At 31.7% G+C, this 72,089-nt stretch overlaps 3 protein-coding genes across 3 annotated transcripts; 1 reads left to right on the top strand and 2 right to left on the bottom strand.

Moving 5' to 3' along the window:
• Window positions 1-6,653: 6,653 nt before the first annotated feature.
• Window positions 6,654-18,580, top strand: LOC123884989 (gibberellin 2-beta-dioxygenase 2-like). Its single transcript, XM_045934226.1, has 3 exons — window positions 6,654-7,225; window positions 15,579-15,930; window positions 18,113-18,580. The coding sequence occupies exons 1-3, from the start codon at window positions 6,867-6,869 to the stop codon at window positions 18,368-18,370; spliced, it is 969 nt and encodes a 322-aa protein (XP_045790182.1). The 5' UTR covers window positions 6,654-6,866; the 3' UTR covers window positions 18,371-18,580.
• Window positions 18,581-50,323: 31,743 nt separating this feature from the next.
• On the bottom strand, window positions 50,324-52,770 carry LOC123884990 (transcription factor MYB78-like). The gene is made up of 3 exons (XM_045934227.1): window positions 52,131-52,770; window positions 51,438-51,567; window positions 50,324-51,168 (listed from the first exon to the last, which is right to left on the bottom strand). The coding sequence occupies exons 1-3, from the start codon at window positions 52,300-52,302 to the stop codon at window positions 50,484-50,486; spliced, it is 987 nt and encodes a 328-aa protein (XP_045790183.1). The 5' UTR covers window positions 52,303-52,770; the 3' UTR covers window positions 50,324-50,483.
• An 11,781-nt stretch (window positions 52,771-64,551) lies between these two features.
• LOC123886282 lies at window positions 64,552-67,194 on the bottom strand. The gene is made up of 2 exons (XM_045935615.1): window positions 66,570-67,194; window positions 64,552-66,392 (listed from the first exon to the last, which is right to left on the bottom strand). The coding sequence occupies exons 1-2, from the start codon at window positions 67,192-67,194 to the stop codon at window positions 64,552-64,554; spliced, it is 2,466 nt and encodes an 821-aa protein (XP_045791571.1).
• Window positions 67,195-72,089: the final 4,895 nt, after the last annotated feature.

Raw genomic sequence — 72,089 nt, forward strand, 5'->3', positions numbered from 1 at the left:
GTTCGGCTAAATAATTATTCGTCGCTCACTAAAATAATAAAAGCCAATTAATAAATAAAATAACATTTAATAAAATATACGAATACGAAAAATGGGTCGTTACATGAAGTACTTTCTTGGATTGGAAGTTGCTCATTCTAAAGAAGGCATCAGCATTTCTCAGAGGAAATACTGTCTTGATCTGCTCAATGACTCAGGTTTGCTTGGTTCCAAACCTGCATCTACACCTCTGGATCCTTCTATCAAGCTACATCAAGACAATGGGAAGCCATTTGAAGATATAAGCTTGTACAGGAGACTTGTAGGGAAATTGTTATATCTCACAAACACTAGGCCTGATATAACATATGCAACACAACAGTTAAGTCAGTTCTTGCATAACCCTACTGTGACACACTACAAAGCAGCTTGTAAAGTCATTAGATATCTCAAGCATAATCCTGGTAGAGGCCTCATGTTCCACAGAAACACAGATATACAACTCCTTGGATACTCAGATGCTGACTGGGCAGGGTGCTTAGATACAAGGAAATCAACAACTGGATATTGCTTCTTCTTAGGTTCATCACTAGTTTCATGGAAAGCTAAGAAGCAGTCAACTATATCCAAATCATCCTCTGAAGCAGAATATAGAGCACTATCTTCAGCAACTTGTGAATTAACATGGCTGCTATACTTGCTGAAAGATTTACACATTGAAAGTTCCAAACAGCCAGTGTTATTCTGTGACAACCAGAGTGCATTACACATAGCTTCCAATCCTGTCTTTCATGAAAGGACTAAGCATATAGAGATTGATTGTCACCTTGTTAGAGAGAAGGTACAAGAAGGCTTGATGAGGTTGCTTCCTATTTCAACACATGATCAGTTAGCAGACTTTCTGACAAAAGCATTGCCTGCACCAAAGTTTAACAATCTCTTGTCCAAGCTTGGATTGCTTGACATATACCAAGCATCAACTTGTGGGAGGATGTTAAGTGATGCTCATGATCAAGCCTAAGATGCATTATACATTGTATAGCTAACAACTTTGTAACTAACTTGTAGCACAAGTTATTGTGTAGATAGTGTAGCTTAGCTTATGGTAGATCCATTAGATTGTATATAAGTGATCTTAGTGTAAGAATAATTCATTCTATTCAATAATGAAGAATCTTTTCCTTCAATTCTCTCTTTATCCTTGAATCATAACAATAATAATATAATTCTATATGTTTATTGCGAAGAAAATATTATTATAAATTTTTTTAAGCCCCATAAAATTTAGAAAAATGTTAATATGTGACTTAAAGACACATGTTAAGGAACTATATAGAACAATTTGCATTGAAATGTGAAAATCCAACATTGAATATATTTAACATGAATGAAAATTTTGTAATAGTCACACATATTTGAACAGATTTACTACTCCAACAACTTTTCTTAAAAGCAATAATTTTTTAGAGGTTTCTATAATAAAAAATAGAAAATATGTTTTAGCCCCCACCAAAGAAAATTTCTGCCACTGTATATTACTTAATTTATGTAATATGATCAAAGCGACTTATATTTTGGTACGGATGGAGTAAAATTTTTAATATTAAAAAAAATGTTAATTTTCAATGTGTTATTTTATGACTTTTTTAGGATTGCCTACGGAGCGATAATCACTACAAGAAAACTGCATTGTAGCTTAAAATTTTTAGTGTCGGCCACGACAAGACGCTATTCCGCATTCTCCATTTATTTATTTTTTTATACAAAAGGGGATTCTCCATTTTATTTTAATTTTTAAAGAATCATTAAATATAACGTCCGCTTGTGTTGACGCTACTTCGAAGCTAAACAAAAATGAAAATTACAATACATACTAGTGGAGTCCAGGTATCCTCCTCATATTAGCGTATGCATTGGTTAGACTCAAATACTTCTCTTTTTTATCATTTACAGTAATTAACAAATTTGCGAGCGTGTGTTAGAGCGAACGCTAAAGAGACTTAATTAAATAAGAAAATTAATAAAACCTTGATATTTTACTTTTAACCACTAAATCCTCTTTTATACCCTTTCATATTTTATTTCCCTTTCTCAAACTCAAGAATCCTAGTTTCTGTTTTCAAAGAACCCAATTCAATAGAAGGGAACCCTCTTCAATTTATTGTTTCATATGAACCCTAAAACCCTTTTTCAGGGTTGCCTTTTGAGTTTTTTATGGCGATAATATATTCATGAAGGGACAAGTTTTTTTTTTTTTGAAAGTAAGAAAAAAAGAAATAATATTTTCTTAAAATAAAATAAATTATTTGTAGAGTAAGGAAGGATAAGGATTGGTGAATACTACCTCCGTCCCTAATTAAAAGACCCTGTTTAACAAAAATGTGCTATTCATTTATCTTGTTTTGATCGTATTTTGTTTAATAATATATAAATGTAAATATTAGCATATAAGATCTTGTTTAATTTGTTTTGATGAGTATTTTCAAAATATTAAATTTTTATAATTTTTACTAATAGACAATTAAAGATATTAGCGATCAAAATTATGAAAATTCCACACCAAAACTCATGTATTCTCTTTATATATAATATAGATAGATATGCACTGCGGTATACTTGTTGAGATGGACAATTGTGATTGATCTACAAATAGTATTTATTAATTTTTCCATGTTAAACACTATTTTTGAATATATTAAAATTATCAATCTCAACCGTATATCGGTACACATCCAAATAAGATATCTATCATAGATAAGATATCTATCATAGATAAGATATCTATCATAGTGATAATATGACATAAATGCTGCATTTATATGTCTGTGTAAAGCAATGTCATTGTAGATATAACGTTTTTTTTGGGGTCTATATATAGGAATAGACGAAATATTAGTAAACGTTATAGGAAACTCAAATATTGAGCTTAACAATTTTGACATGTGTTAGTTGAGCTAAGACTGACCGATTAAAATTTGCAATTTTTCTATATCGGAAATTTTTGTTTTGTTTACACTACCAATATTCAGCCATTTTTCGATCGTAGTTACGGCGAATTAAATCATGATTCTCCCTACCAAGTCCAACATCAATTACCATTGTACCAACTAACGATTGATTATTGGAAATATTATTTAACTAGACCCTTACCCGTGCGATGCACGGGTGTTATTTGTTGTTTATAAGATAATGTCAACTAAAAAATTTAAATAATTGAAGGAGGACAACTTGAAATAAAAAAAATCATGAACAATATTTTTTTTTAAGCAAGGACATACATAGTTTATAAGTTGTTTTTTTGGTACAAACATAGTTTTTCAAGTTCTTCCAACTTTGTAATAAAAAATCAAACAAACAAATCAATTATTAAGCATAAACAGTGTCAATTGTTTGAAGAAACACAATTATAATATAAATCTTGTATACATATAGATCAAGTATATCAATCTCTAAATTGAAATCAAAATATATATAATGCAAACATAAAAAAGTATAGATAAATTAAAAACAATACTCCCGTAATAATAACCCAAAATAAATAGTAGCATATATAAAGGCAATTGCATAATAGTAGTATTACATTATAAATATATAAGCAATCACACAAAATCCTACTTCCATGATGATAGCAACATCTACCTGGACAAAAATTAAAATAAAGTATTTGTTAGATCAACCAATGTAAATTAGTATATCCACTACAAGAAAATACTCATTTACCGGCGAAATTTATTGGCGGTTTTGGCCCTCAGTAGCTTACTGGCGGCCTAAGCCCCCAATAATTAATCAAAACCGCCACAAACTTATCAAATAATATTTAATTACGAAAATTTGAATTTATTGGCGGTCCTGGCCGTCAGTAATTGTCTTGGACATTACCGGCGGTCCAGGCCGCCACTAACTAACCAAGAATATTAAAAAAAAAAAAAAAAAAACTGGCGCCTCAACCTTACTGGCGGCCTAGGCCGCCACAATGTGTTGGTAATTTAAAAAAGTAGCCGTTGGAGGACTTAGTGGCGGTTTTGACCGCCGGTAATATTCTTGAAACACGCCCAGACATTAATGGCGGCCTGGGCTGCCGCAAAGTGGTTGGAAATTGAAAAAAAATATAACCGTTGGGGCTTAGTGGCGGCTTTGACCGCCAATAAGCTCCAAGAACAGATTTCCACGAATTTTATCCCCCTCTATATATATCTTCCTTCACTTCACAACTCTCATTTCCTACAATCCTTTCTCTATCTAAAATTTCTCCAACATCTCTCTAAAAATTCTTAACTCTAAAAATTCTCCAACTTTTTATCATTTCACTCTTGTTTTTCTTCATTTTGGTAAGTATTTCTCTAATATTCTCCAACTTTTTATCGAATTTTTAATTTATGTTTAATTATTAATATTTTAAATAATTCTGTCTTATTTTTATATTAAATAAAAAAAGTTTTTTTAAAATAAATATAAATAAAATTATTAAAAATATTAAATTTTATATTTAAATAAATTAAAATGTTTTTTTAAAGCAATTAATATTTAAAAAAAATGTTTTTTAAAACAAAATAATTAATTATTAAATTTTATATTTAAATAAATTAAAATGTTTTTCTAAAGCAATTAATATTTAAAAAAATGGTTTTTTTAAAACAAAATAATTAATTAAAAACGTTTATTTAAAAAAAAATTGAAAAGGCTGTAGTGGCGGTCCAAACCGTCGCTAAATGGTCAAAATCTGGGCAAATTTAGTGGCGGTCCTAGCCGCCAGTAGCTCTGACGCAACCTGCAAAAGAAATTGATCGTTGTTACTTAGTGGCGGTATGGGCCGCCAGTAAGTCTCGTCAGATCTGTTTTCGACGGCTTTGGCCGCCAGTAATGTTACAATCGCCTTAATTACTGGCGCATCGTGGCCGCCAGTAAACCGCCACTAATTTAGCTGTTTCTGGCGGTTTTTCCTTGTTTCTGGCGGTTTTTGGCCACCAATAAATTGCGTTTTTCTTGTAGTGATCTACAAAACAAAAGATTTTATAGATATTCAAAGCATATGAATTAAACCAACTGCTGCAAAAATGTTGAATGCAAGGAATTAAAGGAGGAAACAAAAATAGTTAAAATGATGAACTATTACCTAAAACCATGTGCAAAGCACGTTAAAAAGGAACAAAATGAAAAAATAAGAAGATGAAGAGGTGAATGTGAATGGAAGATAAGAAAAAAAACATAGGTAAAGAAGAAAATCAATTTTTTCCAAATGACTCGGGTGGTGGAATTGAAAAATAAACAAAGAAATAGAAAAATATTTATAATGCCCACGGGAAATATAGGTGCTTATATGAAATTAAATTTGTACAATTTCAATTGCTTCAAAAAAAAAAAAACTTTTCATTAGAAACTATTAGATTTCTTGGTAATTAAATTGGGCATATGAAAAAGATAATGGTGTATGAATAAAATGAAATGAAAAGGCATATGAATGCTTGAAATTAAATGTGGCATATGACAAATCATTAGAAGTAATATGACATGTAGCTAAATAAAAAAAAATTAATTACAATTATTAATTTTTTTTATTATTTATTTTTTAAAGAAAATGATTTAAAAGCTATGATTGGTTAATACAATTAGGGTTAGGATTAGTGGTAGGAGAACTATTTAGGATTTATATATATAGATAAGTATATTCATTTTTTATTTTGAAAAACATTTAATATAGTTGCTTAAAAAAAACATTTAATGTAGTCATAAATGTGAATTAAACTATACAAAAAGCTATTTATATTTTACAATTAATTTGTTTTTTGTATTAATTACTATCAATAAATAAAATAAAAAAATCAACAATGATAAAATGGTGCTAAAGATGTTGAGGCCCTTAAGCAGGTGATCATGATTGATTGAGAGGAGAAAACATACTTGTGTCCCGGGGTGGGAGGTAGCTCAACTGGTTAAGCTAGTTGAGTTAAGGGTTAAGAAGTAAGGGTCCAGGATTCAAGTCCTGGTAAAGAAAAAATTAACATAATATTGTAATACTAACAATTAACATTGCTTAACAAAAAAATTACCTATTGTGCCCCATAAGCAAAAAGTTCAATGAAGAAAATTAATCATTGCTAGCAGTGATGGATTCATTGTACTTAACCCCAAAAAAAAGTCCAAATCATTAATTTGCAATTTTTTTATCAAGTAGTCTAATTGTTAAAAATTTATTTTTTAAAGTGAATAAATGAGGAATCTCAAATTCAAAGTGACTAAAATTTATCTCTTAAAATGCATAAGTAAATATATGAAGTTGGAACTCCAATATTAATTATCGAACTATGTTCACAAAGACGGTATAATATAATTGCGGAAAACATGCATCAAAGTTTTCAATTATCATCATCATATTTTATAACTCCTTTGGGTATTAATTATAAGCAAATTTCAATTTTTTAAATTCATTGAATAATTAATGTATCTGATTTATATTATAGACTAGATGCATTAGTTAACGAATTTAAAAATGAAAAATTGCTTATAATTAAGATATATAGAGGAAAAAATATTTAAATTTCACTTTCTTTTCTTCATGGTACAACACTCTCTCTCTAGTCTCTTGTTTTGTTTATGCATAAATATCCCATTATTTTGGTTACAATTTCCTACCTTACTTCCAATCATCATCTTTGCATATCTCAAACCAATTTTTTCTCTTCCTTCTTATAACATATATCTCAAACCAATTTTTTTCCTCTTCCTTGTTATCCCCTCTTCTCTATTTTTTTTTTTAATATCTCTTATAAAATATAAACCATAAAACCATTATTTACCAACACAATAACCTATATCTCAAACCAATTTTTTCTCTTCCTTCTTCCACCAATTTGTATTCCCTTTCACCCTCTTTATTTTCAAAAATTAATATGGTGGTGGCTTCCCCAAATTCGATCATAGGAGAAAAGATTATACCTATTGACCTACCAATGATAGACCTATCATCCGAAAAATCAATAGTTATGAAACTCATTGTGAAAGCTTGTGAAGAATATGGTTTTTTCAATGTGATTAACCATGGTATCCCTCATGACATCATAACAAAAATGGAAGAAGTAGGTTTTGATTTCTTTGCAAAACCAATGGAACAAAAGAAATTAGTTGCATTTGATAAACCTTTTGGTTATGGTTGCAAGAATATAGGCTTCAATGGAGACATGGGTGAGGTTGAGTACCTTCTTCTCAATGCCAATGTTCCTTCTATTCCTAATGATACATCATATTTCAGGTTTGTCTATGTTAATTTTTTTTTCTTCTTATAATATGTCATTGTCCAAATCTTTTGCATTTATTGCATGTTTGGTTTAGTATACACTCCGGTGGTAGGTGTAAGTGCTTATTTAAATTTTGTGGTGAGATTGCTTTAGATAAAAAAATTATTATTTTTGTGTAACTTCAACAAAATTATTTAGTCACCAAAGTTTCCGTAATTATAATTCAATTAGTAGGGATATTGCATTTTATATGCAGGGCTGAGGTTCGAACCTTGAATCTCTCACGGTGAATTTTTAGTCATTAGACTGTTTGTAAAGAGAAAAAATTATTCAGTCAAAAGGAGAAAACAAAAGTATATTGCATTATTGCCACGAACCCCACGATAATTTTGCAAAACTCATAGATGATCAAAACATTATGCTTTATATTGTCAAATTTATGGTCCCCTTATTTTGTTGGAGTCATTGGAAATATTTGTACATTTATTATTATTAAAAGAAATTCCCAAATGGTTTATGTCAAAAAAAGAAATTCCTAAGAGCATCTTCAATGGTGATACCACTTTGAGTATTATACATTACTAACAAGTGGTCCATTTTTTGAGTATCATTCATTAATGACAAACTGTAATGTTTTGACATATATGGAAGCTTAAATTGGATTTATATACCAAAATTAAAAATAATGATAACATTAAATTGATGATATTGATACGGTACCTTATTTAAGGTATCAGTATCATCAACTTTGATACCTATGTGCCACGTCATGGAACTCCAATTATAAAAAAATTAAGGTATCGTATCATTAATCTATGAAACTCTCTTAGATATCCTTATTGGAGATGCTCTAAGTGGATCAATTTTCACGATTATCCACGAATATTTTTTAAAATGCAATGCAACAAATAAATGTGATAGGTAACATTTTCATTTTAGAAAATTGTTACTTTTGTTTACACAATTTTAGAAAATTATTATTAAAAATCAATAAAAAAATACAAAAAATAAAAAATCTAAATACACCAATAAAAAATTACGACAATGTCCATTTATAGTTTTAAGTATATCAACAAAATTTTTATTATTAAGTATATCAATAAAATTCTTATTATATATATCTTAAATTTTTATTTTTTTTTAAGATTATATCATAAAATCTATATTACCTTGATATATGGATTTTTATTTTATTTGGACCACGCTAGTAAGTAGTTCTTGGCATCTTAAAATGGGAGGGCTAAATCAGCAATGAATCATAACGTCTTTTGCTTGATACTACGTACCTCCTCATATGAGTTGTATCTGACCAACAAAGAACAGAGAGAGAAGGATAAAGATTGTCTCACATGTCATAGGGGGCCATTAGGGGTGTAAGGAAAGTAAAAGCCATATATAAATGATCGATATGTTGCTAGTAATGTGATGGAATTGAAAGAGAAATATCAATAGAGAAAATGATGTAAAAAGGAAACTTAAAAAAGGATAAGTGGAAGAAAAAAAGATTGAGAATGTATAATGTCGATAAAATTAATTATTTATTTGTAGAAAAATAAATAAATTTAATTAGTTGATTTTCACCATTATCCGTCCACTAAATCGCTTAATCTGGTTCAGGGGTCAGTTCTGACATCAAGTTGTTTCAGCCCCCTCTCGATCACAGTTGTAGGGATCGAACCGTGGTCCTCCCTACCAAATCCAACATCAATCACTACTGAATCAACTAACGATTGATAAATAAATTTGATTATGTCTAAATATGAGTTGAATAAAAATATAAAGTTATTTATATTTGATACATTAAATTTTGTTTAATATTCAAAATAAATGGTTTCCTCCAAAATAGAATAATAAATACACAACCAACAATGAATTGATATGAGTGGTAAGGTTTTTAACCTCATTAAGTAGATGGTCAGAATTTCAATTATTGAGTTCTGCTCACTTTATATATATATATATATATATATATATATATATATATATATATATATATATATATTCTTTTACAGAAATAAATTATTGTTAACCACAGTAAATTTTTTAAAAAAAATATAGATGGTCTTTTACTCTATATAGAGAGAAGTATTATAGAAAAATAAAAAGCAAAGTGTAAATTATTTTGGATCATGAGGTATGGTTGTTCCATCTATGAATAGTAGAACTGTCCCAACTATTCTTTATAGAACAACATGTTGTTTTGTGGTCCTTAGACATGCATTTGAGACACACACAATTTATGCTTCACACACTCAATTCGAAACACTAGATGCAAAATATTAATGTGGTTGAGGGGTCAAATTAGGCATATAATAACCTTGTTTTTAGTATAATAGCTACTCGTGTATAGGTGAAAAAGGGGAATGAATAATTGGGACATTATTTCATGCATGCCAATATTTTTCTTTAATGCCATTGTCACTTTTTTAAGTATATATATGAACATAATTTTTTTATTTAGTAGTAAAAAAACACAATTTTTTATTAATAATTACAATTTTTATAATACACAAAAAAAAAATACCAATTTTATAGTGATAGTGACTGTATTTTTTTTTTTTTTTGAGAGGGACTGTACCAAATATCAATAGAGTTATTTAATTAGGCAATACAAATATTAATTTTTTTAAACTCAATATCCGACTTAAACACCGACTAGTTTTTGGTCCAATCTCACTATCCACTAATGAGAGTCTCAACTAAAATCTAAACACAGACTAATTTGTGTTTTTTTAATTCAACTTGGTAAACTCTCAATTTCAAAAAAGTATGGCTTCATTTATAGAGAGAAAGATGCAAATAAAATTATTATTTAATTTCAAAAAATAAAAATATTTTTTTACCATCTATTTTTTGTGTATGTTTCTCTTCAAGCAGCAACTCAAACTTCGCACCCTCCTCCTCCGAATGTTTAGATTATATTTATACAAGATATATCATCTTACGTGTAAATTTCACATGAAAATAAAATATGACATCTTGCTATTCAAGTACACCTTAGTTAACTTATTCATGTATTATAGTCTTTTCAGGGACATCTAATAAATTATTCATCGATTTCTCTCTCTTTGAATTACGAGAGAAAATGTTTTTTTTTTTTTTATCAAATAGTTTAATGATTAAAATTTTATCTTAAGATAAATAAGTAAAACGGAAACTCCAACTCATTAATAAACAATAAAAGCAAAGAAATATTAGAAGAAAAAATTGGTACACGTGAGGTTTTGAATCCATCTCACACCACATGGGACTATGCAAAAGGAGTAGGTACTCTTAGGAGAGGTGGGATTCTCATATATGTCAGTCTATCTTTTTTCTTCTTTCGCAAAGTTTAATTAATTAATTTATGGCATAAGTTTATTATTAGCAATCAAAATGTTGAAATTAAATATGGTGTTATTTATGTCTATATTTATTTATTGGGTTATGTTAACTTGTGCCCTAAGGGCACATGTTAAGCTACCTAAAAATAGAAATAGAGCATTTAATGGTAGAAAACATTTAATGTTTAGAAAATTGAATACACCACAAATTCAATAAATGTTTTCCACATTTATCTTCTTAACATGTGCCCTTAAGGGCACAAGTTAACATTCTCCTTATTTATTTTAAGCTGAATCAAAAACATCCTGACATGAGGAATTAATTAAACATCCTAACGAAGTTGAAATTTCTAATCGCACTCTCATCCTTTGCCCATAACCCATAATATAAATAAATAAATAAATAAATAAATAAATAAAAGAAAAAAATATGTACAAGATGAGACTAAATCTTATTTCGAAGAAAATGTGAAGCAAACCACATTAAACGATAATAGATAAATTCTAAAATATCCATCAAAAACTTATCTATCATACACTGAGATACAATCACCCACCACATGAAAGATTTATTGTTTCCCAATCTTTCATAGCTTATTTATGTGTATTTATAAAATGTATATAAGTTTCTTTAAAAGGAAAAATGTATAGCAATTTTATCTATACCTACTTTTCATAATGCCAACAATATACTTGATTATTTTTTTTAAGCAACAAAACTTTTTTATTGACAAACTCAGACATGTCTTTTTTTTTTTAGCAACAAAATTTTTTTATTAACAAACTTATCATAACATACGACATGTTTTTTTGTTTTTTATTACATAAATTTAAATAATAAATACACATAGACGCAGATCGTTATGGCTGCTAGTAAAATATAAAAGTAAAAATAAAGATAAGTATTGTATATGGTGTCTCACAATATTTGTATTTTGATGATAAAATGACATGTGTGCAATTTAAATATTAGCATTTATATTCATGTCATCTTGTCGTATGGTAGGTATTATTATTTTTGGTACAATATGAAAAATGGGGCAGTAATTGTTATGATTAATTTGAGAAATGATCTTGTTAGCGTGTATTTTACAAGTACATATTAAAAAAAATTAAATTTTTTATTTAAAAAGTTAAATTTACATTATTTAAAATTAATATTTTTATATTAAATTAATTTTTTTATCATACAGTTTTTTTTGACAGATTCTTTATCATACATGTTGGCATTTGTCTTTAGGAAAAAGAAGAAATCAAATAGAAAGGTCATAAGAAAAAAAATTACTCCTATCTCCATTATTTTCTATAAACAATACTACCTCTTGTTTTTTTATATGAAAGAAATTATTTTTTAAAATTTATTAAATAATTGATATATTTGTTAAGATCTTTTTATTTAAAAAAAATAGAAAAGTAACTTTTATATTAAATTTGTCAATAATGTATATTATCTTTTTAAAATTACTTTTTAATTATTAAGGGTGAAATAGTGATCTTTTATTTTTATTTTTTTGACTAAGTGATCTTTTATGAGATTTTTTAAAAGTTTAAGGTATATTAATTAAATATTTACAAAAATGCCATTAATTAAATGAATGGTGATCTTTTCTCTTCATTTAATTAAGGGTATTTTTGGGTGTTAACCCTTTAACTTTTAAAAGAAGGGTGTCCGTAACTCAAAAATCGACCGTGAAATAAATAAAATTTAATCAATAATTATTTTTATCAAAAATTAAATTCAAATTTTTATTCTTTAACTCATTTTTACTTACATTTAGGACGAAAGAAATATATTATAGATAAAACATACCTTAATTTCATGAATCTTAAAATGATAGGTTTTGTTAACATGTACATATTATAGGGCACATATTAAGATATGTTAATATAGAATTTCAACATTTAATGATACAAAAAATTTAATACTTGAAAAGTTAAAATGCACAAATTTTAAAGCATAATTTCTATTTTTAATTTCTTAATATGTGTCATATACGCACATGTTAACATTCTCCTAAACTGAATTTGTGTCATATAAGAGTACGTTTGGTGCACAGGATAAAGAGACTGGATATGATAAAAATATTCTATCCTACTCAAATTTCTTGTTTGGTACACCAATTGAAAAGGATAAAATAAACATATTACTTATCCTATCATGTTGAGCCTTTGTAATTTTAATCCTTATTTTAAGTTGGGTTAGCAACGTAATAGTATAAGCAAATCATATAACTCACGTCAGCAGCCTCTTCAAATCCCGTTGAATGCATTTTATGAAGTTTTTATTCGTTTTTTTCCACCAGATCCATACGTGTTGCTTTGCTACATGCTAGATTGGGCAAGGGCAACCCATATTAATCTTCATCTGATCTGATTTTTTATTATATTTGATATTTTATTATTATTTTATACAAATAGATATTATTTACTCCTATTGAATATTTGATGTTTAAGTAAAAAAACTTATTCAGCTTATTCAGCCCATTTTGTATACCAATTAAAATATTAAATCATTTTATTTTATAAAAAATGTGTATACTAATTTTATTTTTCTTAATGTTAATTAAAAATATAAAATTATTTGTTTTATAAAAAATGTATTTGCTTTCCAAAAATATTTTTTTCATTTAAATATAACATGTATGTATTTTATCATGTCAATATCAAGTGTGGACCAAATATCGGATATGATAAAATAATGATATCTTCCTTCTTATCATATGTGTTTATCCAGTCACTATCTTATCATATCTTTATCCAGCTTCTTATTATATCTTTCGCATCAAACGGACCCTAAACAACAGTAAATAAAGTTGGGTTTGAGATTGACATTATGTGTTATCAAATCAAAAACTTTGTACACTGTAAAAGCTGAAGTCATCTTGCATAATTAAATTCCCAAAATGTTATAAAAAGGTCGTTATGAATAATTTTGTTACCAAAATAACCAAAACCAGAATTGAAATTGAAAGCAGAGTGTGGCAGTGAATTGTCTGGTCAAGCAGAGTGAGTGAGATTGATTGGAGGCAGTGCTGGGTTAAAACCCATCCTGCTGCCACCTTTGTCACCTTACTTTCACTCAATGTTAGGTAGCTGTGGGAATTGGAATCCACTAAAGTTGCTAGGGCAAACTAATTCAAACAAATTTAAATAATGCAAAATGGCAAAATGCTAACCAATAATACCCTCTCCGATCATTTTTATAAATAATAATTTACTTTTTAAATTTATATTTCATCTGTCCCAAAATAAATAACATATTTTTTATTTTTTCTATTATTCATATGATTTTCTCTGACCGTACATTTCTACTAATATGTGTATACAAATATTAACATATGAGATATTGTTTGATTTGTTTCAATCAGTATTTTCAAAATATGTAATTTTTTTTTACAAACAAAATATATAATTTTTAATAATAAATAATTTAGGATATTAATGATTAAATATGTGCATTAAAAAAACATGAAGGTGGTCAACTAGGTCATTAATTTTGGAAATGAGGAAGTAATATATTAGTATATATAAGTTAATTACACATAAATAAAAGGTAAACGGACAATAAGTTGCACCGCTAAATCTTTAAATACATCATTTACTTAATAAACTAAAACAATTAACTATTTTCATTTATTTATTTATAATTGGGTTTTTCTATCATGTGCAACTTTGCACATGTGCAACTTTGCACATATTAAGAAATTTAAAATAGTAAGTTTATATTGGAACTTGTGCATTTCATATTAAATGTTTGATTTTTTAATAAATAATTATTGTTTTTCATTAAATAATTACTATATTTTATTACTTTAACTTGTGCGACACATCTTAGACAAACCCTTTATAATTAAGCACATATTACATGCATCATGGCCAACTCACTGTCCAAGGTTTCTTTTGAAGTTGTTCCAATAGATTACAATGCTTACAAATCATAGTTGATAATCATATAACATGTTTCTTTATACGGGGAAAAGATAAAATAACAATATTAATTAAATTCTTTTATCTCAGTAAAGAGTATTAACAATATTAATTATAATAATTTTGTGTATCTACTCTAGCTTATATTCCCAATATAAGAACTCTTAATTAAATTCTTTTATCTTAGTAAAGAGTATTAACAATATTAATTAACATTTCTTAGGTTCAATGAAAAAATGATATATTTAGTCTAGATCAAATACATCTATTTTTCAATAAATCTAAAAAGTATTTTGTTTTTTATATTTATGATGAAATGGAGTATTTCCTCTAAATCAATGAAGATGAAGTCATCTTTATTATATATGATAAATTTGATTTGATGACTCATAAAATTTGAGTTGTCCCATTTTATTCAACTTTGGAGATATCTTATTGAATGAGTTATTAAACTCGTGTAGAGTTGAGTGGTAATGAACCTTCATCCTATATTTAAAGTTCTTTCAATTAATATTAATAAACTTCAATGTATTACTTATAGTCGAAAATAGATTCTCTCAATTTTTTTTCTCATGGTCTTCAATTCTTTCGATCTCTACCTTTCTATAACTTACGTCCATAGAGTCAAGATACTTTGTAATAATAATAAATTTTTATGTCATACAAAAATGAGACATTGAACGGTCATCCATTTCAACCTTGCTAAGACTACTACTTACATGACCATTATGAAACATTAGCGGTCACCCATCTAGACCTGTCTAGTTTAGGAACCCGGATTCTCTCCCGTGGAATATAATTCCCTCCTGTGTACTTCTAGTGATATTCCGACCTTTAAATTTTATTTTTATTATTAAATTTTTCTTATTTCCATTTTTGTGTGGCTTGGATTTCACTGGATTGGATCTCGTCTCCTGGATTAGGGTTACCATCGATGGCCGCCGATGTGGTGGTGGCGGACAGCACACGATTCAAATTTATAAACTCTAATGGATTCCTCCTTAGGAATATTACCTTTACTTTTGCTTTGATAAGAACAAACAAGCATGTAACCATTATATCCAACACACTTTTTTAGCTTCTGATTATGCTACTGTATGATGATTGTACATGACAGCTCTATTGTAAGTACTTATACAGAAGCTGTGAAGAGGCTTGCATGTGAGATATTGGAGCTAATGGCAGAAGGATTGGGGGTCCCTAATAAATCCATTTTCAGCACATTCATCACTCAACTTGATAATGATTCACTCCTTAGGTTCAATCACTACCCTCCTAAAGACTGCAAAGATAGAGACAACTCAAATTCCTACAACGTTGGCTTTGGAGAACATTCTGACCCTCAGATTCTTACTATCCTTAGATCCAACGATGTTGCTGGACTTCAAATTTCACTTCAACATGGTGTGTGGAACCCAGTTACTCCTGATCCCTTTGCTTTCTGTGTTAATGTTGGTGATCTCCTTGAGGTATATACATGTTCTTATCCGAATCGGATTACATGCTGTCGCCAAAATCTCGCATTTATGAAGTCAAGATTAGTCAATGCATTTCACAAACCCTAAAACTTGATCTTGAAATTAAATTTAAACTATTCAATCACAATTGAATGGTCATCGACATGTTGACTGGGAATACGTGATTTTGACGACAGCAGGGAATCTGAATTCGTTCTTCTCCAAATCCAATTTCACGCCGTCGTCAAAATCTCACATTGATGCAATCAAGCTTAGTCAATGCATATGACAAACCCTAAAATCTCATTCTTAAAATTAAATTTAGGCTATTCAATCTCAATTTAATGGTCATTGACATGTTGACTGTGTGAATACGTGATTTTGACGACAATTTCTCTGAATTCGTTCTTATCCTATTGAGTATTAATCAATATACCGGTATATCGCTGATCATGTACAATTTTGATCATGTGTACAATTTTGATAGGTTCATAAATATGTACCGGCATATCGCTGATCATGTGTACAATTTTGATAGGTTCATAAATAGTTTTTATTAATTTTTTATATTAAGCACTATTTATGAACCTATTAGAATTATTCACCTCAGAGGTGTAACCGTACATATTTAAATAAAATATGTTCTTGTTCACCGTATTTTTTTTCTACCCCACTAGTGGTTACAATTTTGCTATGCTGAATATAGATTCTGGGTAGGGGGGACTGGGGGGCTACATATATATAAACATAAAAATAGAGTGATGAAATGTACTATAGTTATGTTTTGCTTTGTGACATTACATATATGACACAATTATTATATGTATAGACATTTAAGAGGGTACATTACTGAGGTGTAATGGATTGGCATATATATCTTACTCATACTTCCCATGATTTTTACTATTGTTAAAAATAGATAGACAAATAACATGTTAGGGTAGGGGTAAATGGGAATATAATGCAGCTTGATCTTGCTCTTTTTTTTTTTGAACAAAGCTTGATCTTGCTCTTGGTTGAGGGTTCATAAATTATTGTATTTTGGATAAAATTGTATCTAAAATATTTACTTTTTTTAGGTTTAGTTTTGACATAAAATTTGTTCAATTTTTAGTTGGTGTTTTGCTTTTGTAGAAACTAAATGTTGGGAGTAAAAACACTTCTCTTTTTAAAAAAAAGGGCACTAATTTTTTTATAAATATAATAAACTAAAATCGAATGAAATTTAAAGTTAAAGTTATATTTAAAACATATATTTTCATTGGAAGGGTATCATACTTGGTTGAACATGTTAGGGTATCAGCATGAAGGGCACACTCAAGGGGCTTTTCCCAATTATAACATATGTGAAATTTATAGGTCTAAGGTAAAATTTAAATTAAAGTCGTTGGAAATTTCAAAAACTTTTTTTAGAGTCGTGGAAATTTAAAAAACTAAAACAACAAAATTGGAGGCCTTTTAAGTTTAATTAATTTTCGCTTTAATTTTGTTTACAAAACAAATTAAAAATTAGTTAGTAAAATTAGTGAGTGAAATGTAACCAAAAAATAAAATAAAATTAGTGAGTGAAATTCATAATGTAAGACCAAAATAAAAATTAAGCTTAAAACAATTTGTGTTTGTCTGAAGTAGTTTTTTTTTTTTTAACGGTAAATATTAATAATTAATATTGTTAGTTTTGGTGGTGGTGAAAATTGAATCACTAACCTTCTAATTAAGTTGATTGTGTTTATTTTTTTAAAAAAAAATACCAGAAAAAAATTACTTTACTCTCACATTAATTCACCCTAGCCTCTAAGATCTTTCTGAGGTTCATAAATACTTTTGTGATGATGTACGTTCTTACTTTGTACTATCAACATTTTGCATTTAAAGTAGAAATATCTATTATACTCTTATTTTCATTTTGTTACTGTTGCTCATCAAAATATGATAGACATAATAACATGTAATAGAGAACAACCAACATGTCATGTATGTACTATTTTTATCAAAAAAAAATGTATGTACTATATACTATACATTTTATAACAAAGAAAATTTAATGAAATACAAATTAATTAATTAGAAACACTTAAAGGCTTGGTGACAAGTTACCCTTTAAAATTGTGTAAAATATATGGTTTAAAAATGGAAATGATTTTTATTTTTTTTGTTATTAATATATATTCTAAATGTTGTACATGTAATAAAGGTTATGACAAATGGAAGATTTATGAGTGTTCGACATAGGGCTGTGACCAACTCATACAAGTCTAGAATGTCGGTGGCATATTTTGGGGCTCCACCACTTGATGCATGCATTGTTGCTCCTTCAGTTATGGTTACACCAAACAGGCCCTCCCTTCTCTACAAACCCTTCACTTGGGCAGAATACAAGAAAGTCACTTACTCTCTAAGGCTTGGAGACAATCGCATTGACATTTTCAAGAATTGCACACAAATAGAGTAATGGTGCATGAGGATTCTAAAGTTTGTTTGGTACTATTAATACAAGAGTGAGAGTGTAAAGCCATTTTTAATTGAGAAATGTTATTTATTCACTTTTATGGTTTTTTTATGGTGTCCTTACTAGGTGGTATACACTTTTGCTAAAATGTGCCAACAAATTTTGTATGTGTGGATTGGATTTGTGAAAGTTTATAACTTTGCATGGAGAGGCAAAAATATATTGGGTTATTAATTAATCAATTAATTGTTCATGGTGTAAAAAAAATTTTCGTTTTGTTTTTACCATCAGTATCTGATTCACTGGATTGCTTAATATAGTTCGGAGTCAATTTTGATATCAAGTGTTTTCATCCTCCTATTTCTTTTGTTTTGTTGACTATATAAGGGGAGTTTGGTTATAATGTTTTAGATAACAAAAAAAATACTCTATTATATCATATCATGTGTGAGAATGTTCTTTCTTGCAATTATTATTGATGATTATTGTTTAAAAACATTCTTCAATCACATGGTCACTTGAGTCGGTTATAAATTATAATTCTCTAATACTAATTATTTTATTTAAAATTAAATATAACTATTTAATTGATCAAAATTAAATAAAACTTTCAATATTGATATGTGTGATGATGTGTGTCATTACGTGGAAATAAAAACCAATTACAAGTGTTTTAGAAGATTTTTGACCCTTATCATGGAGAAATAATGCACTAGTTTGAGAATACATGCAAAGGGAGAAAGCGGTTGAAGTTTGGTAAACAAATTGTGGATTTTCTGTTTTCACGCCTAAGGCGAAATTCGGCAGCACGGGGCGGAAATTTGTATCAAAATCAGTCCAACTTTCTGTTTTCACGTTTGGGGCGGAAATGCAGCAATTTTCGTCAAAAATACATGCATTACTGACGGCCATGGACTCAGCAAAATACTCGCCGGTAATGGTTACTGGCGGCCCAGGACCGTCAATAACGTTACTGACGGCCTGGAGCCGCCAATAAAGGACAACAGTCTCATCAAAAAGGCAATGCATTTGTGACGGCCTGCAGCCGCCAATAAGGTTTAATTAATTTTAAAAAAATAATTTAATAATTTAATTATTTAAAAATCAATATTAATAATATTGATTTTTAAATAATTAAATTATTAAATTATTTTTTAAAAATTCTAGTTTTAATAATTTAATTTTTTTTAAAAAATAATTAAATTAAATTAATATTATTGATTTTTAATAATTTAATTATTTAAAAATCAATATTAATAATATTGATTTTTAAATAATTAAATTATTAAATTATTTTTTAAAAATTCTAGTTTTAATAATTTAATTTTTTTAAAAAAATATACTGCATAATAAATAATTAAAAAATATTAAATATAATTTTATTTTTACAAAAAAATATTAAAATTTAATTAAAAGCATAATATAAATACTTAACATAAGCATAATTAAACATAACAATAATATTGTCATTACAAGCAAGCATAATTAAACATACCATCACAAAAAGAAAACAATTAAACATATTAAATTGTCGTTATGTTATACAAATAATTAAATCAACAACAGATAATTAAAATTACACATCAAGGTCGGTCAGGCGGCTGATCTAGTGGTCGCTTCCCCTTGCCACTGTATTGTTGGAACAAAATTGATTTAAAAATGTTTGCCCCTAAATCTATTAAGGTTTTGATGATAACAAAGTATTAATAAACAATTGGAAGGACTAAAAATTTAATTTAAGTGTGCAGGACTTAGATTCAATTAAGCTCTGATTAAAGATCAGAAGATAAGGACTTCAGAAGTTTGTAAGCGTTCAGAAGATTGTGAGACTCAGAAGTTGTAATCTTCAGACGATGAAGCCTTCAGAACATCTTAAGGTCTAAGCTTCATCAAACTCTGATGATCTTCTTGAAGTTTGTAAAGATTCTCTTTTGCAAGTCAACTCTTCTACCAATGAAGAAAAGGACCTTTCAAGCCTGATCAGAACAGCTAATCTCTTTCTGTCTGTCCTCTTTTGAGAACGTGGGTCATCAGTGGTGTTAGCTGAATAAGGAAAGTCTTCTCTGCAGTAGTCAAAGTACCTGAAACTCTTACTTAGTTTTAGATACAACCAAACTGCATCAAGACAGGCTGCTTGAAGACAAAAGGTTATCTACTTCAACGGTCTTCTTTACAACGACTCTTTTCTAGTCATATATATACTAAAGGAATCAGTTGTAAAAAAAAATCAAGGATTATTAACACGCTCGAACAAACTCTGAATTCCTCATACAAAGCTCTGAACCTCTGAACTGTGTTGTTGCACTTTTAGTTCAAATATTTAGTATTTGTTCTTCTAGGTTCTGATTAAGAGCTGTTGTATACATTCTATTATTCATTTCATTTGTACTTGAGAAGTCTCTTGCTTGTGTGCTTGAGCATTGTGGTGAAGTCTCTTGCTTGTGTGCTTGAGCAGTTCTAATCTTGTGTGATTATAGTGAAATCCCTTGGAAGTGCAAGGGGACTGGACTACTCTCGTTTTGTGAGAGGAACCAATATAAATTGCTTGTGTGATCTCTCTCTCTCTCTTAACTTGTTTTATTGTGTTATTTATCCGCTGCTGTTGAAGTTAAGTTAAGAACTTGAAAAAGTTTTAAACTTGACTAAAACACAATTCAACCCCCCCCCCCCTTCTTGTGTTTTCACACCTTCAATTGGTATCTAGAGCACTGGTCTGTTACTTTCACTTAACAGTGAGACAGTAAAGATCTTGTGAGAACACTATGTCTGGAGGAGACGATAGTAGCACTAGAACAACCGGTGAAGCCGGTGATGCCAGTGGTGCTGGTGGTGGTCCTAGAAATGCTTTTGGTTTTGACTACTTAAGTAATGAATCACATGAACATAGTGGCAATAGGAAAGCCCCTATATTCAATGGTGATGCATCATTATTTGAGTGGTGGAAGGAAAGACTGTATAGCAATATTACTGCTATAGATCATGAGTTGTGGGATTTGGTTGAGCTGGGAGTAACTTTTGAAAACTTAAATGAACATGGAAGATTGTCCATTGAGCATAGAAAGTTACTCACACCAGCTAACTTAAAAACCTACACTAAGCATCATAGAGTAAAGGACATTGTTGTTGGTGCTATTAGACATGAAGATTATGTCAGAATAGAAAACAAGTCTACTACTAAATCTATCTTTGACTCTATGTGTGCTACCTATGATGGTAATGAAAAGGTTCAAGAGGCTAAGGCTAGTCTCTCGATAAGGCAATATGAACTATTCACTATGCAACAAGGTGAAAACATTGAAACTATGTTTACAAGGTTTCAAATCCTTGTATCTGGTCTTAAAGCTCTTAAGAGAAGTTATTCCACCTATGACCATGTTCAGAAGATTCTGAGAAGTCTTCCTATTGCTTGGAGACCTAAGGTCACTGCAATAGAAGAAGCTCAAAATCTCAAGACTCTGAGTCTTGAGGCTCTGATAAGCAATCTCAGAAGCCATGAGATGGTTCTGAATGCTGATTCAGAAGCTAAGAAGAAGTCCAAGTCTGTGGCTTTACAGTCAACTAGGACTCCTTCTAAAGCTCTTAAGACTCAGCTTCTTGACTTTGAAGAGGAATCTTCTGCAGATGGTCAAGAGGAGGAAATGGGTGAAGATGAGTTTGCTTTATTCACCAAGTTTCAGCAATGGAACAGATTTAACAAAAGAAATTTCAGAGGTAACAGCTCCAGAAATTTTGTCAGCAAAAAGGATGATCAGAAGAACTGCTTCAACTGTAAGAAGCCAGGACACTTTATTGCTGACTGTCCAGAAATGTCTGCCAAAGACAAAAACAAAAGATACAGCTCAAAGAAGCAACAATTTAAGAGCAAATTGAAAAAGAGTCTGATGGCTACTTTTGAAGAGCTATCATCTGAGGAAGAAGTTGAGGAAGAAGAAGAGGCAAATCTAGCCCTGATGGCTTCAACTGACTCAGATGCAGACTCAGAGGATGAATCAGAATCAGATTCAGAAGTAACAGATGAGGTATTTTCTGACTGTTCTAAATCTCAACTTATAACTGCACTTAACAAGGTCATTGAGAAACATCTCAGAGTGTTAAGTAAACAAAAAGTTTTACAAGAAAAGCTTAACACTCTGACTGAACAAGCAGAACATTTTCAAGGTCTATATCAAGAAACTCTGAATAGAGTGAATGACTTTGAAAAGGGTTGTGCTGTTTGTCACAAACCTATTGATGAGCAGGAAATAGCTCTTCAACAGTTTGTGCATCTCAACCTTGGGAAGAGCAAAGCTGCTAATAGAATTTATAATGTTTTGAGACATAGAGGAGAAGGACTTGGCTATGAATATGGTAGAACATATTCAAAGCTGAAGACCTTTGCCAAAAAGGTTGGAAAATCTTGGGTTTATTATGTTGTTCCACCAAGTGAAGAGGGAAAGAATCCTGGTATTGTTGAAAATGACAATGATGATCTGAGTGATTTAGAAGCTGACAGCTCAAAGGAACCAAGTTCCTCAGGATCTGGAAAGAAAAGTTCAGAAGATAGAAGTTGTTCAGAACCTGAGAACATTAGTTCAGAAGTTCTGAAAACTTCAACATCTGAGACTTCAAATTCTGGAACCAAAGGGACTTCAGTACCTGAGTCTAGTCAATCTAAAAGCTCAGAAGTTTTTAAAAGAAAGAATTCAAACTCCAAACCTCAGATGCAGTACAGGACTCAGATTATTTATGATTCTAGAGTCAGTAGATATAATCAATCAGAACATGGGATTGGTGATAAATACAAACCTTGGAATCATAAACAATCCAAATCCTGAAATAATAACAGATTTCAAACAAAGAAAAGATTTCAAAAAGGTTATTATTCCAAACCAAGATCTTTCTCTAACACTAAACAACATAGTAAGCATTTGTGGACTAACAAGCGTGGACCCAGAAGATGGGTACCAAAAGCTGAAATAATGTATCATTCAGATTTACCAACTAGGAAAGGATATGTCCTACCTAGAGTATGGAAACAAGTCCTATGCAAAGGAAGAAGGGCTTATGTCCTAGACAAATGGCTGACAAGTTCTCAAGTTAACAATCAGAACTTGAGAAATGAAGAGGAAGAATACTGGGATGATTTTATCATTAACTGTGATGAAGAGTTCTACCGCAATGATTAAAGTTGTTTCTCCTACAGCCTGCCACTCAAAGAAGTATCATGAATCACTCATGGTATCTGGATAGTGGATGTTCAAGGCATATGACTGGTGACAAACAACTATTTTCTAAGCTGACTATGAAAGAAGGAGGATCTGTTGGCTTTGGAGGTAATCAAAAAGGAAAGATAATAGGTACATGTACAGTAGGTAATTCTTCCCTATCTATTAATGATGTTTGGTTAGTAGATGGACTCAAACATAACTTATTGAGCATAAGTCAATTTTGCGACAATGGTTATGTAGTTGTCTTTAATAAGGAATCATGTACTGTGTCTAAACAATCTGATAACTCCATTATATTCAAAGGTCTGAGAAAGAACAATGTTTATAAAATTAATCTTTCTGATTTGAATGAACAAAAAGTGTTGTGTCTTTTGACCTTGAGTGAAGAAAAATGGATCTGGCATAAGAGGTTAGGCCATGCTAACTGGAGGTTAATCTCTAAGCTTAGCAAGCTTGACCTTGTCAGAGGTTTACCAAAAATCAAATATCACTCAAACACACTTTGTGGTTCTTGTCAAAAAGGAAAAATTACAAAATGATCTTTTAAACCTAAGAATATTGTTTCTACCTCAAGACCATTGGAACTTCTTCACATTGATCTGTTTGGGCCAGTTAACACTGCCTCTATCAATGGAAAGAAGTATGGATTAGTGATTGTTGATGATTACAGTAGATGGACTTGGGTAAAATTCCTAAGAATAAAAGATGAAGCATATGATGAGTTTAGTGTTTTCTGCAAACAAATTCAAAATGAAAAAGGCTACACGATTTTAAAAGTTAGAAGTGATCATGGTGGAGAATTTGAAAATGAACCTTTTGAAAACTTTTGTGAAAAATATGGCATCTTGCATGAATTCTCTTCTCCTAGAACTCCTCAACAAAATGGGGTTGTAGAAAGGAAGAATAGAACTCTGCAAGAAATGGCCAGAACCATGATGCATGAAACTAATGTAGCAAAATTTTTATCGGCAGAAGCTGTAAACACAGCATGTTATGTTCAAAATAGAATCTATATCAGATCTAAATTGAACAAAACTGCTTATGAATTGTTCAAAGGAAGAAAGCCTGACATTTCTTATTTTCATCAGTTTGGATGTACTTGTTACATCTTAAACAACAAAGTCCATCTAAAGAAATTTGATGCTAGAGGTTATAAGGGTATCTTTATAGGATATTCTGAACGCTCAAAAGCATACAGACTGTATATTTCTGAAACACACACTGTGGAAGAAACTATGCATGTCAAATTTGATGACAAAGAGCCTGACCAAGTGTCAGAGCTTGTGGAAGGTTTGTCTAGATTTCAGGTATCAGAGGATCAGTATTCAGATATTCCAGACTACTCAGAACATCCATTCTCTGAAGAACCTCTGAACATGACAGTTCCTACAGACTCTGAACAACAAAGAACTGAAGCAACTGCTGAACCTGCTGTTGATGAGTCTGAAGATGATGAGCCCCCAAGAAACACTTTCAAATACAAATCATCACATCCAGAGGAACTGATCTTAGGCAACAAGGATAGTCCAAGGAAGACAAGATCTCAACTGAGAAATGAGGAATCTTTAGTTGGTCTTATCTCAATGATGGAACCTTCAAAGATTGATGAAGCTCTGAAAGATGATGCTTGGATTGTAGCAATGCAAGAAGAGCTGAATCAATTTCAAAGGAATGATGTATGGACTCTAGTGCCCAAACCTTCACACAAGAACATTATTGGAACAAAATGGGTATTCAGAAACAAGCTGAATGAACAAGGTGAAGTGGTAAGAAACAAGGCTAGATTGGTTGCACAAGGTTATAGTCAGCAAGAGGGGATTGACTATACTGAAACCTTTGCACCAGTTGCTAGACTTGAAGCTATCAGGTTACTTCTATCTTATGCTGTTAATCATGGAATAACCTTGTATCAGATGGATGTTAAAAGTGCCTTCTTAAATGGTTTTATTTCTGAAGAAGTGTATGTTAAGCAACCTTTTGGTTTTGAAGATGTCTCAAACCCAGAACATGTTTTCAAATTGAAGAAATCACTGTATGGTCTGAAACAAGCTCCAAGAGCTTGGTATGATAGACTCAGTAATTTCCTTCTTGAAAAGGGTTTTGAGAAAGGGAAGGTTGACTGCACACTCTTTAGAAAAACAACCAAAGAAGACATTTTAATCATTCAAATTTATGTTGATGATATTATCTTTGGTTCAACTAATGCTTCCTTGTGCAAGAATTTTTCTAAGATAATGCAGGATGAATTTGAAATGAGCATGATGGGAGAATTGAAGTTCTTTCTGGGAATTCAAATCAATCAGAAGAAGGAAGGAACTTATGTTCATCAATCAAAATATACCAAGGAACTTCTGAAGAAGTTCAACTTAGATGATTGCAAAATAATGAACACTCCTATGCATTCAACTACCAACATGAGCAAGTCAGAAGATGAAGGAAAAGTAGATCAAAAGGTCTACAGAGGTATGATTGGTTCCTTACTCTATCTGACAGCCTCTAGGCCAGATATTTTATTCAGTGTTTGCTTATGTGCAAGATTCCAGTCAGATCCTAGAGAATCTCATCTTACTGCTGTAAAGAGAATCTTTAGGTATCTGAAAGGAACAACAAATCTTGGACTTCTCTATAAGAAATCCAATGATTATGTGCTAAATGGATTCTGTGATGCTGACTATGCTGGAGATAAAATTGAAAGAAAATCCACAAGTGGCAATTGTCAATTTGTTGGTGAAAACCTTATCTCCTCGGCTAGTAAGAGACAAACTACTATAGCTTTGTCTACAGCAGAAGCAGAATACATTTCAGCAGCTAAGTGTTGCACACAACTACTCTGGCTAAAATATCAGTTAGAAGATTATCAGGTAAGCAGTCACAATATTCCTTTATATTGTGATAATACTGCAGCCATTCATTTATCAAAAAATCCTATCCTACACTCTAGAGCCAAACATATTGAAATCAAACACCATTTTATCAGAGATTATGTTCAGAGAGGCATTATAGATATTAAGTTTGTTGATACTGAAAATCAATGGGCTGACATATTTACTAAAGCTTTACCTGTTGAAAGATTTGATTTTATAAAGAAACATCTGAACATGTTTTCAATCTCTGAATGAAAATTTTTTTGGCAATTAAAGTGTAAGAGGTTATGTATATCAGAACTTATGATTCAGAACATCTGAAACACAAGCTCTGAAGTACTTAACTCTGATAGAGAATTTAAAAAATCTCAGAGGCTCTGAACTATTTAAGTGGGAAACGTTTAGTATTCGCTGCTGAACAGTTGTCCATTAAAATAGCAGTTACCGAGTAAATTTCTGCACGTGGTCTACGTGTGTCAGGTAGTGGGTGGTTAATGATGACTTTTAGTATTCAACTTTTTGTCAATTAGCGTAACTTCCCAAATTTGCCATTTTTGTGTTAACTGTGTGCATTTAAATAAAACTTACACAATACACTTGCACACTTCTCACTCTCACAACCTACACTTTCTTTTCTCTCTAAACCTTCAACAAAATTTTCTTTCTCTCTCATTAGTTCCTACCCTTACCTAAACTCCATCATGGCTGGTTCTTCGTCTTCTTCAACAACAAAGATTCCTCCGTTCATGTTCAGAAATCTTCAAATCGTTGGGAACGAAATGGAGTTTCCAGAATCTGAACTCATCTTTCTCTCTGAGAAGATGATAGATTTTGATAGCTTAAAGGCGAATGGGTTCGATGTGAAACAGTACTTCTCCACTCAAGGATGGGATAAGTACTTCAACATGCTTAATGGTCCTATTTACCCAGATCTCTTAAAGAAATTCTGGATGAAGGCAAAGGTTTTTGATAAGGTTGAAGCTAAGCAGGAAGAACTTGCTGCTATTGAAAGAGATCCCAGTTTAAAAGGTAAATCTAGGAAAGAAATGGGTTTACTGGAGTTTTCTGGAAAACAGATTAGGTCAAATATCTGTGGTATGAATCTGGCTTTCTCTCCTATTCACTTCAACGCTTTGCTTGGTTTGGATAACTCTGGGATAGAGTTAGATGTTTTTGAGAAGGACACAAGGTACAGAGATGATCTTCTGGCTCTGATATGTACAGATCTGAAACTGAAGGGTAAAGTCAAGGGTTTGACTGATGTCTGCAGAGTGCTTTTCAAGATCATACTAGCTGCTATCAGTCCAAGAGTTGGTGGTACTGATACAATCTCCTGGACTCATCGTCATCTGATCTACTTCCTTCTGAAAGGAACGAAAGTGAATCTGGGAGAATACTTCTTTGAGAGGATCTGTGAAGCAATCTTCTCCAGCAAATCTCAGAGGAAAACAGCCATCGCTTATCCAAGATTACTTTCAGACCTTCTTTATCAAGGTCATGTTGTTCAGAATCTGAAGAAGTTCCATCCAGAACTTGTGGAAAAGAAGTTCACTCCTGAGATTCTGAATGCAAGTTTTCTAACCAAGATGCGTATCATCTCATCAAAATTGGTTCAACCTCCACAAGAGTTTACAGCTAGTCTTGAAGATCGACTGTATGTAGATGGATATCCAGTAATCTCTGAAATGGATGCTGAGCACATCATCCAAGATTATCTGGAAGTTCTTAGAAAAGAAGGGTATACTGTTGATAGGAGTATGGTCCCTCCAGCTCCTGTAAACATGTACAATCCTAAGAGGAAACGTAAGAGGAAAGCTGAACAAGAAAAACCAGATCTTCTTGCTCAGAAGAAGGTTAAAGTAGAAGAAGCTATTGCTGAGCAAAGAACGAAAAGGAAACATGAAGCTATTTCTGGAAAAGCTGCTGCAACTTCATCAAAGAAGCCTATTGTTGTTGATGATGAAGAGGAAAGTGAAGAAAGTGACTCTTCTGAAACTCAGTCTGATTCAGAAACTGAGTCTGATGAAGAAACTCTGAGTACTAGGATGCATCAGAAACATGTTCCTGATCCCAAAGGTAAGTCTCCTAAGTACATCTTTAACGAAGCTCAAATTGGAATAGGGTTTACCAAACCTCTTAGAACTATTCTTCCCAACATTTCAACTTCTGATAACCCCCTCTCTGAGCTAGAAAAACACCTTAGCCCTGACCCCCTCAATAATCAGTCTCTTACTCATGAAACCCACAAATCTTCATCACCTCCTAAAACAAAATCACCTCTACCTCAACCTCAACCACAAAAAGAATCATCTGACATTCCATCATCTGAACCTCAACCAGATAATCCTATCTCTGAACAAACCTCTCCCACAAAGCAACCCTCTCCTGACAAATCTCCTGAACCAACAACTGAACACAAATCTCCTGAACCATCATCTAAACACATATATCCTGAATCAACATCTGACATCTCATCTTCTGAATCAACTCCTGAACCCAATCCTAATCCAAGTGCTGAGCATGCTTCTCCTGCACGCATTCATACTTGTGCCCCTAAACCTTCAGAAGCAGAAGTTGTCATCATTGACAACCCTGCCATTGAATCAACAAAACACTCTACCATTCCCAATATCTCACCCTCATCCTCTGACCCTTTTGGTAACCTCTCCAATCAGCTTTATGATGATTTACTTAGGTTATCACACATTCAGGACAGGTTTTTGGTGTGTCCCTCTGATGTGGATATGGAGGTGTCACTAATTAAGGCTAAAATATGCAATGCTCTGGATGCAATGGGTGATGAGATCTAGACTGTTTTTGGACAACGGGATTTGGAAGTGGTACATCTGCTAAAGGACAGCTTAGCAAGGGCTAGTTTGAAAAGACTGACTGTGTTTAACCATGAAGAGCATGAGCGTGCTAAGCTGGCTGTTATTTCGGCTACTGCAAGGCATATGTCTGCTTTTAAGGAATGCTGGGTGGATTCCAAGCTTTTCAAGAGTCTTGAGGATCAAAGGATTGAGAATGAACGTCTGGCTGAAGCTGTTGCAAGACTTGCTGAAGTAATTCCTGAGCTGAACCAAGAGGATGCTCCAGATGCTGATATTCTGATGATTGATTATCCAGAGGAAGGTGAACCCTCCTCTGATAAAGGCAAGGCACCTTTGGTTGAAGATCAGTTGCAGATTCTTCAAGAAGCTCTGAGGGAACAACAAGAAGGTTTGGAAAGGCAAAGGATAGCTCAACTCAATTTGGAATCTAAAGTGGATGGTCTAGTTTCCAACGTGGGTTCTCTGAATGACAAATTTGACCAGCTCTTAGCCTTTCTCAAAAAACCTTAGGATTCTTTGCACCTTATGTCTTTAATGATTATTTATAGTCTGAACAATCTTATTTTAAATTTTCTCTTATTTATTGGTTTGATTTTTTTTTTTGTTGTGTGATGTTTACTTTTATTTTCTTTGCTAAACAAGAACATAAAAACACAAGATGAATTTAAAAGAAAATTTTTTTATTGCTGATCTGATAACGATGAGTACATTGGTTAAAAGAAAAAGACGACCTAATCCTAGTCAGAAGGATAATACTCAGAAGAAATCTCAGATTTCTCCTCAGCATCCTCTGATGAAATTTCTATAGGCTCTGGGTTCTGCTCTTCTTCTTCTTCCTGTTCTTCTTCTGGAACATAGCCAGCCAAGAACTCAACGTAGTCAGCATCATCATCATTTTCTTCAGCTTCAGAATCTGATGAAATGATTATAATCTCAGCATCTTGTGGTTTCTTGTTGTCTTCTTTATCTTTCTCATCTTTTTCGCGTTCCTCTTCTTTCTTTCTCCGAACCTCTGCAATACGTGAACTAAATCTTCTCATTCTTCTTGATTCTTCTTGATATACTTGTTTTTTTATTGTTTTTGTGTGAAGAATGTATGTTAACTCGTTCACCTTTATAAACCCTTTAGCGCGTTGTTTTTTGTTTTTGAAATAAATTCACCTTTGTAACAACCACTCTTCTTCTTTGACTGTCTTGGTTATCTAAATTTTTTTACTTTTTGATAATGACAAAAGGGGGAGTAGTTACACATTAATTGATAAGTGATAAGTTTCAAAGTTGAAACCACGCTCACGCTTTTATCCGTTAAGTTAAAAGTTAAAAGTTGTTTCTTTTAAGTTGTTTTACGTATTTCAATGTGGAGACTAAGTAAGTTGAAACTGAAATAAATTTCATAAGTAAGGATAAGTTAAGAGTGCAATTTTAACTTAGCCTTATGAGACTTAGGGGGAGAGCTTGCAAACCTCTCACTCTGAAGAAAGATATGAAATTTGTTTTATTCCAAATTATCTTAATCTTATACTAAATTAAAATATCATGGATAAAACTTAAAGCTTAGGCTTTAAGGAGTATCAATCTTAGGGGGAGCTTGCAAACCTCACAAACCTAAGAGAAACATGATAAGTTAATTTAACAACAATTGTCAATTAATACTTATGTTTGTCATCATCAAAAAGGGGGAGATTGTTGGAACAAAATTGATTTAAAAATGTTTGCCCCTAAATCTATTAAGGTTTTGATGATAACAAAGTATTAATAAACAATTGGAAGGACTAAAAATTTAATTTAAGTGTGCAGGACTTAGATTCAATTAAGCTCTGATTAAAGATCAGAAGATAAGGAATTCAGAAGTTTGTAAGCGTTCAGAAGATTGTGAGACTCAGAAGTTGTAATCTTCAGACGATGAAGCCTTCAGAACTTCTTAAGGTCTAAGCTTCATCAAACTCTGATGATCTTCTTGAAGTTTGTAAAGATTCTCTTTTGCAAGTCAACTCTTCTACCAATGAAGAAAAGGACCTTTCAAGCCTGATCAGAACAGCTAATCTCTTTCTGTCTGTCCTCTTTTGAGAACGTGGGTCATCAGTGGTGTTAGCTGAATAAGGAAAGTCTTCTCTGCAGTAGTCAAAGTACCTGAAACTCTTACTTAGTTTTAGATACAACCAAACTGCATCAAGACAGGCTGCTTGAAGACAAAAGGTTATCTACTTCAACGGTCTTCTTTACAACGACTCTTTTCTAGTCATATATATATACTAAAGGAATCAGTTGTAAAAAAAATCAAGGATTATTAACACGCTCGAACAAACTCTGAATTCCTCATACAAAGCTCTGAACCTCTGAACTGTGTTGTTGCACTTTTAGTTCAAATATTTAGTATTTGTTCTTCTAGGTTCTGATTAAGAGCTGTTGTATACATTCTATTATTCATTTCATTTGTACTTGAGCATTGTGGTGAAGTCTCTTGCTTGTGTGCTTGAGCAGTTGTAATCTTGTGTGATTATAGTGAAATCCCTTGGAAGTGCAAGGGGACTGGACTACTCTCGTTTTGTGAGAGGAACCAGTATAAATTGCTTGTGTGATCTCTCTCTCTCTTAACTTGTTTTATTGTGTTATTTATCCGCTGCTGTTGAAGTTAAGTTAAGAACTTGAAAAAGTTTTAAACTTGACTAAAACACAATTCAACCCCCCCCCCCCCTTCTTGTGTTTTCACACCTTCATGTATGTTGGCTCACGCGGACTTCCTTGGCCTCGGCCTCTACCTCCCTCATTTATTCTGAATGGGGGGAGTGTCGCTCCCTCATTTACACAAACTGTTAAAATTTATCTTTTTAAAAAAGATTTTTTTAAAAATTTCGGTTTTAAAAAAAAGAATATAAATATACTGTTTTTTTTTTTACTTTTTTCGAAATAATCAAATTTAAATATATTTGTTTTATTTTTTTTTCAAAAACAATAATTTTTATAAATAGTGATAAGAAAATATTAGTAACAAATTACAAAATACTAATTAATAACTATTACTAAGCATACGGTAAAAAAAAACTATCACTAAGTATTATAAATTAAAATTACGTTACTTACTTGGGTGCCGAGTAGATTCTTACTTGGCGCGCTCCTAGCCCACGAACTCCGCTCCTAACCCACAACCTCCGACGACCACGATAATAAGACTTGCGAATAAAAATGGTAAACAACAAATATTAGAACATATACATTTAAATAACAAAACAAAAATTTTAACTTTGGAAAAGTAAAACACAACACTTACCACTTTTTGGATGAAAATATGAAAGTTGAAAGTATGAAATTTAAGAGAGAATTTAGAGAAAATTTAGAGAGAGAATGAAAATGTAAAAATGAAGTGAAAGTGGAATGAGTTATATATAGGAGAAGTAGGAGAAGTGAATTAATTATTAAGTGTAAGTGCAAGTGACCGTTGCATTCTTTTTCAAATTTCGAACATGCATTACTGGCGGCCAGCAGGCGCCAATAATGCACAACGGTCAAAGAATACTGACGGCCTGTAGCCGTCATAAAGTAACATGCATTACTGACGGCCATCATGCGCCATAAAAGCTCAACGGGGTTACCTGAAATACTGACGGCCTGTAGCCGTCACTAATGCCTACGCGCTTTTTTGCAATACTGACGGCCTGTAGCCGTCACTAATGACCAGTCAGAATTTTTTCGTTCTTCAAGAAAGGAAAAATGCATTACTGACGGATGAAATCCTTCATTAACGTAAAAATACATTACTGAGGGCTTTTAGCCCTCAATAAATTTGGTCAACAATATCATGTTTTCTTGTATTCATCAGCCTGAGGCGAAATTCTTATAGCCTGAGGCGGAAACATTAGTTACTTGCCTCATCTATAAAAGGGAGTTGGAGATCTGAAATTGGGGATCGAAAATTGACAAGAAAAATAGTTTTTTGAAGAGAATTGAGAGATCTAGGAGCTTGGAGGCAAGGATTGAAGTGTGGAAACACATCAAGATCAACTTGTAATCATGCTTTCTTTTACCCTTTTGATTGTAATTTCTCATTTCACTATGTGTAACTAAATTTCCATGATTGGTCCTTAGGGGATTCTAATTACTATTTATCTTGAACAATGTGATTATCATTTGATATGATCAATGAATTACGAAGTTAGTTTCTATTGATTATTCCTTGTGCTTAATGCTTTATATATATGATTTGGCCAATTATATGATGATTTCAATTATTTGTTTTACTATGAAAATAGGAATGAATTATTGATCTAGGAATAATTGATCAATTAACTTTCACTTAAGACATTTTAGATTGTTAATTGAGATTTAAAGGATAAAAGTTTTTATTCCTCACTTGATCATCGATCATCCTAAAAAATTAGGGATTAATGATCAAGGGAGAGGATTATGTTACCAAGACATTGGGCATAATCAGTTGAGATTTAATCTAATCATGAAACTAAATTAAGTAATTTGTAATCATACATGAAATTACCAAGAAAAATAGTAATTAGATGAACCAACAAGGATCAATCGCTTCTCTTTCATCAATTTGAATTCTAAGTCATATTTAAGTTTCTGATCAAAATTTGAACCAAGCAAATTTTTCCCCTTGTTACAATTATGTTTATTTGTTTAAGTATGAGTTCAAAATCGTGTTTGAATCACAATAATCCCTGAGCAAAGAACGATTTTATACTACTTGACGACAATTTAGTATACTTGCTATAAATTTCTATCAATGTGGTTTTTCAAATTTTATAAAGTGTAGAAGTTATTTTATAATAAATTATTTTGGCAAACTCTAGAGCACTAATTTCATCAAAGCGGTAGCTTGTCCTATATTACTTTCTTCATTATTCGAGTATGGAAGAGATTAAATTAACCTCTCCTTGTTGCTTCTTGTAGGCTTGCATCTGACCTGATTCGAGACTTTAATTTGTGCTGCAATATGCTTAATGTGAATCTTACGTCTGTTCACATGCTTACTTGGGAGAAACATTCCGCAAATTGACTATAAAGTGTAATGTTGACGGATCTATTTTTATGATAGAAGGAAAATTCGGTATCAGTGTATGCTTTCGTGATAGCTCGGGTTCCTTTGTCAAAACATATACTATGATCTTTTTCTTTGTAGTTAGTGTTGCTGAATGTGAAGTTACTGCAATGAAGCATGCATGCTCTCGCGCTCGCATTGTCTAATGGCCTTTTGAGAGTAATATAATCTTCGAAAGTGACTGTCAACGGATTATGAATGGTATGCGTAATGACTTGTATGTAAATGAGTTTGACATTTTTCTATCAACTTGTATAGTTCCCTTCGCATTTTTATTTTTAATTACAATATATATAACTTTTGTTAGGAGGCAAGCTAATAGAGTCGCTCACAATTTTGTTAGGGGGACTTTATTTCAGCCTAGCCACAGTATCATCATTATTATCCACCTAATTGTATCTCTGATATTATATTAAATGAAATGCAATTAGTTCATTTTGCTTAATATTTAATCTTTTCTTTCAAAGAATATAAAACATACTATTTATACATATTTGATAAATGATGAACCTATAAAGGCTTAAATGCAGTTTTACCCCCTGTTTTGATTAAATCGGAATTTTACCTCCCCTGTTTTAAAATGAGGACTTTTACCCCCCTTATTTTATAATTTTTTGGACCCCCCCCCCCTAAAATTCGGCTTTCGAGTCACAACTTCAAAGCTCCGCACATAACTCAATTTGGATCAATAATTCACCAAACGGATACCGAAATGATCGTAATCGAGTTAGATTTCCACAGAATCAAACTCCACTAAATTTGGAGTTACAGAGAGAGATTAATTACTGTTTTAGTGTAGGTATGTCCCCCAAAATTCTGCACACAATCTGCTTTCGTGTCACAAATTCAAAGTTTCGCACACAACTCAATTTGGATCAATAATTCACCAAACGGATACCGAAATGACTCTAATCGAGTTATCTTTCCACAGATTCAAACCCCACTAAATTTGGAGTTACAAAGAGAGATTAATTACAGTTTTAGTGAAGGTCTGTCCAATTACTCATTTTGCAGAAATCTACTTCTGACCTTTAAATTCAACATCATCTACCAAACACATCGTAACTCCAAATTCGATGAAATTGAAATGAAAACAAGGGTAATTTCATTAGCTTTCTAGACATGTAAATGCTATTAAAAAATCAGCCACAGGGTGAGAGACATGACAAAAATACCAGTAGTAGTTCCATACAATAATTAATTTGGACAGACCTTCACTAAAACGGTAATTAATCTCTCTCTGTAACTCCAAATTTAGTGGAGTTTGATTCTATGGAAAACTAACTCGATTGCGGTCATTTCGGTACAAGTTTGGTGAATTATGGATCCAAATTGAATTTTGTGCGAAGCTTTAAAGTTGAGACTCGAAAGCAGATTTTTTGTAGAATTTTGGTGAGAGGGCAAAATCCAAAAAATTATAAAACAGGGGATAAAAGTCCGCATTTTAAAACACGGAGTTAAAATTCCGATTTAATCAAAACAGGGGGCAAAACTGCATTTAAGCCTATAAAAAAATATATAGTAAGTAATAGATCAAGTGAGTTTTATTTATATTTTTTTTACGGCAGTCTAGTAACTAAACTCACATTATAAGTATTGATATATGAAGAATATAGAATTCGAACATTGACTCCTTTAATAATATTGCTAGAAACTACTAACTGAGCTACTCTTTTTTTTAAACGATAAATATATTATTATTAATAATCATGTCTCTGCACAAGACAAACAGAGATCAGTAAAAGAGGAATTACACCACTAACTGAACCAATCTTATAGATACAATATGATACATTTCACAACCTATCAATTTTCAATATATACCTCACATTAAGAAAATGTTTTTTTTTTAAGAAATAGACTAATTAAGTTGACCGATATTTTTTCAATTTTTATAAGTTAAATGAATAAATTGTTACTCGGGGTATTTTGCAAATTTAAAAATCTAAATTGTTTCGCAAGGTATTAAAATGACTTTTTTTTAAGTTACTAGGTTTAGTGATGAGGAATTTAGGTAGTATACATGAAGTCTTATGTTCGATTCTCATTGATAATATTGTAAAAAAAAAAAAAAAACTTTTTTTTCTACCGTAAGTAACCATTAAAATGCCTATCTTACTCTAATCTAATTTTTTTAATGTTTTGTAAGGTATTAAAATCAGAGAATAACTAAACTATATACATCTTGTTTCGTTACATGTTTGAATCTTATGGCATCATCAAGTTATCCTAAACTACTTTCAAAGCTTATTCTCATGCACATTCATTAGTAGGCAATATAGCCAAACAAATTAAAATATTGTTTAATTATATTATTAGTTGAAATTAACGAACCATGCATTATAATTTAGAATACGATGGCTATGTATTAACGTATTTGAATTAGGATTAGCAAGTTGTTTCATTACGTAACAAGAATTTGATATTTGGTCTTATCCAAAAGTTATGGAAGTCAAGAACGTGTTTTTATAGATTTTAATTATGATTTTATGTTAAATAATAGATAAAGAATTAACATTGGATTATATTTTTTTGAAGTAATTTTGAAAGGTTCCGACTTTCGAATTGAAATTGGAATGTACAAAACATGCATAATTCTGCAGATTTATTAATTTGAAGGATTGACAATATCATTGGACTTATTTTGTATGTTCTGTCGTTTAATTGTAGTTATGGATGATGAATAAAATCTGTCAGACAAATTGAAACTCGATATTGTCAAACCATTGATTTGAAGGCTAACATTGATCACTTTAAAAAACGTTTTTCGAAACTTGATATTAATAACTTGCTCCAAAGACAAAGAGTCAAATGAATTACAACTAATTGTTTTTTGAACAACTATTCAACTAATTATTAATATCACTATAAATTTTAAATTTATTTCAAAAATATATGTGGTACAATTAAACTCATAATAAAAGTGAGAATAAATAAAGTTACAATTTTTTTGGAATTTTCCTACATTATATTTCAGATTGGCTAAGACTCATTTTTGTACTAGACTGGATCATCTTTAGTCACTAGCGCTTGGGCGGACCATAATATGGACACGCCCTAAAGCCACACTGAATAAGTTTTGAGTGTCCCATTATGACCGTCGGATGAAGGAATTTAGACAATCTCCCTACATGATATGTTCATGACGACAACCGTCTATAGGAAGATTTCTAGGACCTAAAACATTAATTTTCTGCACTATAAAGTTTAACTCATCCTCTATATATAGTGAGTAATTTAATTAGTTACATGTGAATAGTTAATCAACCTCACTTAGGTCAAGTCTAAATGGAAATTTCTTTCTCCAACTCCTACATATGCTATTTTCCTTCATAATAAGACAATTATATATGTCTCTATTTGAAACAATCCTTCTATTTTGGCTAATTAATGTTTGAGTATGAGATAACTACAAAATTAGAATTTCCAAAATCAAACATAAGACAATAATTTTCTCAAAGCAAAGGCAATACAAATCACACTTTGCTAGTCTAAAATTAATAAGCTAAGGTTGAATCTCATCATATGTGTAATTAGTGGCATTGGTTTTTCTTTTAATTAGCTAAAAGATTATCATACTTAAAGACTAATGCAAACAAAACATGATTTTTCTTTTAATGGAAAAACCAATATATGTATTCACTTAATTGTTACGGGTTGGAAAAATCTTCTCTCCATTTTGAGGCAATGACCTATGAAATATAACAATAGGTGGTCATTTAATTTAACTTCTATTTGCACACCTTTAACTTGTGGCTGTGAGGAGTTGAGAGTAAACCTTTGAAGCATCCTTAACAATTTTTTATTTTGCAAGAAAACATCCATAATTTTGAAATCATGTTTTTTTTTTCAACATCATAAAACTTCTTTGGTCGAACATCATAAAACTTCACGAAAAATTCTATTCCTCTATGACTCTCTTTTCATCCCAAATTTCCATTTTTGTCCTTACGAAAATTTCGGAACGTATTTTTCGAAGTTTTTCTAGTTCAAATATTATTTTTAACGGCAAAAAAAATGAAAAATGAGTTCCAAATTTTTTACGTATGGCCAAAAATATAAATTCATGGAAAAAAGAGAATCATAGGAGGAAGAGAATTTTTCAAACTTCACTCAAGTAATAATAATGATAATATGAAAATTTCTCATCTCACTCACTCACTTTCTCACCTATCCCCTGTTTTTCCATTTTTACCCTTGGTCAAAAAATTCAGAACGCGTTTACCGAATTTTTTTTGCCTTTAAAAACAACTTCGGAATGTGTTTTCCGAATTTTTTTTCAAATTTGAACTAAAGAAATTCGGAAAACGCGTTCCAAATTTTTTGACCAAGGGCAAAAATGGAAAAATAGGGGGTAGGTGAGAAAGTGAGTGGGTGGGATGAAAAATTTTCCAATATAATAACAGGATGTGATGGATTAGACAATGTAAGGAACTGGGCTTTGCCCTCATTTTTCACTCAAAAGAAAAGTGAAATTCTATCCACACCCACCTATCTTGCACGCTTCTCGTATTTAACTATTTATCAAAATACTCCAATTGTTGATATTATTCATACAAGTTTTCTTTTAAGATTTTAAAATCTGAATGGCAAGAAAATTTATTATTCTGAAAATTACAAATTTTATACACCGAGTTTTAAAATCTGAATGGCATCGAAAACACAATAATTAAGAAACCTAATTTTCATATATACTAATGAACAAATCAAACAAAAGACAATAACAATAACAAAATCAGAAATTAACATGAAATTTAATGATTAAGATTAAAGACATAAATTATAAACAAAAATTAAACATCAACAAGATCATGGATGAGCCAAACTATTGAACGAACAAACCTTTAAATGTCTTGGTAAGAAATAAGCTTACCTCAATATTAAAATTATTATAATATATTGGGACGAATTAAACTTGCCTTAATACCATGAGCAAATTTGACTAATTTATGTATTTTGTACATTTGAATTATAGAATCCAAACGTGGTAAATTCATTTTTCATAATTTAAATGTGCAAAGTGGTGATCAAGGCCTGCATTGCATTTTTCCAAGAAAGGGTTGCTTCGGCTAACATAAAAATGTGTAACCGGATGTTGATTTTCTTGAATCAACACAACCCGCAAAGTATTTATTAGAGTAACCTTTGACCTCCAAATTTTTAGTTTGCTTATACATAAGTAAGTAATTTTTGGTTCCTTGAAGGTACCTAATTTCTTTGCTGATTTCCAGTGTTCCATATCTAGATTACTCTAATATATGTCTAACATCCCAATTGCAAACACAATGTTAGGTCATGTGCAAACCTGAACATACATTAGGCTTCCAACGAAAGCATATGAACCATTTGATCCCTCACAAAACTGTTCTTCGGGCATTGGTCCAAATCAGTGGCGGAGCTAGCATAATTTTTTGGGGAGGGCCATGTTTGATAAAAAAAAATTAAGGTTGAAAACAATAAAACATGACTTTTTGTTAAAAAAAATAGTTAAAAATAAAGTTTGCTAGGCGCAAGAATCGAACAGGCGACTGGACGAGATTCTTAACCAATAAAATGTATCATATTGTTGTTAAATATATGCAACTATTAATATATATAATACAAGTCCAAGCTAAAAATATGTCTATATACCTATAAAAAATAAATTTTTTGAAACTTGGGACGGGCCATGGCCCTGCCCAGCCCTCAAGTGGCTCCGCCCCTGGTCCAAATGGAACCCATCACCCTTCATAATGGGTGCTACATTCACTACAAGAAAAACACCAATTATTGGCGGCCAAAAACCGTCAGAAACAGCCAAAAACCGCCAGAAACAGCCAAATTAGTGGCGGATTACTGGCGGCCACGATACACCAGTAATTAAGGCGAAGGTAACACTACTGGCGGCCAAAGCCGTCGAAAACTGAATTGACGAGACTTACTGGCGGCCCAGACCGCCACAAAGTAACAACGGTCAATTCAAAGACCAAAGACGTTACTGGCGGCCTTGACCGCCGCAAAATTTAGTGTCAGAAAGGACAGTTCCATTTGCAGGTTGCGACAGAGCTACTGGCGGCCAGGACCGCCACTAATTTTGCCCAGATTTTGACCATTTAGCGACGGTTTGGACCGCCACTACAGCCTTTTCGAATTTTTTTTAAAAAAAAACGTTTTTAATTAATTATTTTGTTTTTAAAAAACCGTTTTTTTAAATATTAATTGCTTTAAAAAAACATTTTAATTTATTTAAATATAAAATTTAATAATTAATTATTTTGTTTTAAAAAACATTTTTTTAAATATTAATTGCTTTAAAAAAACATTTTAATTTATTTTAATATAAAATTTAATATTTTTAATAATTTTGTTTATATTTATTTTAAAAAAACTTTTTTTATTTAATATAAAAATAAGACAGAATTATTTAAAATATTAATAATTAAACATAAATTAATTTGTTGACCCAAAAATAACAACATAAATTAAAAATTCGATAATAAACGATGAAATACGAACTATGTACAAATCGCCAGACAAAATAACACTTGCTACAATAAAATTTAAAAACTAACTATTAGCATAAACACAATTTATCATATCAATATAAACATCAAATATTAAACTTGCATGAATATTAGAGAAATACTTACCAAAATGAAGAAAAACAAGAGTGAAATGATAAAAAGTTGGAGAATTTTTAGAGAGTGAAATGATAAAAGTTGAAATGATAAAGAGTTAAGAATTTTTAGAGAGATGTTGGAGAAATTTTAGATAGAGAAAGGATTGCAGGAAATGAGAGTTGTGAAGTGAAGGAAGATATATATAGAGGGGGATGAAATTCGTAAAAATCTGGACTTGGAGCTTATTGGCGGTCAAAGCCGCCACTAAGCCCCAACGGTCATTTTTTTTTTTCAAATTCCAACAACTTTGCGGCGGCCCAGGCCGCCATTAATGGTTGGGCAAGTTTCAAGAACATTACCGGCGGTCAAAACCGCCACTAAGTCCTCCAACGGCTACTTTTTTATATTCCCAAGATTTTGTGGCGGCCTAGGCCGCCAGTAAGGTCTGAAGGCGTCAGTTTTTTTTTATTTTTTTTTTATATTCTTGCTTAGGTAGTGGCGGCCTGGACCGCCAGTAATTAAAAAGAGAATTACTGATGGCCAGGACCGCTAATAAATTCAAATTTTTTTATTTAAATATTATTTGATTAGTTTGTGGCGGTTTTGTTTAATTATTGGGGGCTTAGGCCGCCAGTAAGCTACTGAGGGCCAAAACCGCCAGTAATTTTCGCCGATAAATGAATATTTTCTTGTAGTGATTTTGTGAACAATCTTTCATGTGAAATCTCTCTAAGACCTTATTGATATCAAAACTCATAGAGAGAAATTGTTTCACCATATAACAACATTTATGATTGGTAGCAAGTAAAATGTCATCGACATACTCCCTCCGACTTTATTTATAAGCAAAAGTCAACAAAAAAAAATTGGACTCAAATAAATAAAAGTTACCAAAATCAACTTTATTTAATGATATTCTTCTAAAATTGTCCCTCGTTAATTGTTCTACTTTTTGACATGACTGTATAGTCTCAATGTAGATTTAGTGTCTGTTTGATACAAATGTTTCAATAATAAAAAGATACTAATTGAAACGTGACAATAATTGGCGTATCAATTAACTTCTGAAAATAAACGACATTAAATATATTAATTAAATTTCAAGGTAAGAAATATGAAAATATAAATGTGTCAATAATAGAAATATAGTAATTGAAACGTGACAATAATATTTTCTTAGCCAACAATTCAAAAATTAATTAGAATAGTTTAAATTACTTTGAATATAATATTCATTCTATATTATACCTTAACGTATTCGTTTCATAATGTTCATTCTCAATTTTTTGCTAATATTTTGAACAACTCTAAATTATTTTGAATTATGTGAACATTGCATCTTCAGCTTGTTGTTCTCGTTCTCCAATTATGCTACAATAATGTGAACATTGCAAATTATTTTATCATATTTTTTACTAATGTGACAATAATGTTAATTCTAGATTTTTATTATATATTTTTTAATAATGAAGTGTTGTAATCAAATAATGGTTGACCTAATAAATTAAAAATATATGGACATGATTTATTTCTTTAAACGGTTATAAAAATAAAAAATTAAACTTAGATTTTTATTATATATTTTTGAGCTAGTATTTGTTGTACAAAAAAAAACGATAAAAAAGATTTTATTATATATATTTTTCATAATGATAGTGTTTCATTAAACAGTTGAGATTAGAGGAAGATTAAAGGGACCATATAAAAAAGGAATGTAATTAAACTGTTGATATTAGAAGAAGAGTGAGGGGACCACATAGAAAAAGATAGGAAAAATGAAATTAGGGTAAAGTTAGCTTTTTGGAACAAGCTTAGAATATATAAGAGATATTATAAAACCGAAAAAAATCAATTAACAATTGATTCAGTGGTGATTGATGTTGCACTTTGTAGGAAAAATTTGGACTCAAATAATAAAAAGTTACCAAAATTAACTTTATTTAATGATATTCTTCTAAAAGTGTCCCTCGTTAATTATTTTACTTTTTGACATGACTGCATAGTCTCAATGTAGATTTAGTGTCTGTTTGATAAGTCCAATAAACTAGCTTATAACTTATTGAACTAGCTTATTGGACTATCTTATTATTGGACTATCTTATAAGGTTGAGAAATTTTTAGCCGGTGGAAGTAGTATAAAATAAGAAAAACAAATTTTATTCCACAAACAAAATGTCTCCTTGTAAATTTCGCAGCTGAATCTTAGAGCAAAATAAGACACTAAAATACTAAATTTGAACTTTTCCACCGTTTTGAGAACTATTATATGGAGCAATCAAAGTTTGGACCCACAAAATTCTTATGAGCCATCATCTCTAATTCTTAAAGTTTCAAGCACACATGGATTCACCAAGCTGGTCCCATTCTTTGACTCGTAAGTCATCGTCGTTGTGGAGAAGCAAACATAGCAAGAAATCAAACGTGGCGATTAAGGCTTAAAAAAAAAGTCCTCATCACATTGTTATATATATGGTAGTGGAATCCAGCTATATACATATATACATTCCTCGATCTCTCTTTTTTTTACTTCTCAATTAGATACTATTGTGTGTACGTTTCTCATACGTATCTACAAAATATTTGTCGCATTAATACACTCATGAAATGAAATGAAATGATGATTTTAAACCTATATGTTAAAAAGGTCCACTCTTGATCTCCTCCATAATCTCTTGATTAGAACACTTTCCTTTGTGTTTTATGAACCAGTAAAGATATTACATTTTATATATAAGAGTCGGGGTTCAAAACTTCAACACTCTATTTATTCATTTTATAGATAAAATTTTAGCTACTAAACTATATTTAAAAAAAAAAAAAACACTTCTCTTTGTCACATAATATATATCTTGTGTAAAGTTAATTATAATGCTGATTTTCTTGTTAATTAAAGAAAGCATACTAACACTTTCAATTACCTTTTCATCCGGATGGTAATATAAGTGATGTTATTTTTTAATATAAAAAATTAACAGTGTAAAAATATTTGACCTATAACTGCTTGTTGAAAAAGAAAATGGTACTCCATATAATAGTAATTATATTTGAAATAAAAAAGAAACTCTATTTCAACTTTATTTTGACAAAATAACCATTAATACAAGTGGTAGATGTGAAGAAAATTGTGGTATACACAGAGTGAGTAAATAGAGGGGGGATAGTCATACATGTAGTGCTACTGTATATGGACGGCTTTTGCGATTGCGGCTGCTACTCTAATTAAGGTAATTTATTTATAGAACCCTATAATTCACTCGTGCAGCCTCGTACTCCCTCTCCGTCCCAAAATTTTGGTCTTTTTAGAGTTTGCACGTAAATTAAGAAATAATAAAAGGCAAATGCTAACATGTGCCCCAAGGGCACATTTTAAGGTGCATTTAATTAATTAATATCTCACTTAATTTACTTCAAAAATAGTAATAATCAACTTTATTAATTAAAATATATTGTCACTATATTTATTACCCATTTAAAAGAATTGGAAAGACAAAATATGATATGCTGCCAAATTTGATTTATGATCACGTGCCTACTGCCTGGTAATACGACCACAATTATATGCATCCAATTTTTTTTGGTTTGTTAACAATCAGACTTATAGTACTTCTGGTAATACTTCATTTATGCTAACTTGTGTTTTTTGTTTTTTTTTTCTTTTCCGGTGAACAAGATCGAGTATTATAGTATTATGTTGTAATAGTAACGATTGTTAGTACTATTTTAGCTTTTGAATTGCTAATATGTTTTAGAATTTTATAATACTTACTATAATTTAATTATTTTTCAACTTAAAAAGAAAGGTTTGACAAAAAAAAAAATTTTGTAGAATTTTTTTAACCAAGCACATCATCATATTTGGCAAGTATCATATTTTTGCCTATGTATTTTTTAAAATGGGTAATAAATATAGTGTATCATATCTTTTAATTAATAAAGTTGATTATTGCTATTTTTGAAGTAAATTAAATGAGATATTAGTTAATTAAATGCACCTTAAAATGTGCCCTTAGGGCACATGTTAGCAGAACCCATAATAAAAATTGTTAAGTTAAGTCATTTTTATCCTTACTTTATTAAGAAATAGAAAATCTATTTAATAAATGCATTACTTTTTGTAAGGGTATAAATGGTAAAATATCATTAATTGTGTCTTGATTTCTTAAAAGGACCAAAGTTTTGGGACAAAACTAAAAAGTTAAAAGGACTAAAGATTTAGGACAGGGGGAGTAATAAAAGACTAGAACATCGACACGTGTTGTGCACGGGTCTAATTAGCCGTAAGATGTAATGATAAAATAAAATATGATAAATGCAATAATGAAAGATATATGAAAAAAGTTGAGTAAAATTAAACGATAGTTCAACAATAAATTTGAATAAGTATTTATACAAAGGAAATTATGATATATTACGGAAAACTTCCTTATAGACTACATTGGAAGTCTTATTCGTATCCTTCAAGAGCACGTTTTCTCAATCTCGTAATAATAAGTCAGATTTAATTAATGTAAATTAATTCCGCAAGAAATTTAATTGATTGATATTGTGAGTCAGATTTAACACTTGTGGACATAATTTTAATCACAACTGTTCTACATGACATAGTGGTTGAAATGTTGTATGTTAATAAAGTGGTGTGGGTTTGAATCATAGTCAAGACAATCTTGTATTATGTTTTTTAATAAAAACAGCAATATAAAAATGAAGGAAAAAAAAATTATGTTTAGGGTTTGCTTGTGTGTATCCACACTTGTATCCAAACAAAATGTTTCAATAATAAAAAGACACTAATTGAAACGTGACAATAATTGGCGTATCAATTAACTTCTGAAAATAAACGACATTAAATATATTAATTAAATTCCAAGGTAAGAAATATGAAAATATAAATGTGTCAATAATAGAAATATAGTAATTGAAATTTGACAATAATATTTTCTTAGCCAACAATTCAAAAATTAATTGGAATAGTTTAAATTACTTTGAATATAATATTCATTCTATATTATACCTTAACGTATTCGTTTCATAATGTTCATTCTCAATTTTTTGCTAATATTTTGAACAATTCTAAATTATTTTGAATTATGTGAACATTGCATCTTCAGCTTGTTGTTCTCGTTCTCCAATTATGCTACAATAATGTGAACATTGCAAATTATTTTATTACGTTTTTTACTAATGTGACAATAATGTTAATTCTAGATATTTATTATATATTTTTTAATAATGAAGTGTTGTAATCAAATAATGGTTGACGTAATAAATTAAAAATATATGGACATGATTTATTTCGTTAAACGGTTATGAAAATAAAAAATTAAACTTAGATTTTTATTATATATTTTTGAGCTAGTATTTGTTGTACAAAAAAAATAATAATAAAAGATTTTTATTATATATTTTTTTTCATAATGATATGTTTCGTTAAACAGTTGAGATTAGAGGAAGATTAAGGGGACCATATAAAAAAGGAATGTAATTAAACGGTTGATATTAGAAGAAGAGTGAGGGGACCACATAGAAAAAGATAGAGAAAAAGAAATTAGGGTAAAGTTAGCTTTTTGGAACAAGCTTAGAATATATAAGAGATATTATAAAAACGAAAAAAATCAATTAACAATTGATTCAGTGGTGATTAATGTTGCACTTTGTAAGGAGAATCACAATTCAATCATCCACAATTGCGATCGAGAAGGGACTTTGGAACCACTCAGAACTAACCCCCAAATTAATAAAAAGAAATAGCTACTTGTTGATCAAAAAATAAATAAAAATAAACAGCTACTTATAAGTTTTTTTGAAAAATTTTACAATGCACCGACAAATATATTTTACAGAATTTGTTTCTCTATTTTAAAATTTAATAGTTTCAGTTCATTCATCAAATAATTTTCTAAATTATGATGATACCATATGTTTTAAATTGAGTTTATAAATTTATTTCTTACAATTTTATTCATATTGGTATTTTTTTCATCATCAAGTCATATACCACGTTGTTTAAAACATATCACATCACCAATTTTTAGACAAAATACTTAATTGATGACTAAAATTGTCAAATTTTAAAATAGGGAGATCAATTCTGTAAAATGGTGAAAATATGAAAATCAATATACTACAATTAAACCTTTTGTTAAAGTCATTTATTAAGAACTTTTTTTTTTTTTTTATGATTTATTATGAACTTATTTATTCAATAGACAAAATAACAATTCCACATTTTAATGAGCTTTACTAAAGGACGAGGCATGTCATCTTCATGTACAAAAAAAAAGGACGAATTTTGGGAGAACCCGAGTTCGATTCTTAGATGAAATAATTTCTTAGTCATATTTTATTTATCCCGCAGCTGAACTCTGAGACTACTAGGGCCCCTTTCCCCTAGAAACCAGTGGGTTAAAAATAAAAAATAAATAACAAGACCACATAAACTCACACAATAATAAATTTGTTAAAGTCATTTCTAAATTGGTTAAATATGTTTTTTATTCCTATTAATATCTAAAAATTTGTTTTTAGTTCCTATAAAAAATTTTAGTAACTTTTTGTTTCATACTTTTCATTTAACTCATTCATATATTATTCAAAATTTTAAATTTTTTCCGCGGTCATATTTAGTATAGTACATATATGAATCTCTCTTGCAAAAGTTTAAATTTTTTTAACATGAGATGAATTAAATATGAGTTTTTTTTTTAGTTTTTTGCACATAAAAATTCATAAATAATTCATCTTATATTAAAAAATTCTAAATTTTTATGAAAGATGTTCTTATAGTATTATAAACAAGAATACAAAAAAACCATTCAAAAATATGAAAGTACACAAAAGTTTGTTTAAAAATAAGGGGCAAAAATTGTGATTGAAAATATTTGAATGACAAAAAATTACTGAAAATTTTTATATGAATTAAAAACAAAATTTCAAAATATTTATAGGGACTAAAAACTTATATAACCCTTTTCAAATTAAAACAACTTATTTACTAGAGGAGGAACAAAATATTTTGGAATATATTTAATTATTAAATTAAATAAAAATAACTTTTATTTTTGGAGGAAGAAGGGAGGGGGTGTAGCATTTTTCTTCTTCTCTTTTCTCTTTTGAAAAATCAAAATCAAAATCATTAAATCAATATGAATGGACTTATTTGAAATTTGACTCGTGGCAGCTTCTAAACACACTACTCTTTGGGACCACTTTAGATGACTTCTCGTCTAGGCACGCGGCCTACAAAGATTCCCCGCCGCCACGACCATCTATTTCTTTTTTTCTTCTCTCTCCTTTTCCAACTCAACTATTCCCTCACGTTTTTTGCAACTCATTTGCACGTGCACTACCTCAATTTACCAAATTACCCATTAAGTATATCTTAATATAACTCTTGCAATTTTGAGTCAAGTTTAACTTAATCATATAAAATCTTATATGAGGTAATAAAGTGAGTATTGTTTCTATTTATAAATTTATTTTCATGTTATTATCATCAGTTAACATGAGACTTTTTATATTTTTTTTTTGTCATTAGTCTTCTGGGCTCTTATGGATGGAACTTCGGTCTTCGATAATTCAGAGTTCGGCTACAATGTTAGAAAAATCTGGTCAATAATTGTTCCCACCAAGAATCGAACTCGAATTCTTCCGGAACGATCCGTTCTAAGAGGAATTCATTAACCACTTGAACTCAATATTTTAGGATCCGTTTGATCTGCAAAATATAAATACTGACAGAACAGTGCAAGACAGAACAACATAGGACACACATTTAATGTATTGAACAAACTTGGTGTTGTACGATGTTTGGTGAACAAAAAGTTATTTTGATATTTTAGACAACTTGTGTTGAGGACAAAAAGTTGTCCCGTGGTTCTGTGGGGACAAGAATTTCAGTTTTTTGTCCCGTCCCTTGACCCCCAGTTTGTCCAGTACTAGTAACAGTTTTAAAATCAAACACAGTACAACAGAAGTTGTCATGTTCAGTCACTTATTTTTTAGCAAATCAAACGCACCTTTAGTTTAACATATTTTTTCATGTACGACATTGTTGGGTCTAGTACTCGATATAAACGGAGTGATTTCGATAGCAGATAATTTAACAGATTTTAGAGTAGACATTAATATCATCTTTAAATTTAAAATTTAGCCTTATTCAACTTTAAAAATGACATGTAAAATGAAAATTGCACACTTATAAACATATTTGTGAGACTCTTTAACAATATCATACTCCTATTGTATGAAAATGTGGATTGGACTGAAAGTTGGTAATTTTGGATCTGAGTGGAACTTTGTTCGTACGAATTCCAACAAATTAAGGGTGAGATAAATTAGAGTAGGGTCTTTTGAATCTTACTTAGGTGGCAGATTAAGCTTTTTTTTTTTTTATCATTAGTGTTAATAATAGATGCTTATGTTGGAACTTTTAATTTTTTTGTCGCTAATAAGGGCCAAGTTGAGTATTGGTGCTACTTAACCAATAATTCAATACCACGTCTTTAAAAAATTACACATGCTTTTTAACAATCTAGAAACACTTTGGTTCAGCTCCCGTGGACAGGATTTCAAAAGTGGAATTACTTATATTATTAAAAAATAATTTTCTGTCCACAAATTCTAACTTAATTGACATAAAATGCTGAAATTATTTGTGTCGAACGATATGATCAGACGTTTGAATCACAGTTTCTACACATGTATGTATGTATGTATGAATTTTCAATGACTTGTCATTTCGTCTATTTACACACAAAAAATCTCTACATTTATTATAATTGAAGGACAAAACTTATATGCATTTATTTAGATGCAGTTTTTGCTGTTTCTCTCACAAAAAAGTAGTTATTTATATTTTTTTAATTAAAACAAAAAAAAGAAAATTGTTTTTAAATAAAAATAACTTCCCCCATGTATCTAGCACAGTAAGAACTGTGTATATGGAACTGTACATAAGTTTGCTCCATAATTGAATCTCTTAAATATCAACTTATTTTCATTTTTTTTTTAAAAGATTAGTCTCTAATTTTCAATACAAGATGTTTTGAGCAATCAAAATAAACAAAGAATTATTCTTCTAAGGAATTGAAAAATGAAGTAGGATTGGGTATATTTGTGTGGAATCAATTATTCGCACTCCTTTATATTATTATTTAATTTAATGTGTACGATCATATATATGCATCCATAATGCACTCACTATATAGGTCACTAGATAGCTAGGGAATTAAGATAAGAATAAAAATATATAATAGAAAACAGAATAAAGATTTATAAATTTCAAAGAATGAAATCTTACATAAAGAAAGCTTAAATTACAAATTTTTCCCACACTCCTCTAATTAAAATAAGCAAATTAAAGAACAAAAAGGAAAAAAAATAAACCTACAAACTGAAAACACGTAATTCACATTTTTCTTCTTTGTTCTTATATTCCTTAATTTAAAATCTACATGTGTGTCCTACATAAGAATTTATTAATTTGCTCATTTTTCTAGTTCTATTATTTTTATCATCTGTAAAATATTTCATAATAACCCTCTTTTTTTAATTAATTTCCTTATTTTCACATGTTGTCATTGAGTTGTTGCAAGAGCAACATGTTTTCAACATTCCAGAAATTGTCGGATGTGTCCCCTTGAATCCATGGAGTGTTTGGTTCCATGGAATTGAAATCCATTTGAGGGAACAAACCTGAAGGGCTAGTGATGCAATCAAAGCCAAATTGTTGGTAATAATCAGAATTAGGGTTATTGTTACCATTGTTACTACCAACCGCGACATTGTAGTAGTCTTGAGTCAAATCCGAGACAGGCGAAACTTGTGTCCCAAACGAATCTGATGATGCAGCCGCGCCATTGCTACTATTGTCTGGAGTATGACTTTGTGTTACTTGTGAACCATATAAGTTATTGTTGTTGTTCATAATTGTTGGAGTTAACATCATATTCGTATGACCCTCAAAATTGTTGTTATGGATGTATGTCGGATGATTGTTGGTGGTGACCGTTGTTGTAACGCTTGGAGAACCATAATTATTAGTGGTGGTGGCTGTGGCAACAGAGGTGGATGCAGCGGCTTGGATTCGCTCCACTAGCCTTGGCATCCAAAGGTAGCGCATGGCATCTTTGAATTGTTTGCTATTCACGTCACATTTGAGTTGTTTGGCATGTTTTTGAACACGCGTTCTCCAATAATTCTTGATCTCGTTGTCAGTTCTTCCCGGCAAATATTGAGCAATTTTTGACCATCTGATTGATCAAACAAGTAATTATAAATTAAAATTGATGAATGATCAATAGTACTTTAATTTAGAAAAATTTAGATTAACAACATAAATTATAGAGAAAAAATAAAACGTGTCTTTAATTTGACGTTTTTAATACGTAACGATCAAATTAGACTTTTTTTCTTCTTTCTTGGCAACTAATTTTCGCCAATAATTGAACTTTTCTAATAGTAACAAAACAATACATATAACTTCGATGTTTATGATTGTATTTTTATGCATAGGACTTACCGGTTTCCCCAACGACTATGAAGTTCAAGAATAAGAAGTTGTTCTTCGAGTGTGATGTTACCGCGTCTAACATCTGGACGAAGATAATTCAACCATCTCAATCTACAGCTCTTGCCAGTTCGTTTGAGTCCTAAAACAAAAATGAAATTTCTTCAATTGGTAAAGTTTCAAGAATGCAAACTAAAACAAATGAAGTAAAAATAAAGAGAAAATCTTTTGAACTTTATTTAACACGGAAAATATATGATATTGCGTTATAGTATCAAATTCATTATTCTTTTTCTATTTCCATAAACTTGATGCAACCAAGCAATTATATATGGTCCACCTATAGTTCTATATTTCATTTTCATTATTATTTTTTTATGCCCCACCATACACATAAGTATATGCCATATATTAAAGTCCTTGCTAACATAATCACTATCATATGGTGCTCTTCATAAGGAAAACCGCAAACTTTGGCTTTTCCAAAAAAATAAAATTATTGGTGATGAAACAAGACGAGAAGTGAAGGAGCTTTCACACCACAATTATAGAAAAATAGTGTTGAAGAAATTAAAATAGTTGAAGTACTATATAATTGCAATCATGAAATTAATAACCATATAATATATAGTTCTTATTATATAATTTTCTTCCTTGAAAACTATAGAAAAACACATGAAATAAAAAATAATGAATTATAATTACCAGCGGAATGAGCAAGAGTATTCCATCGACCTTCACCGTGATTTGCAATGTAATTGATGAGAGCAAGATCTTCATCAACGGTCCATGGACCTCGTCGAAGATCCAACTCATCATCTTCACTTTGGAGCATGGTGATGTTTGAGTTGCTAATTACACTTCCTTTTACTTCCATGAAATTTTATGTATATGTTTGATATATAACAAAATGAACTTAATCAATAGATATATAAGCTAGTTATATGGCTTTTGATTTAAGAACTTTGTGTGGAATTGGTTTGGTTATAGTTTGAAGAGGTAAAGAATTTGAGAGAGAAAGAGAAAGAGGTTTTTGGCTTATTACAAAGAAGATAGAGAAGGGTAGAGGCTTTATATAGATATATTCAAAGAAGGATGGGGTCAAGAAAATGAGAGAAGAAGAAAAATTGAAAAAGAAAAAGGAGAAAATGTTGTGAAGGGATGTGATGATGAGAGATAAAATAAACTAGGTTTAAGTAGTAAGAATTAATGATTTAATTAACGAAATTTAAATGAGATTTTGAAGAAAAATTAATTATTTATGACTTGTTGTTAGTAAGAAAACGCTACAATTTTTGACTCTTTGAAAATTTGACTTTTATGGCTTTGTTGTGTGCGCGTGTGCACTACTAGGGTAGTCTTTCAGCTGTTATTTATAGTACTTCCAAATTATGTCATTAGGAGAGGACAATTTTTTCATGGTCACTCTTAAAATCTATCTGCGATGGTGATATTATATCTTATACGTAAAAATCGGAGATTAAATTTCGAATATTCTACTTGTTACATAATATATACATAATATATTATATTAAGGGTAGTTTAGTCTTTTAAACTCTAGTATTTATACCTTTCTATTATTTTGTACTCTAAGACTTTTTGGTTGTTCCTAATGAAACCCTAGCCACTTTATGCTTTCTCTTTCTATGGATCTCAACATTAACATGGTATCAAAGAGCTTGGTTGATTCTATTAGGACTTGGGAGTTTGATGACTAGTCTTAATCTCTTCAATAAGGTTTGATTTGTTTCTATCCTTCAATTATTTTTGGATTAATACTTCTCTTGAAATTTTTTCACGTGTTGCTGTTTGGGAGTGGACTTGTTTACAAGCCTTGGCACCTTTTTGATTTAGTATTAAGTGTGTAATTTGGAATTGTTTGTTGCTACACGCATACTGGGAGCAAACTTGTGATTTGGTGTTCTTTTCCTTTCCTCGGCAAATTGTTGTTTTTATTTTTTTTTGTTTCCTTTGGTTCTTTCATAGTTTATTGCAATGGCTAGTGATAAGGATGATTCTCTTCAATCTATTAGTGTCCAATTAAAAGGATCAAATTATCCTTATTGGAGTTATGTAATGAGAAATTTTTTGAAAGGAAAAAGGGTGTGGAGTTATGTTGATGGAACCTCTGTTAAGCCCACCGATAAAAAAGATGAAGCAAAGTATGAAAAAGAGTTAGATACATGGGAGGCTAGTAATTCGAAGATCATTACTTGGATCAATAATTCTGTTTGTCAGTCAATAGGTATGCAATTAGCAAAATATGATACTGCTAAAGAGGTTTGGGACCATTTGGAACGGCTGTATAAGCAGTCTAATTTTGCTAAACGTTATCAGTTGGAAAGTGACATTAGAGCTCTTAAGCAAAATAATATGAGCATTCAAGAATTTTATTCGGCTATGACTAATTTGTGGGACCAATTGGCTCTAATGGAACCGGATGAATTAAAAGCTGTCAAAGCATACATTGACCATAGAGAAGAGCAACGATTAGTTCAATTTTTGATGGCTCTTCGTGACGAATTTGAGGCCTTGCGTGGGGGTATTCTACATCGTACTCCTCTTCCCAAGGTTGACTCGGTTGTTAATGAACTGTTGGCAGAAGAAATTAGACTCAAGTCTCACTCTCTTTCGCATTTGGATAAAGAAATTCATACATCTCCTCCATCTGTCTTTGCTGCTCATTCTAACAAAGGAAAACCTCAAGGGAGGGTTGGTGTTGGTATTGATGAATGTGCTTTTTGCAAGCAAAAGGGGCATTGGAAATCAAACTGTCCGCAATTGATGAAAGCAGGACGAAAAAATTTTAAGGCTCCCTCATCTAATGTTGCTGCTGCTACTTCTTCTACTGTTGCTCCTCCATTCGTTGGTTCTGGTATTGGTTCTGCATACCCATCTGAGACTAATTCACATGTATTTGATCTTGCTGAGCAGTTTCAAAAGTTTCTCGCAACTCAGCCACATGCTATGTCTGCCTCATCTATCAAAGGTTTGAATCCCTCTAGCTTGTCAGGTATATCTTCTTCTTTGGAGTTACATGCTTACTCTGATGCAGATTGGGCTGGTGATCCCACTGATCGCAAGTCTACTACAGGTTTTTGTATTTTTCTAGGAGATTCTCTTATATCTTGGAAGAGCAAGAAGCAAGACATTGTATCTCGTTCTTCAACAGAAGCAGAGTACCGTGCTATGCCCACTACCACTTCGGAGATAGTGTGGTTACGTTGGCTTCTTTCTGATATGGGTGTTTCTTTGTCTAAAGCTACTCCTATGTATTGTGATAACAAAAGTGCCATTCAAATTGCTCATAACTCGGTTTTTCATGAACGCACCAAACACATTGAGATTGATTGTCATCTCACTCGTCATCATCTTCAACATGGCACTATCACTTTACCATTTGTTTCTTCCTCCTTGCAGATTGCTGACTTGTTCACGAAAACTCATTCTATTAAACGTTTTCATTTCTTGATTGACAAACTCTCGATGCTTCCTATCAATGCATCATGAGTTTGAGGGGGGATGTTACATAATATATAAATAATATATTATATTAAGGGTAGTTTAGTCTTTTAAACTCTAGTATTTATACCTTTCTATTATTTTGTACTCTAAGACTTTTTGGTTGTTCCTAATGAAACCCTAGCCACTTTATGCTTTCTCTTTCTATGGATCTGAACATTAACACTACTTATTCAATAATTAAAATGTGGAATTCTCATCACTAAGTTATTTGACAAAAAAATGTGGAGTTTGTTGAGATATTAAATGTAAGTAAAAAGTGTCACATTTGTTGGAAGAGTGGAGATTGAACATTTTTCAAGTGGGATGATGTATAAACCTAAAGTCCTAACGTTTTTGGTGAAAACGTGGTGTTAGAGTTACTTATAAAGGGTTTTTCTAAACTACCTCTTCATAATTTGAGGATATTTAATCATCAACTAATGAGAACAAATCATATGCATAAGAAATAAAAGTTAGTTACAAGTTTACTGTGATACCACATACAAATATACTTATGTGTGGTTTGTTCTTATTGATTAGATAAATATCTCAAATTATGAAGGGTTAAAGCAGACCTCACCCTTATAAGGTCGTTCAATGTCTAATTTTTTTATCAAATCCAGTTAGGCTCTCTCCTTAGAGTCCAACATAATCCAAAAATGTAAGGCACAAAACAATTGGATTGTTTTTTACACGGTTCAATTTTCCTATACAATAATTGGGTTGAGACGAAACTAGGTTGATCATTTAACTTTGGACAGGCACACTATCAACATCATAACATAGTGTTTAGAGAAATGGTTAAATATATTTTTGGTTTTTATAGTTTCTCTGAAATTTTATTTTAGTTCATAAAGATTTTTTTTATATTTTTTAGTTCCTGAAGTTTTTTTCGTTAATGTTTTTAGTCTCTACTTTTCATTCAACTCATGCATACCATTTTAAATTTTAAAATTTTTTCTCCAGTCCTGTTTAGTATATTATATGAATCTATCTTACAAAAGTTTAATTTTTTTTGACAAAAGATGAATTAAATATGAATTTTTTAGTTTTTTGCACATAAAAATTCATAAATAATTCATCTTATGTTAAAAAAAATTAAATTTTTATGGAAGATGTTCTTATAATATTATAAACATGAATGCAAAAAATCATGTGAAAGTATACACGAGTTGAATGAAAAGTAGGGACTGATAATATTGACGGAAAAAACTTCAGGGAGTAAAAAGTGTGAAAAAAATCTTCAAGGACTAAAATGAAAATTCTGAGAAATTATAGGGACCAAAAACATATTTAATCCTAAGAAAAATAATATTAGTAAGAATTTTAAAAAATATCATTTTATTTAAAAATTATTAATAAAAATATATTGAAATATGTAAACTTGAGATATATTTAGTTAAACTTTTAAATATTTTTTTTTTGTTTACAATGAGCTGATAATAGAACTCAGGACCTATAACATACTACCCAAACCCCTCACAACTCCAAACCTAGTGACTTAAACTTTTAAAATTTTATAGGTTATAAATAATAATTATTAATTTGATTCAATTGAATGGATAAAATTTGACATTAATTGATATTTAGTTCAATATAAAATGGATTTACTCTTTCAACTTGTTGGGGAGTACGAAAGAGCTCGAAGAAACAACTGGTAAATGCTTCAGAAACTGAAGAAAGAGATGATACTTTTCCACCCAAAATCTTAAAATATTAGGTATATGTGTCACCTTTCTTGTATATCCAACATTCTTTCAATTCATAGTCGATTTAGAACTTAACCACTCACACTTGAAACCCAACAATATCCCCCAAGTGTAAGTATTCCCACATCTTGTAGTTGATCCAATATTAGGATCATCCCATGCTCCCTGCCAAGCCGAACCACAATTCTAATACAACTTGTTGGAAAATCCGTGGGAGCTCAAGAGAAATAACGGGTCAATGCTCAAGGACTACAAGAGACGGAAACGACACATCTCCACCTAAAACATTATGTCATTATGTATATGTACATGTAACCTCGCTTATATATCCAACATTCTTCTCAATTGAAATCGAACACATCCAATCATATCTCACCAAATAAATAATTGTGGTAAACTTAATATATCAAATAAGAAAGTAAAATGGGTGAAAAAGTCTAAAAAGGAAAAAGAAAAATTAAATGGGAGTTGCAGGTATATTCGACGCTGCCATATTATGATTTATGAAAATACTTATTTTTTGCATATCAAACATACCCTAAACATGATACAACATAAAAATACGCTTTTTGTTTAAAATATGATGGGAGTTGCAGTTATATTCGACGCTACCCTATACAAAAAAAAAATCTTTGTTTTTTGGCAAATTAAAGAAAAAACTTGTTTTAATAAATCAAATATTGTAATTGCAATATCTCATGAAGTTGAATTTATAGAGGATATACATAAGGCTGAGTTTACTTTAAAAACAAATTATTGTTGAAAACTTGAAATTATCCAAACAAAAGCCATTACTTCTACTTCTACTTTCCAGATATTCTAAATAATTTTTTTTTCCTCCTCCCTTCCTCTGCCCAGTCCAACACGCTTATGAATTTAATTCATATTCTCCTAATTTATTTTAGTTTATATCATATTCTTCTAATTTTATCTTGGTTGTCAGCATGAGACTAACTTCATGATTTATAAGCATTGTCCAGCTCAACTAAACTCTTTATTGTTAGCTGATGTTATGAGGATAACGACCCCTAGACTTATTGCGGTTTAATTCTTCTAATTACAGGCTCATTATAAGGTGTGTGAAAATAATTCTCTACGTCTCGGCGCAAAAGATGAAAAGAATATATATAGGTCTATAAAGAATAAAGACTTATGCAGTAGTTTATAAGAAAAAAAAAATATTTTTTTAGGTTTTTTATAATAATTACAAAATTATAAAAGAGATCATTTATCTTATTTTTCTTTTCAGAGGATCCAAATTCTTTTTTCATTTAGGTCATTTATTTTAATAAATGGCAATTACAACATTTATTTTATTCACTTTACACTTTCATCACTTTAAGGATCCCAATTCATTCTTACACAAAAATAAACAAATCCTTTATTTTTATTTTTTCATTTAGGTCATTTATTTTTTATAACTGTCATATATAAGTCCATTTTCTCTCTTTTTTTTTTTACTTTTCAAAATACTGAATTATATTTTTTAATAATATAATTTTTTATGTTTATATAATCATTGTAATTAAAAACAATCAACACAAAAATACTCTTATAATTAATTTTACTACTTTTGTAATGTCTATGACAAACATTATAATTTTTTTTTATCAAAAGTCAGAACAACGTTTTTTAGATAAGTTTTTCTTATTTCAGTTAGGATATTGACAAGTAATCGACAATTATATTTTATAAATATATTTATGAATAAATGGGTGTACCTATATTCACATAATAAAAAGGATGTTCCTTATTATAATATTTATTCGAACGAAGAAGAATCACAAATACTTAGCTCAAATGATTGTAGAACACAAAATTCGAAGATTGATTATAACAACCATGCATAAAAAAAAAGAAGAAGAGATATTTGTGCTAGATCAGACCGGACACGACCAACCATGAAATCAGATCAAATTTCCTGGAATACTCATGAAAGCAAAATAACAACAAAAACATAAATAAATTAAAGATGACATCTGATGACTATCAATTATATGATATTTTTAGTAGTAATTTAGGTAGTTTTAATAGCAGTTGAAACTCAAAAGCAAACAAATACCTAGAAAAGTGAAGTTAATTGGCCCAGAAGCAAGAAAAATGGAAAAACAGCAAAAAAGGGAAAAAACATAATAAAACAGCGCAACCATCGTACACACGATGAATCCCAGCGTGGCGCGATGAGAAGACAGTTCAATTGTAGAAAATCTGCAACAAATCTTTTTCATCGTACCACAATGACTTGTCATCGTGGCACGATGATGACTTGAAAAGAACGCAGAAAATCCTGAGAAAATCTTCCATCGTACCACGATATGATCCATCGTGGCCACGATGAGGCGAAAATACACACCATCGTGGCCACGATGGGTGCGATGGACGCGCAGAAAAGTCCAGAACCCAGCTGAAAAACTATAAGTAGAGTCTTCCTCCTCCACTATTATTTTATTCCAAAAAATTCCAAAGTATTCAGTACTTTGAATATTACCTAGAGTTAGGAGAACTCTAAGGAGGAGACAAGGAGGCCAAGGAACTCCAAGGCCAATAAGGTTCATTTCTTTCTGTCTTTGTAATTTATTTTTCCTATGTTAGATGGAGTCGAGCAACTCCCTTACGAATGCTTGGTTTTGTATAATTTGGGTATATATTCAATTGTTTTTACTTTCAAACTATTTTATCGTCTGATTTTATATTTATTTTAATATTGATCACATTAGAATAAAATCTAAGGACCTGGTGGAAAATAAATCGCATAGGAAACATGTAACGCCCCAACTTTTAGAATTAGTTGGGAGACAAGGCGAACCTAGCCCTGATAAAAGCCCGCAGGGAGAGACAAGGCGAACCTATCCTCATGAATTGAGGAAATGCGTCAAGCTAGCGACGCTAAACAAGCGCTGCTTGGGAGGCAACCCAAGGATCATTTCTCATTCACAACAGTATTTTTCAATTAAGTACCTTTTCATGTTTCAAAACAATTATTTAATATTGTCATTTGTTGACAACCCCCAAATAAAAAATGAAATAATTGTTTACTTATTTATTATTATGAGTGCATGTTTAAAGCTATAGGCAAAGTTCCAGTGCGACGACAGAAACAATTTCTATGATAACAGTTCAAACCTTGATACAAAGAACACTCAGGTGATTAATTGAGAAAACGCGGAGGTTCGAGAGACAGCAAGACGAGTAAGGAAGATAGTGTCCATGAGATAAATGTTCGACTTTTCAGACACCGAAGCCAAGTGAGAATTTGAGCCAAATATTTCCACGGTATTACGAATTTCTTTCTATATATTTATGAGAGTATCCGTGTACTTGTTTATTTTCTAGAACTTGCAATTATTCTCTGCTGACCAAATGGTTTAACTTATACGCATTGAGGCATTTTATTCATTTAACCCAGAGCCTTTTTCAAGCCACCCATATATTATTATCCTTTGCTAACCTCTTTGAGCCTAAAAGTAAAATCCCTTTCTTTCGGTGACAAACCATATTATAAGCTTAAGACCTGAAAAACAAAGTTTTTACCCTCTTTGGAGTTAGGTAAAGATATAGTTCTCTTGTCTTGGCAACATTATAAGTGTGGGGTTGCTCTTGGAATTAGCAACATCTAAGTGTGGGTTGGTGTACAAGAGAACTATCTCAAAGAAAAAAATAAAATAAAAAAGAGATATTTGTAAAAGAGAGATATTCTTTAATCGTATCGATGGCTGGATGGAAATTCGGACTCCACTCCTTCACAGTCAAGTAATGATCATAGATGAACCAAGGTCCATCCATGAGTGCAACATATTGATCCTCCTCATTTGTAAAAGCCACTAGATAGTAATCATTGCTCAGATCAATGAGACTTATAACACCTTTCCTCACCCACATCTGCTTCAACCTTGCTTCAAGGGCCTTGTATCCAATTCTTCTCCCCAACAATTTCACAATCACCCCCTTCTGCAAGGTCGGTACAAGTGTTTCTCTTCTTGCTTTGAGAAAATGAATTTTGGGCATTCATAGTCTCCAACAAGACATTCTTCCACCTTCATACTCTCCTCCTCTTCTTCCTCCTCCACTCTTTCCTCCTGCTCTTCCTTTTCCTTCTCGTGCTCCAGCCTTGTTGTCCTTCCAATCACCTTATCACTATATGAGCCCCTTCCCACATCATACATTTGTATATTCACCACATCTGTATAATCTTTTGGAAGTGATGAAAAGCCTGGGAAAATGTGCTCTCCTGTAGATTTTTTCATCTTTGGACTTTTCGGGATCATCGTTGGGGTTAGGACTTTTGTGCCCTAGCAGAGCGCCACTGTCAGAAATCATGTTTAATTCTTACTATTTCCCTGTGTAGATATTTTGATGAATTCATTGAATCATTTCTATCAACACCAGATACAACCAATCTGAGTATTTGTATGGAGGTTACAATTATCAAATCAACTTCGTTATCTTTGCGCTTTCTTAGACTTCAATTTGATGTTGGAAAGATCGATGAATCATCGCATGGCTTAGTTAAATTAAAACATTTTGTCATTATTCTTACTCTTTTTTAGTATAACCATAATAAACGTGGAGATTTTCAACCCCAACAAAATGATTTGTAGGAGTTTCCAAAATTGCTGAATATACTATTACCCTAACTTATTTGCGGGGTTATCATACTTATTTTTCGAAACAATATTTTTCTTTCTCTTACAATCCGTAATCATCTTTGTAAACATATATAGCTCATCTTTGTAAACTTATTTGCGGGGTTATCATACTTGTTTTTCAAAACAATATTTTTCTTTCTCTTACAATCCGTAATCATCTTTGTAAACATATATAGCTCTTATATAGCTCTTTGTAAACATCCAGAACCATCTCATGGCTTCTGAGATTGCTTATCAGAGCCTCAAGACTCAGAGTCTTGAGATTTTAAGCTTCCTCAATTGCAGTGACTTTAGGTCTCCATGCAAGAGGAAGACTTCTCAGAATCTTCTGAACATGGTTATAGGTAGAGTAACTCCTCTTTAGAACTTTGAGACCAGATACAAGGGTTTGAAACCTTGTGAACATGGTTTCAATATTTTCATCTTGTTGCATGGTGAAGAGTTCATATTGCCTTATCAAGAGACTAGCCTTAGCCTCTTGAACTTTCTCGTTACCATCATAGGTAGCACACATAGAGTCAAAGATAGATTTAGCTGAGGACTTGTTTTCTATTCTGACATAATCCTCATGTCTAATAGCACCAACAACAATTCCCTTTACTCTGTGATGTTTAGTGTAGATTTTTAGGTTAGCTGGTGTGAGTAACTTTCTGTGCTCAATGGACAACCTTCCATGTTCATTCAAGTTTTCAAAAGTTACTCCCAGCTCAACCAGATCCCACAACTCATGATCAATAGCAGTGATATTGCTATAAAGTCTTTCCTTCCACCATTCAAATAATGAAGCATCACCATTGAATATAGGGGCTTTTCTATTGCCACTATGTTCATATGATTCATTATTTAAATAGTCATGACCAAAAGCAGCTCCAGTTCTGCCACCACTACTGGCATCACCAGAATGACTCGTTCTAGTACTTTCGTCTCCTCCAGACATAGTGTTCTCACAAGATCTTTACTGTCTCACTGTTAAGTGAAAGTAACAGACCAGTGCTCTGATACCAATTGAAGGTGTGAAAACATAAGAAGGGGCAGGGGGGGGGGTTGAATTGTGTTTTAGCCAAGTTAAAACTTTTTCGAAGTTCTTAACTTAGATACGATAGCAGCGGATAAACAACACAAAATAAACAAGATCAGAGAGAGAGAAAGCACACAAGCAATTTATACTGGTTCCTCTCACAAAACGAGAGTAGTCCAGTCCCCTTGCACTTCCAAGGGATTTCACTATAATCACACAAGATTACAAATGCTCAAGCACACAAGCAAGAGACTTCACAACTATGCTTAAGCACACAAGCTTAAGACTTCTCAAACTTACAGAGATAATAAAGTTGTTGAATGATTACAACTGCTCTTAAGAGAACCTTAATAAACAAATACAGTGAGCACAAAGTATTTGGACTAAGAGTTAAAAACACTAGTTCAGAGGTTCAGAGCTTGTATTCGCAAATATGAATTGTTCGAGCGCGTGTAATAATCAATTAATTCCTTTGCAAGTTGATTCTTCTAGTATATATAGGACTGAGAAAGAGTCGTTGCAAAGATGACCGTTGATGAAGATAACCTTTTGTCTTCAAGCAACTTGTCTTGATGCAGATTGGTCGTTTCCAAAACAGAGTAAGAGTTTCAGTAACTTTGACCATGTGCAGAGAAGACTTTCCTTATTCAGCTAAGAAGTCTGGTAACCCACGTTCTCCATTGTGGACAGACAAAATGCAAGTAGCTGTTCTGATCAAGATTGAAAGGTCCTTTTCTTCATTGGTAGGAGAGTTGACCTTCAAATTCGAATCTTCACACCATCCAAGATATACCTCAGAGTTTGATTCACTTCAGACTTTAGCAAGTTCTGATGTTTTCATCCTCTGATGTAAGTAACTTCTGAAGATTCTTATCTTCTGAGTTCTTGCGAACTTCTGAGGACTTGTCTTCTGAGCTTTATTCAGAGGTTGTCTGAAACTAAGTTCTGCACACTTAAATTAAATTTTTAGTCCTTCCAATTGTTTATTAATACTTTGTTATCATCAAAACCTTAATGGATTTAGGGGCAAACATTTTTAAATCAATTTTGTTCCAACAATCTCCCCCTTTTTGATGATGACAAACATAAGTATTAATTGACAATTGTTGTTAAATTAACTTATCATGTTTCTCTTTGGGTTGTGAGGTTTGCAAGCTCCCCCTAAGATTGATACTCCATAAAGCCTAAGCTTTAAGTTTTATCCATGATATTTTAATTTAGTATAAGATTAAGTATTTTAGAATAAAACTAAATTTCATATTTTTCTTCAGGACAAGAGGTTTGCAAGCTCTCCCCCTAAGTCTCATAAGGTTAAGTTAAAATTGCACTTTTAACTTATCCTTACTTATGAAATTTATTTTTAGTTTAAAAATACTCATTCCCCGCATTAAAACAAATAAGACAAATATTTGGTAAACAACTTTAATAACATAACAATATTAAGCGTGGTTTTAGCCTTTTGAAACATATCAATTAATGCGTAACTACTCCCCCTTTTGTCATTATAAAAAAGTAGCAGTCAAAAACGAGAAAACCAAGACGGTCAAAGATAGGAGTTGGTTGTTACGGAGGTGAAATTAATTTTCAAAAGATAAAACTAAGCGCCAAAGTGGCTATAAATAGGTTATGGTTAAACAAACTTCTTCACAAAAACAAAATCAGACGCAATATACAAAGAAAAGAACACAAGAAAGAATGAAGAGATTCAGTGCTCGCATCGCAGAGTTCCGTAGAAGAAAGGATGAGGAACGTGAAAGAGAAGAGAAAAAGAAAGAAGAAGACAAGAAACCACAAGAGCCAGAGATAATCATCATATCTTTAGAGTCTGAATCTGAAGAAGATGAAATTGATGCTGATTATGCTGAATTTTTAGCAGAATATGTTCTCGAAGAGGAACAAGAAGAAGAAGAACAAGATCCAGAGCCTATTGAAATTTCTTCAGATGATTCTGAGATGAAATCTGAGATTTCCTCTGAGAATTCTGAGCAAGAATAGGATTAGATGTTCTTTTTCTTTTGGTAATGTATTCAAGTCATTATCAGCTATTTTAATAAAAATTTTAATGAAATTCTGCTTGTGTTTCTATATTTCTTTCTTTTTGTCAATAGCAAAGAAAATTGAAAATAAAACGAATCAAAAATACGCAAATAAAATACGTAAAGACATAATAATTATAAACCAATTGTTCAGAGAGTAAAAAATAAACCAGAAATAAAAACAAACAACAATCATAAAAAGTGCTTAGAGGCCTAGGGTTTCTTAAGAAAAGCGATGATGGTATCAAATTTGTCATTCAGAGCGTCCACTTTGGAGTCCAGCTTATCCACCTTGGTTTCAAGAACTTGGTGATCAGAACGCTGTCTTTCAATAGCCTGCTGCAAGACACTCAGTTGATCCACATCTGCTTCCAAAGGAGCCTTTCCTTTATCAGAGGAAGATCCATCATCCTCTGAAAACCCAAGCATAAGAACTTCTTGTTGATTCAGCAACTCAGCCTCTTGAGCAATCTTCTCAGTCTCTTGAGCAATCCTTTCAGCCTCAATCTTCTGATCTTCTAAACTCGTGAACAACTTAGAGTCCACCCAGCAATTTTTGAAGACATTGAAAAGCATATTATCAGTAGTTTCCTTTGCCAATATAGCTGCAACTCTAGCATTCTCAGCCTCTTCATGGTTGAACATGGTTAACCTTTTCAAACTAACCCTTGCCAGAGCTTCCCTCATCAGATTGACGACCTCCAAATCCCTCTTACCAATCACAGCCTTTATTTCTTCACCAACTGAATCCAGAGAATTACAAATCCTGGCCTTGATAGCTGATACCTCTACATCCACATCAGAAGGACAAACCAAGAACCTGTTCTTGATATTAGACAACCTAAGAAGATCATCATAAAGCTGATTGGATAGGTTACCAAAAGGGTCAGATGATGATGTTGGAGAGATATAGGGAATTGTGGAGTGTTGGGGTGATTCAGGAGCAGGGTTGGTAATAAGCACAACATCTGCTTCTGAAGGGCAGGGAGCATAAGTGTGAACACGTTCAGGAGATACATGTTCAGCACTTGAGTTAGGGTTAAGTTCAGAAGCTTGTTCAGATGATGTGGGTTCAGAAGTTGGTTCAGGAGATTTTCTAGGAAAGGTTAGTTTGGTGGGAGAGTTAATGGGTGCAGGAGAGATATCTGGTTGAGGTTCAGATGATGGTTTGGTAGAGATTTCATGTTGTGGTTGACTTGGTGGTGATTTTGGTTTGGGAGGTGATGTGGGCTTGGTGGTTTCATGAGTAAAAGGATGATTGTTCAAAGAATCAGCGCTCAAGTGTTTTTCTAGTTCAGAAAATGGGTTGTCAGAAGGAACATGTTTATCCTTCTGTTGAGATTTATCAGAAGAACAAGCAAGTTCTTCTGAATTGTCAGAAGATGAAATGTTTATGGCTTCAGGATGAATAGTTCTAAGGGGTTTGGTGTAACCTATTCCAATTTCAGCTTCATTAAGGACATACTTAGGAGTCTTACCTTTTGTAGCAGGAGCTGGGTTCTTCTTCAGCCTATCAGCAAGAGTTTCCTCATCAGAGCGAGTCTCTTCTGAATTATCTTCATCAACATTCAATACCATTTTCCTCTTAGGAGCCTTAGAAGATTCCTCAGCGACCTTTTCAGCAGGTGCTTCATGCTTCTTCTTTGTCCTTTGTTCAGCAGCAGTTTGCTCAACCTTGATTTTCTTCTGAGCAAGAAGATCTGGCTGAACTTTATCCTCTTGAGTTTCAACTTTCCTCTTAGATTTCCTCTGTTTAGGATTGTACATGTTAACCGGAGCCTTTGGAACCATTTCCCTGGTAACAGTAAATCCTTCAGCCTGTAGCCCCTTCAAGTAATCCTGAATGACCTCCTCACAGTCCAATTCAGATATTATTGGATAACCATTCACATACAACCGGTCTTCTAAACGAACTTCAAACTCTTGTGAAGGTTGAACCACCTTAGAGTTAATGAGATGCATCTTTGTGAGAAAGCTTGCTGACAAAACTTCTGGCAAAACCTTCTTAGCAACAAGTTCTAGATAGAACTTATGCAGATTCTTAATGATATCTCCTTGAAAGAGTAAGTCAGACAACAACCTAGGATGAACAATGGTTGTTCTCCTCTGAGACTTGCTATAGTAGATTGCTTCACAAATCCTTTCAAAGAAATAATCTCCCATATTTACTTTCTTTTCAGTCAGAAGGAAGTAGATCAGATGACGATGAGGCCAAGAGATTGTATCAGTACCACCTACTCTTGGACAAATAGATGATATGATTATCTTAAAAAGCACCCTGCACTCATCAGTCATTCCCTTGACTTTACCTTTAAGCTGCATATCCACACACATCCGATGCAGCAAATCCTTCCTAAAAGTAGTGTCCTTCTCAAAAACATCTAAGATCAATCCAGAGTTTTCCAATCCCAGTAGAGCATTAAAATGAACCTTTGAGAAGGTGAGATTGATACCACAGACGTTAGACCTAATCTGTGTACTAGTGAATTCCAGAAGACCCATCTCCTTCCTAGTTTTTCCTTTCAGACTAGGATCCCTTTCAATAGCTAAGAATTCCTCCTGCTTAGCTTCAACCTTGGTAAAGACTTTAGCTTTCTTCCAGAAATGCTTCAAAAGATCTGGGTAAATAGGACCGTTCAACATCTCAAAGTACTTGTCCCAACCTTGAGAAGTGAAATAAGGTTTCACATCAAATCCGTTTGCCTTCAAGCTCTCGAAATCAACCATCTTCTCGGGAAGCAGAGTTAATAGAGATTCTGAGAATTCCATATCGTTCCCAACTATTTGCAAATTCTTGAAGATGAACGGAGGAATTTTAGTAGTAGGGTTCGTTGAAATTGAAGTTGAAGCAGACATGATGGAGGTTTAGGTTAGGGTTGATGCTAACGAGAGAGAAAGAAAGTCTTGTTGGAGGTTTAGAGAGAAAGAAAAGTGTAGGTTGTGAAAGTGAAAAGTGTGCAAGTATATTGTGTAAGTTTATTTAAATGCGTACAGTTAACACAAAAATGGCAAATGTGGGAAGTTACGCTTATTGACAAAAATTTGAATACTAAAAGTCATCATAAACCATCCACTACCTGACACACATAAGCCACGTGTAAAAGATTATTTGGTAACTACTATCTTAGTAAATAACTATTCAGTAGCGAATATTGAACGTTTTCTACTTAGATAGGTCAGAGCCTCTGAGTTGAAAAGATTCTATCAGAGTCAAGTACTTTAGAGCTTTTGTTTTCAGATGTTCTGAAGCAGAAGTTCTGAAGTACACAACCTATTACACCTTAGAAGCCAAAAAAAAAAATTTATTCAGAGATTGAAAACATGTTCAGATGTTTCTTTATAAAATCAAATCTTTCAACATGTAAGGCTTTAGTAAATATGTCAGCCCATTGATTTTCAGTATCAACAAACTTAATATCTATTATGCCTCTCTAAACATAATCTCTGATGAAATGATGTTTAATTTCAATATGTTTGGCTCTAGAGTGAAGGATAGGATTTTTAGATAAATGAATGGCTGCAGTATTATCACAATATAAAGGAATATTGTGACTGCTTACTTGATAATCTTCTAACTGATATTTTAACCAGAGTAGTTGTGTGCAACACTTAGCTGCTGAAATGTATTCTGCTTCTGCTGTAGACAAAGCTATGGTAGTTTGTCTTTTACTAGCCCAGGAGATAATGTAACAGCCCCCGGGCCCCTTCATGGCGATCCCGGTGCTTTACCTCACGATCTTCTCCACCCCCCTCTCTAGTGGAGTTTTTGCCTTCCGTGGGAATCGAACCATGTACCCTGGGGTTCAAGTACATGTTCAATCCATTCCCACTACCAATTGAGCTACGTAGCCCAATTGGTAGTGGGAATGGATTGAACATGTACTTGAACCCCGGGGTACATGGTTCGATTCCCACGGAAGGCAAAAACTCCACTAGAGAGGGGGGTGGAGAAGATCGTGAGGTAAAGCACCAGGATCGCCATGATGGGGCCCGGGGGCTGTTACAGATAAGGTTTTCACAAACAAATTGACAATTGCCACTTGTGGATTTTCTTTCAATTTTATCTCCGGCATAGTCAGCATCACAGAATCCATTTAGCACATAATCATTGGATTTCTTATAGAGAAGTCCAAGATTAGTTGTTCCTTTCAGATACCTAAAGATTCTCTTTATAGCAGTAAGATGAGACTCTCTAGGATCTGACTAGAATCTTGCACATAAGCAAACACTGAATAAAATATCTGGCCTAGAGGCTGTCAGATAGAGTAAGGAACCAATCATACCTCTGTAGACCTTTTGATCTACTTTTCCTTCATCTTCTGTTTTGCTCATGTTGGTTGTTAAATGCATAAGAGTGTTCATTATCTTGCAATCATCTAGATTGAACTTCTTCAGAAGTTCCTTGGTGTACTTAGATTGATGAACATAAGTTCCTTCCTTCTTCTGATTAATTTGAATTACAAGGAAGAACTTCAATTCTCCCATCATGCTCATTTCAAATTCATCCTGCATTATCTTAGAAAAATTCTTGCACAAGGAGGCATTAGTAGAACCAAAGATACTATCATCAACATATATTTGAATGATTAAAATGTCTTCTTTGGTCGTTTTTCTAAAGAGTGTGCAGTCAACCTTCCCTTTCTCAAAACCCTTTTCAAGAAGGAAATTACTGAGTCTATCATACCAAGCTCTTGGAGCTTGTTTCAGACCATACAGTGATTTCTTCAATCTAAAAACATGTTCTGGGTTTGAGATATCTTCAAAACCAGGAGGTTGTTTGACATACACTTCTTCAGAAATGAAACCATTTAAGAAGGCACTTTTAACATCCATCTGATACAGAGTTATTCCATGATTAACAGCATAAGATAGAAGTAACCTGATAGCTTCAAGTCTAGCTACTGGTGCAAAGGTTTCAGTATAGTCAATCCCATCTTGCTGACTATAACCTTGTGCAACCAGTCTAGCTTTGTTTCTTACCACTTCACCTTGCTCATTCAGCTTGTTTCTGAATACCCATTTTGTTCCAATAATGTTCTTATGTGAAGGTTTGGGCACTAGAGTCCATACATCATTCCTTTGAAATTGATTCAGCTCTTCTTGCATTGCCACTATCCAAGCATCATCTTGTAGAGCTTCATCAACTTTTGAAGGTTCCATCATTGAGATAAGACCAACCAAGGATTCCTCACTTCTTAGTTGAGATCTTGTTTTTCTTGGACTATCTTTGTTTCCTAGGATCAGTTCCTCTGGATGAGATGATTTGTATTTGAAAGTGTTTCTTGGGGGTTCATCATCTTCAGACTCAACAATAGCAGGTTCAGAAGTGTAAGACCCGTGATTCCATTGTACCGTTTGTGTTAAAAACGTGAGTAATGGCTAAGAGATTTAGGGTTTTTGGTTAAGTTATTTCGCGAGTATCGTCGTAATAATAACATTTTTGCTGAGATGGAGCCTGTCTTGTGCTCGTGTGCTGGAAATGCACAAACTTTTGTTCCTTAGTCTTTATTTATTTATGAGAACGTTTCTGTGTCTTCAGAATTTTGAAATTTGACTTTCTCCATTTATTGGAAAAACGAGTAGAAAATGGTACCCGCTGTTGGAAAATTTACGGTTTCTGTTTTCCGTCGAACTTTAACTAGAGACTTTATATATCGGTACAAGTTAGGATCTGGACTCCGAATATTTTTAGGAGCTTAAGATAAAAATTTCAGTCGTAGAATAAAGTTTTGCGATACTTTTTGGGAATGTTTTACGACGAACAATTACCTCGTAAGTTTTCTATTTTTCGCAAGTTAGACCGTTGACGAGGTACGACTCGCCGCGCGCAAGAGCTGAGAGCTCAAGAAATATCTAGATATTTCTTGAAAAGCAATCATTACTACTTTTAGATCCAATGGCTAGGGTTTAACAAACCACCTTTACACTATTTGATCCAATGGATGGCATGGATCAAGACCATAATAGTTAGAATGTGTTGAATGCATTGAATCAAAGAGCAAGAATGAAAAATTACATATACTCCCTCCCCTCATTTTTCCTTGGCCGAACCCTCTCCCACCCTCCTTCACTTCACAAAAAAAAATTTCATCTTCTTCTTCTCAAGTTTGTTTGGTGTGCTAAGATCTTAGGAGTTGCAAGATCAACTTCTTCCTTGAGGTAACAAGCTTCTCCTTCCTCATATTACTCATGAAAAACTCATAAGTTCTTAGGTTTTCATTAAGTTAATTTTGTGTTCTTGAGTAAGTTCCATGAAAAAAAAAATTAGTGTGACTTCAAGAGAGATCTTGATTGGTAGTAGTATAGCTTGTTCAAGCCTAACATCATGATTCTCATAGTTGATTTAAAAGTTTCACAAATTTGATTGTTAGGGTTTTAAGAAAATTTTGGAAAGAACATGATCAAGAGAAATGGTTAGGTGATTTGATTTTTGAAGCTAGTTTAGAGCTTTGTGACAAAATGGATTATTGATTATGAACTTTGTTTTGAAAAATAAGAAAAAATTTCATTTGGTGTTCTTGAGCAAATTATTGAACTTGTGTTAGGAAATTTCGTTTCGATTCTCGAAGTAGTCGATTGAGCAATTAAATGTCTTTGCAAACTAATAGATAATTGTTAGGGTTTTGAAATGAAAAATTTGGTGTTGGCCTTGTTTTTCCCTCTTTGGCCGAGGCAACAAATTTGGGTAGGGAGAATCGAATTTTTTTTCGAAATTGTTCTAAGACAAGTAGTGTGACGTAATCATAGTCTAAAAAGGTTGATTGGTTTTGGTTCTGTTAGAAAAGAAAATGAGTTGCTTTTGCCCTAAGGAAATCAATTTGAAAATTGTCAAAAATTGCGATTCGACCTAAAATGTTTTGGATTGTTAGGGTTAATGCTTTTTAGGTATTATGGGATATTATCATGGTTTTAAAAATGAAAATTTGTGGGAGAATGCCTTGATTTCTCAATTCTGGACGAACTGTGCAGGGGCATTTTCGTCCATTTAAAATTGTTTCAGTTCCCTCAAAACTTAACCATTTGATCCGTCTTTTCGAGACGAAGAGTTTGGCGTATGGTTCGTCTCGAGTGGACAAGAGTTGAATTAGTTATGGTCATTTTAGTTTGAAAACTATTTTGTCGAAAATTGTGTTTAAAAGAGTTAATCAATTGAAAACGTTTTAGTTACATACGCACCAAGAGTATTTTATTATAAGTCGGACGAGGAAAGTTTTAGTTCGGGCTTGGTCGTTTTCAAATGATTCTTGGTAATGTTTTGAAAACAAAATGAATTTCGTATAACAAAAAAATAACGTCTTTAAACGTCGTGAATTTTTAATCGCTATGAGAATAACCTGAAACCTCTGAGGGATAGCTTTAGAAAATACCTTAAACCCTTCTGGAGCTTTGAGGACAAGTTTCGTTTCGATAGGATAAACGAGGAACATTTTATTGATTGTACGCTGCTTTACTTTTAGGTAGCGCGTATCGTAGATTTGACGAGAAAAAGTTAGGGAAAGCTTGCCGAGGTAAGGGCACCTTTATTTTCCGTCTTATAATTGTAATGAGCTATGTGTATGCTTGGTTCTGTGATTTCTTGGCGTGTTTGGCATGTTTGTTCTATGTATTCTCGAGACGAGAACGTGTTTTAAATTACATGCGTTATTTACATATGTTTGAGATAATATGTATTAACATGTGATTGGATTACATATGCTTGAGAGGTATGTATTTGTTGCATTAGCATATATGGGGAATCGTATGCTCATGCA

The sequence above is a fragment of the Trifolium pratense genome, linkage group LG5 (genome assembly GCF_020283565.1).
Source record: "Trifolium pratense cultivar HEN17-A07 linkage group LG5, ARS_RC_1.1, whole genome shotgun sequence".
In the NCBI taxonomy this organism is placed as follows: domain Eukaryota; kingdom Viridiplantae; phylum Streptophyta; class Magnoliopsida; order Fabales; family Fabaceae; genus Trifolium; species Trifolium pratense.

Excerpts from the sequence above, each read along its gene's own strand:
- LOC123884989 (XM_045934226.1), top strand. The coding sequence starts at position 6,867 with ATGGTGGTGGCTTCCCCAAATTCGATCATAGGAGAAAAGATTATACCT. Across the intron at positions 7,226-15,578 it reads AATGATACATCATATTTCAG|CTCTATTGTAAGTACTTATA; the intron begins GTTTGTCTATGT and ends TGTACATGACAG. Across the intron at positions 15,931-18,112 it reads ATGTTGGTGATCTCCTTGAG|GTTATGACAAATGGAAGATT; the intron begins GTATATACATGT and ends CATGTAATAAAG.
- LOC123884990 (XM_045934227.1), bottom strand. The coding sequence starts at position 52,302 with ATGGAAGTAAAAGGAAGTGTAATTAGCAACTCAAACATCACCATGCTC. Across the intron at positions 51,568-52,130 it reads TACTCTTGCTCATTCCGCTG|GACTCAAACGAACTGGCAAG; the intron begins GTAATTATAATT and ends TTTTTGTTTTAG. Across the intron at positions 51,169-51,437 it reads CATAGTCGTTGGGGAAACCG|ATGGTCAAAAATTGCTCAAT; the intron begins GTAAGTCCTATG and ends TTGATCAATCAG.
- LOC123886282 (XM_045935615.1), bottom strand. The coding sequence starts at position 67,194 with ATGTCTGCTTCAACTTCAATTTCAACGAACCCTACTACTAAAATTCCT. Across the intron at positions 66,393-66,569 it reads TATTTGTCCAAGAGTAGGTG|GAGATATCATTAAGAATCTG; the intron begins GTACTGATACAA and ends TACTCTTTCAAG.